The sequence below is a fragment of the Malaclemys terrapin genome, chromosome 11, assembly GCF_027887155.1.
Source record: "Malaclemys terrapin pileata isolate rMalTer1 chromosome 11, rMalTer1.hap1, whole genome shotgun sequence".
Classification (NCBI taxonomy): domain Eukaryota; kingdom Metazoa; phylum Chordata; order Testudines; family Emydidae; genus Malaclemys; species Malaclemys terrapin.
Genome location: NC_071515.1, coordinates 37,908,144 through 37,978,955, shown reverse-complemented (window position 1 = coordinate 37,978,955; position 70,812 = coordinate 37,908,144). Strand labels below are relative to the sequence as shown.

At 40.0% G+C, this 70,812-nt stretch overlaps 1 protein-coding gene across 2 annotated transcripts; it reads left to right on the top strand.

Moving 5' to 3' along the window:
- The first annotated feature begins 10,254 nt into the window (after positions 1–10,254).
- On the top strand, positions 10,255–57,932 carry MTX2 (metaxin 2). Of its 2 annotated transcripts, XM_054044405.1 has the most exons (11): positions 10,255–10,404; positions 28,934–28,981; positions 29,962–30,008; positions 48,139–48,211; positions 51,285–51,361; positions 52,233–52,325; positions 52,875–52,913; positions 53,355–53,480; positions 54,178–54,254; positions 57,113–57,169; positions 57,410–57,500. In XM_054044405.1, the coding sequence occupies exons 1-10, from the start codon at positions 10,365–10,367 to the stop codon at positions 57,141–57,143; spliced, it is 651 nt and encodes a 216-aa protein (XP_053900380.1). In that variant the 5' UTR covers positions 10,255–10,364; the 3' UTR covers positions 57,144–57,169; positions 57,410–57,500. The 2 variants fall into 2 exon arrangements, with proteins under 2 accessions (XP_053900380.1, XP_053900379.1); XM_054044404.1 differs by lacking the exon at positions 57,113–57,169 and having other exon boundaries at positions 10,257–10,404; positions 57,410–57,932.
- Positions 57,933–70,812: the final 12,880 nt, after the last annotated feature.

Sequence of the window (70,812 nt, the reverse complement as noted above, 5' to 3'; positions counted from 1 at the left end):
TACGAAAGTGAGATCTTGGAAGAGTGTTGCCATTTTCATAATGGAATAAAAATACTGTAATGATAAATGATAATTAATAATAAATAGTGTGTAATAAGCATGTCATAAAAACAAATGTTATATTTCCAAGATCACTGCTTTTATAATTTATACTCAAGTAAAGGAGAAAAACCCTGGAAATATTCATTTTTAAGAGGGGGTTTGCGAGACTTGACGTGTTGGTAAAAGGGGTTCACAGGCTGTTAAAGTTTGGGAACCACTGCCTCAAACTAAACTTAAGGGGTCTATGAAACAAGGATTGCTTCAGTCGAGGATCAGAAAGGACAAAGAGATCAAATCAACCTAAACAAACACTTCCTACAGCTACTGGCCCTCACTGTCAGCCAGCCCTCAATTAACCACAGCACATCTCTTCTAGTGTACTGCAGATAATTAATTCATCACAGCAGGGCCATCCCAGACACCCTACAATTCTTTGCACTCAGGATAGGCAATTGTGAATATTCCGACAGCAAGGAGAGGGTTAATCCTATGCCAGCCTCTTGGAATGGTTTTTTAGATCCCATCACAAGGTGCTTTTGTAACCCACACACCTTCTGAGTGTGGTGTTCTGTCTCATCTAGTGGCACCGAGACCACTCAGGGTAGGTCTACACTTACCCGTAGTTCGGTGGCGAGCGATCGAACTTCTGGGTTCGACTTATCGCGTCTTGTCTGGAACCCGGAAGTGCTCGCCGTCGACTGCGGTACTCCAGCTAGACGAGAGGAGTACTGCGGAGTCTACGGGGGGAGCCTGCCTGCCGCGTGTGGCTATTATATTTGTATAGAAGTGTGTTCTTAGAAATTATCTCTTTCCTGTGTTTACAAATCAATGGACAAATATCTGTAGGGGGCTGATTAAGGAAATGGTCGTAAGACAGTGATTATTAACAAAAATGCAGGAAATGTGCATCTCTTATTTTAATGTAAAAATCTACTGAAAAAATAAATTAAAGCTTGGGCCCATGTTCTACAGCCCTTACGCAGTATCAGATCCTGCCCTTGGGGGTGTTTGCCTGGCTCCCATGGAAGTTTACAGGAGCTGCACACACAAAAGAGGTAGAAGCTGACCCTTAATTTTCACTCTCGGCCTTTCCAACTTTTTCTAATGAGGCTGCACTTCTTCTCTGTTGAAATCAGTGGGACTGTATGTGTGATTAAGGGGTTTGGCTCTCAATCCCTTCTTAGGCAAAACTCCCATTGATTTTGACACTGCTTCTCATTTTAAAATGCCCAAGATGGGGTTTAGAACAGGTTGACAATTGTGTATTTATTTATATAAACATGTATCCAGTGTCCATTTAAATCTGTTAGAACATTTTGGCCCAGATTCTCCTTTGTACTGTGCTGCTTTACAAACTCTGCTGGCACAAAGCATCCCACTGCAGGGGATATTTCTGAGGCCAGAGTCACTGGAAGGCCAGCCCTCTTTCCTGTGTCTGGCATAGAGGGTATTGCTGGGGAAAAACAGCATAGCGAGGATTTCCCTGCACCTCAGTAATTCCCAGTTCTTGAGTCAATGACCTCTTAGGGTTTTGTCTATACAGCAAAGAAAACCCCATGACTGGATTCTGCCAGCCGACTTGGACTTGTGGGGCTTGGGCTACGGGGCTGTTTCATTGCTGTGGAGACTTCCAGGCTTGGGCTGGAGCTGGGGCTTCAAGACTCTGCGGCGTGGGAGTGTCCCAGAGCCCAGGCTCCAGCCCAAGTCCATAAGTCTATGCAGCAATGAAACAGTCCCACAAGCCTGAGTCAGCTGGCATAGTCCAGCTTTGTAGGCTCAGGGGCCATTGGCTGCCACCATAATTTAGAACAGGCTTTAGGATACTCTAAGGCTCAGATCCTTAAAGATATTTAGGCTCCTAACTTCAAAGGCACAGAACCTCAAAGGTATTTAGGTTCATAACTTCCATTGCAGGCTAAATACCTTTGAGGATCTGGGCCTAAGTTACTCTGAGGGACCAGAACAGGAGTGGGGGAGTGCAATGTTGGCTGGTTTTCATTCTCTCTGTGTCAGAGCTCTCCTTGGTTGCTATCAGGCCTGGTCTCCAACTCAGTCATATTACAAAAGTAGTGTGATTTCCCCTCTGTTTTCAAGCCTTTCCTCATTAAAATATTGGGCTAAAATATTCTTTCAGTGGAAAGTAACCAGTTAGTCATTTCTGGATTGGTCCGTAACTATCAATGCTTCTACAGCCCTCCATAAAGACGAGTTCAGTTGCCATCAGCATGCTGTCTGAAGACAGAATGGTGCAGCATAGTTACGATACACCACTGACTTGCTAGAAAACTGCTGCTGCAGATCCTGAAGAAAACCCCCAGTAGCCTAAAAAGCTGCGTTCAGCCAGAGCTAACTACAAGGGTGGGCAGAGAAGGGCTTCACCACCTCACCACAAAACTGCAAAAACTGGTAGCATCTGACACACAACAAATAAACTCTTTACAATCCATTAATTTTAACAGAGCTTTGAAGATGTGAAGTGCTATCTCAATGCCAGGTCTTATTAGGGTGTGGGAGTCGGTATACCAGGGGTAGGCAACCTATGGCACACGAGCTGATTTTCAGTGGCAATGACACTGCCGGGGGTCCTTGCCATTTAATTTTAAATGAAGCTTCTTAAACATTTTAAAAACCTTATTTACTTTACATACAACTATGTAAATGCCAGTCAATTTCTTTACATGTAACTATACATGTAACTATAGCCATGCCAGTCAATTTCCCTGTGTAGAAAAGCGCAAAGTTATATGTTTGTACTATACTAGCACAATGGGGCCCTGCTCTCTAGGCATTGCTGCAATACAAATAATAATAAGTAACCTGGCTCTCTTCAACCAGAAGAATGGTCATGACAATGTAGAATTTTGAGAGGGGAAAGCAAAACAAGGTTTGGAAGGTAGGGAAATTCTTTGGGATTCAAACAAGGAAAAAACCCCCAGCATATTCCCACAGATATACTTTGTGCAACTTTCCAGGTTTAAATCTTCATTTTGAGAGTGAACCCAAATTTCTTTTTCTTTATAGTGCATTCTCTTTCGGCATGGTCTAGACAGCAGTCTTGGTATACTGCAGAAGCGTACTCCAGATCCTGTAATTCCTTCTCATACACACACAAGTGGCTTGATTCGTAGAGAAGATGAGAACCCAATGTTTAGATAAATCAGTGGGAGCTGTGGGGCTCAGCACTTGTGCAAACTAAGCCCATAAATGACTAATTCCTCTTAAATTCTTGGCATTTTACTATGCAATAGATTTGTTGTTGCCACTTTCCAATCCAGAGGCACTTTCTCAGTTTTCCATACATTGTGTCAATTAAAGGCTTTTACTACTTCTTATCGTGTTATATTAAAGTGTTTCAGCAGAAGTTAATACACCCCAGAGATATTTTGTCTCTCAATTTATCTCATTTCATGTTCTACTTCCAGCATTATCATTCCTTTCTTCAGATGTTTCTGGACAGCTCCGAGAGTTCTCCCTCTATCTTTCCTTTCTTGTTATGACTCAGGTTACAGTGTGAATGATGTTAGCTGAAATATTTCTGCATATGATTATATAAGATTGGTGTTACCATAGGTATGGGTTACCTCCCTTCTTCCTCCAGACAAAGTAATGTGCTTAAGATAGTGCTAGAGCCTAGTTCTGCCCTTTGGATTTACATTAAAGTCAATGCTCAATATTCAAGTCAGTATTTAAATCAGTGGGTCTTGCACCCTAGCATAGGGTGTTATCCCTTTAAAACCAGGGAAGGCGAACAAACCTTTCCGGGGTATAACATAAGAATGACCAGAGATCAATTTATTTGCAGCAGGCTCTGGTGAAGGAAAGACTTGTAGGTACTGTAGTAAGAGAACATGTGCTTGATTTATATATCTTTCCTCCTCTTGTGGCTAAGAAACTAGGATTCCATCTGATAGCCTTTGGATTATTACAGCTCCTAAATTCTAGACCTTGGATTACACTGTATTATCCACCTGTGTATCTGGTGGTAGAACTGGGTGCTTTGTATCACTTGGTGAAATCTATATAGACAACGTTCTTTATAATTAGGTGTTAGTCATTTGATACGGGCTCTCTAGGTTAAGCGCCAACTTTTCTTTGCCTGGGCACCCTTTGCACAATGTTTTGCATTTTTAGTCTTCTGGACTATTTATGGTGGTGGGTAGACCTGAATAATTAATATACAGCAATTTAATTTAGATTATCACCATATTCTAATACATCTCAGCATCTCATGGCAGCTCCAAGTTGTTTTTAACTTTCAATTCCTTTCTTGTTCATAGACTTTGTGTGTGACCTTGGGCAAGTCATTTAGGCTCATTTAAACTTAGATCCTCTAAATAACTGTGAGGAATTGGGCCTTAGTCTTTAGTTACCCATCTGTAAAATGGGGTTTATAGCACTTCCTTACCTCACAAGGGTGTTATGAGGATAAATACATTAAAGATTGTGAGGTGCTCAGATACTATGGTGATGAGGAAAGATATAAGTACCATAAATAGCATACTGTACTACAGTGCTAGTACTAAAGAAACTTCCTGTAATAACAATGCTTAGTGCTTCAGTAGTAGTCATCATCTGAAGACCTTCAAGCACTTTGAAAATATGAGTAAAACTATGTATTTGTTCTCAGCTACCATGTGGTGGATACCAGCATAAAGGATTTAAGATCTTGCCCTATAAGACTTAAGTGATATCATTCCTTTTCCTGGCCCTGACAGTAGATGAGGTTAGCTTGACAAAAAATGTTTTTTTTCTTACTAAAGTATGGCTAAAAAAGAATGGGGATTAGATGGCATAGCAAAATAATGTAACAGACTTTCATATCTTCAGTTACTCTAATATGTCATCTAAATATCAGATATACAACTGAATATTATGGCACTTTTTCAAAATTTACATATGCTCCCTATTATAGATGTAAGAATAAAATAAATGAATGTTAGCTGAACAGGAAGACATATATCTTGACACAAGAGTCCTTTCTTATAGAGATCTTGGGTTGGGGAGAAGAAGGTTAGACCCTTCATCAGATTACTTAAGTTATAATATATCCTGTACAAGACACAAGTTGGAGAAATGTCCTTTCATCTTTGGGCAGGATATGGAAGGATAAGCACTTGTTAAAGTTAGTATAGTTCTTTAGATCCTCAGATGACAGTGTGACATTTTGGGGATCACCCAGGCCAACAAGGGATTCAGTCACAATCTGCCTTATAACTTTGTGTGTCTAGTGGCTGGCGGATTGTTGGAGTCATAGCTCTGGACCAAAGCTGCACAGCCACAAGACACCCATAACACTCTGACCCTGCCCCCTCTAGCCCCTGCAATGCCTACTTCCACCTTTTATGCCAGAGAGGGTAGTGCAGAGCAATCTACATCGGCTTTCCCTCAGCGGAAGATACCCGCATGACAGGGAATTCTCTGGGCTTTATTCAAGTCCCTTTGTATTGCTCAAGTGGCGCAGTGCATTCCAGCTCCTGAAATGCTTTTTCTTACCATATGCTTAAATCAGGACTATGTTATACCAGGACTATGTTATACCACGAAGGAAGACTTGCACTGCATATCCCAGATCCAGGGAGCCCACATACTTATTTCATTTTCATACCAGAAGCAGAGTTGAAGTGCCTGCAGTATTTCACAAGTCAACCATATTTACACTATTGAAGGATTTTGCATCAGTCATGAGTTATGTAGTGAGAGTCATCACCCCCTAAAGATACACTTTACTTCCACTTACAGGATAGTGATGTGGTTAATATTCCAACCAACCATCCATCATAATAAACAGAATTATGATAAATATTCTCATCCACTACATTATTGGCCAGTGTTTTTTGATACTACTTGACTGGTTCTAATTTTGACTTGGCTCCCTTTGTAATTATATGTCTACAATGAGAGAGTTATTATTCCAAGGATAAGGCTGCAGTCCTTTCTCAGGCAATATTTCCATTTAGTGGAAATCCATGAGAGTTATTCCTGAGTACAGGTTTGCTAAGGAGAGCGTGATGTGGCCCAAAGAATGGCAGCTATTTTTCTGTTAATGAAGATATCTTTAAAGATACTTTTTTCTTCCAATCAATATTTCTATTTTAATTTTTTCAAAACTGTAATGAGGGGTGAGTAAATGTTCTATTTCAAAATAAACAAACACACAAGAACAAACCAAATACATTCTATAAGAGCTATACTTTCATGAGGCTTGTTTTTGTAGATTCACTAGCGCTGTATTTACTGATACTTGTATCATTGGTGAAACATGGAATTTTACTGCAGAATGATGTCCTTCAATATGCTATCTATATTATTAGGATTTTTTAAAGTATGAGTTTTTCTGTGGACAGTGCACAGCTGTACACAAGCTGAAATGTGCACATTGTACAACTGAAGTAAAGCATTTTCATTTGTGATCTTTGATATGGAACTGTTATGAATGGATAGGGTCTCAGAGCCTGTTTTTTTCCCCTTAGGCCATCAATTCAGGGGCAGAGTTAAGGTTATTTGGTGCCCTTAACATAGCATTTCCATATTTTCAAATGTTGTTGAAATTCAGTTTTAAATGTGAAGTTCCTTGGTTTCCAATGTTTGCTTTTTTTACTACAATATTATGGTAAGGTTTCTCTTTTCTCAAAACCAATAGATATTCTCAGCATTAACACCAGCCAAATAAACTCTATTGTCTGTGAATTCCTTTACTGTTTGTTTTTGTCATTTGGTTTTGTTTTAAATTGGAATGCTTTACTTTGCCACATGCAGGTGAGAGCAGAAGACAGATTCTTCACTGCTTTTGGATCTCCTCCACTGGACTAGAGGAGCATCATGATGCAGCAAGTGGAGAAGGGAAGAGAGTTCTTCCTTTCTCCTCCTTACTATACTGAGGAGTCTTGTAAGGCTCTTCAAATTCAGTACCTGATGAATTTAATGAGGCTTGTCAGCCCTATGAAGGCTGTGTTTTCCTCTCCAGTCCTCACCTTCCCCTTCCTGCCACCTGTCCCTCTTTCTCTCCATTCTCCTCCTTCTCCCAGGGTTGCCTCTACAGTGTCTACGTCCAACCTTCTCCTCTCTTCAGCCCCCAGTGTCTCCAGACCTACACAATTACAACAGATAGCAATAAACAACTAAGGATCATGCACTATTCTCAATGCTCATATCTGCAGCCCTCCACTTCCACAACCAAGCAGCCCTGTGCTGGCAACTTACCCATCCTGCAGTAGGGACAAAGTGGGGCTTCCCTTACAGTGATTCCTCCCAGCCAGTGGGGACCACTGTGGTGTCAGAATTGAAGGCAGCTAGGTGGGCATTTTATAGCCCCTCTTCTTGCTTTCTGCTCCACGTTTGCTTTGGTGCCACCATGGGGGAGCCCACCATGAAGCAAAAAGGAATCAGAGATGGTCGGATGCCTCAGTACCTCGCTGGCTGGAGAGGTATGGGTCTAATGGAGCGGGTGGGCAGGATAAGGAACTAGTGGGCAGAATAAGGAAGGGACTAATGGGGTGGATGGGGCTAATGGAAGGGACAGGTGTTGACTAATAGGAGGGGATGGGCCATGGTTTGAATGGGCTGACAGAAGGGGATTGGCTGATTGGAGGGGGGCTACTAGGGAGCAGAGGTACAATGGAGTAGGCTCCCTCCTCTCCTGGGCTCCTTGGCCACCTTCTCCTCCAGGTGACTCCATTTTCATCTCCTATACAGCATCCAGTCCAGTATCTCTCCAATAACCCCCAAATGCCTCTCACCCAATAATCTGTCAATGATCCTTTGGCTGCCCCCAACTTCCCTCAAGCTGCCTGTGGTTCCTCAAAACTTTCTTTCACACTACTCCCGATGCTCAGGGAAATCAGTGATTGTTGTCATCAGGAAAATAAATGTTATATGGAGCTGCACAAACCTTGCAAGTGGGCCACAAATGCATGAAACACTGTGTGTGGGGTGGGGAGGACGGACCCACAAAACAATATTTGTTTAAATAGCAAATATCTTTAATGTAGCACTTCTCAGAAAAAAAATTCCTACTTTACCTGCTTTCCAATGAGCAAATAATCTGTTTAACTCCAGTCAAAAGTTAGAGGGTTAAAATAGGCTATAGACTCAGCATAAACTATGGTATCATTAATGATGTCTACATAATAGTCCTAGGTCCCAAATGTTGGAAACCCCAAATCATTGGGGTTGGTGAAGGGGTGTGATAAAGGCAGAGTTTAAAAGTCCATCTGTTCATGTGTAAAGGGGATTTTAATATCATTTAGACCTCACCTGCACTAGAAATATAATTCTGACAGTCATAGTTTAAGAAAGTTTACATTTGCATTGTGGACAACCCCTAACTATATTGTAACTGGGATGTGTCACTGAGCTAAAGCACGAGGGATTTTGCTTTGTGTGTTACACTTCACTTTCTCCCTCTGTGGGGGATTTGTGGATTTTACTATGTGTATCATTCTTTCTGGGGAGATTTTGCCACACGTATTACACTTTCTGCCCTTGTAGAGATGAGGAGTATTTTGCTGTATTATATGCTCACCATCTGGATGGATGGTAGGTTGCTGGGTGAGTCACTGTTCCCCTCCCTCTATAAACCCTCTATAAGCAGATGGCTGAACAATGAGGCATCAACCCAAAATAAGGCTGATTAGAGAGACAAGGTGGGTGAGTGAGGTAACACCTTTTACTGCATCAACTTCTGTGGGTGAGAGACAATCTTTGAAACTTAGGCCTTGTCTACAGTGCCACTTACAGTGCTGAAACTTTCTTCACTCAGGAGTGTGAAAAAACAATCCCCTGGGTGATGAAAGTTACAACACTGTAAAGTGGCAGTGTAGACAGTGCACCAGCACTGAGAGCCGCGCTCCCGGCACTGGTAGCTATTCCCCTCGCGGAGGTGGTTTTATTACATTGCTGAGAGAGCTCTCTCCCAGTGCTCTGCCACGACTTTTTCTTATATAGGCACCTATTACCCCCCACTCCCATCCCAATTTTTAATACTTGCTATCTGGTTACCCTACATAAAAAATAAGGCTACAATACAGTTGGTGACTGATCCCCAGGTATACAGAGACACGGCATAGGATGGGGCTTAATGCGGTATTTGATCCAGATACATCCAAGAACTACAAGACTGAGGGTGCACAGTGTGATTGAGGTTTGATTCCCAGTCCACAGGAGTCTCTGCCCAGCATGGGACTGTACAGTGTGTGTGTGGGGGGAGGTTGATCCCCCATCCATGGGAGCATCTGCCCAGCAAGAGGCTGTATGGTGTCAGGGGTTTGATCTCTGGCCCCTGGGAGCCTCTACCCAGCACAGGGCTGTACAGTGTGTGTGTGTGTAGGATTGATCCCCAGTCCATGGGAGCCTCTGCCCAGCATGGGGCTGTATCGTGTGTGTGTGTGTGTGTGTGTGTGTGTGTGTGGGGAAGGGGAGCTGGGGAGGGGTGTTGATCTCCAGTCCGTGGGAGCCTCTGCCCAGCACGGGGCTGTACCGGGGTGGGGGGGGGAGGGGAAAGTTGATCCCCTGGCCCTGGGAGCCTCTGCCCAGCACGGGGCTGTATCGTGTGTGGGGGGAAGGGGGGCTGGGGAGGGGTGTTGATCTCCAGTCCGTGGGAGTCTCTGCCCAGCACGGGGCTGTACCGGGGAGGGGAAAGTTGATCCCCAGGCCCTGGGAGTCTCTGCCCAGCACGGGGCTGTACCGGGGTGGGGGGGAGGGGAAAGTTGATCCCCAGGCCCTGGGAGCCTCTGCCCAGCACGGGGCTGTATCGTGTGTGTGTGGGGAAGGGGGGCTGGGGAGGGGTGTTGATCTCCAGTCCGTGGGAGTCTCTGCCCAGCACGGGGCTGTGCCGTGTGTGGGGGGAGGGGTGTTGATCCCCAGGCCGTGGGAGTCTCTGCTCAGCACGGGGCTGTATAGTGGGGAGGGGGGTTGATCCCCAGTCCGTGGGAGCCTCTGCCCAGCACGGGCCTGTGCAGTGGGTGGGGGTTTGATCCCCAGCGTAGGACAGGTGTTGGCTGCCGCCAGGGTCATGCTCATGGAGCTGCATCGGTGCCACCGAGGGAGGGGGGTCTCTCCCCCCGGGGACCCCGCATGAAGGCTGCAGGGCCTGCCCTGCTCGGAGCGGCGGGGGATGGGGTCCGGGCCCAGCGCGGCCTCCGCCGCTCCGCGGAGAGAGCTGCGGGAGGGGCGGGCCCGGGAGGCGGAGCGGGCCCCGGATGCACTTGCCCCGGCGCTGCCAGGCCGGCTCCCAGTTCCTGTGCGTGCCCTTAACCTTGCGGGGCTGCCATTGGTGCCTCCTGGCTCGGCCGGGACCTGCGGGGCGCGGGTGGCCCGGGGGGATCATGTCTCTGGTGGCGGAAGCGTTTGTGACTCAAATAGCAGGTAATGGGGCGGGCACGGGCAGGAGAGGGCGGCGTGGTGGATGGGGTGGGGGAGTAGGAGAGAGTTGGACTATCCGGGGTGGTAGAGGGGGATAGGTGCGTGGGGTGGGGGCTGGAGGTGGCAGGAAGCAGGCGGGGTTCAGAGGGGGGCATGGGACTAGCGGGGTGGGGGGGAAGCAGGGTGCAAAAGCCAGTGGGCCCTGCACAGGTCCCCATAGCCTAGAGAGGACCCAGCCATCCTGGTGTCAGGCTCTTGTAGAGAATTGGCACCTCTTGTAAGCAGTGTCAGTAAAAGTTAACTGCATGGTGACCATGTTATTGATGATGCTGTCTGGGGTAGTTTTGCTATGGTGTTTAAGGAGCTGGATTATTTATTGCAGTAACTATACCACGTGGCATTGTGTGGTGTCCCACTGTACATGTTATGCTTTGGAAATGTTGTCAGGCAAACCTCAGAGTGTTTAATAGCCTGATGTCAACAACATGTGTATCCTACAGTGGTGGATTACAATGATGAGCACATACCACATATTATTTGAATATCTTAGTGTGGCTTGGTTGCCCTGCCACCCCAAAAAGTGTTTTTATGTTTTTTTTTTTTTTTTAAACTTGCAAGGCCATTTTCCTCCATCAGAAGTTTATTTGTATTTTATAAGGGGCCTAATGTTATAATAGGTGCATTATCCTCTGGGAGTTGCCCATCTCTTTAGAGGCCAACTTTCTCCTCTTTCTTCTTTTTCCTCTTAATTTTCTAAAGATACATACAATTTGACACCTGTTACCAAAATATCAAGTTCACGTTCCATTTTCTGTACCCTAGAAAATAGTTTTATTTTGATTTCTAGAAATGCTAAAATGGTGCCTATCCATTCGTTGTAGTTGCCCTTGACATGAACTGCAGCAATTATACACAACTCACCACAAATTCCCCTCCCCCCCTCAATTATTCCTCATCCCTTCAGTTACAGTCTTTTTTTCTATTTTCAAATATAAGGAAGAAAGATGAGCCCTGCAATAAGCATCTGATTTGGAGGGTTTTTTGGACTGTGTTAAGGAGTGAACCAAATTTGTGTCTGATTTAAAAAAAAAGATTTGTCATGTACTTTCTCGTTTCCTTTCTCATTATTACTGAGTATTAAGCTATTTACGTGATTGTAATCATTTTGGTGGTCCAGTGTCTACAATTAAGATAGTTTTCAGTATTTAGCTAACTTCTAGCACCTCTTCCCCCCCCCCCAAAGTTTTAAGTGGGGAGACAACTTTTTGGGGGTGGGAGACCTGAAATCTTACAGATCCCATGGGACGTAAGTCTAAGGGGAAAAACAATTGAAGACAGTTGGCAGTTTTTCAAAGAGACATTACTAAGAACACAAGAGCAAACTATCCCACTGCGTAGGAAAGATAGGAAGTATGGCAAGAGACCACCCTGGCTTACCCCGGAAATCTTCAATGATCTAAAAATCAAAAAGGAGTCCTACAAAAAGTGGAAACTAGGTCAAATTACAAAGGATTAATATCATCAAATAACACAAGTATGTAGGGACAAAATTGGAAAGGCCAAGGCACAAAACAAGATCAAACTAGCTAGAGACATAAAGGGTAACAAGAAAACATTCTACAAATACATTAGAAGCAAGAGGAAGACCAAGGACAGGGTAGGCCTGTTACTCAATGAGGTGAGAAAAACAGTAACAGAAAATGTGGAACTGGCAGAGGTGCTTAATGACTTCTTTGTTTCAGTTTTCGCCAAGAAGGTTGGTGGTAATTCAATGTCTAACAGTGAATGCCAGTGAAAATGAGGTAGGATCAGAGGCTAAAATAGGGAAAGAACAAGTTAAAAATTGCTTAGACAAATTAGATGTCTTCAGGTAACCAGGGCCTGAAATACATCCTAGAATACTCAAGGAGCTGACTGAAGAGAGCTCTGAGCAATTAGCGATTATCTTTGAAAAGTCATGGAAGACGGGAGAGATTCTAGAAGACTGGAAAACTGCAAATATAGTGCCAATGTATAAAAAGGGAAATAAGAACAACCCAGGGAATTACAAACCAGTCAGCTTAACTTCAGTACCTGGAAAGATAATGGAGCAAATAATTAAGCAATCAATTTGTAAATATTTAGAAGATAATAAGGTGATAAGTAACAGTCAGCATGGATTTGTCAAGAACAAATCGGGTCAAACCAACCTGATAGCTTTCTTTGACAGGGTAACAAGCTTTGTGGATGGGGAGAAGCAGTAGACGTGGTATATTTTGACTTTAGTAAAGCTTTTGATACTGTCTGCATGACCTTCTCATAAACAAACTAGGGAAATGCAACCTAGATGGAGCTACTATAAGGTGGGTGCATAACTGGTTGAAAAACCGTTCCCAGAGAGTAGTTATCAGTGGTTCACAGTCATGCTGGAAGGGCATAACGAGTGGGATCCCGCAGGGATCCGTTCTGGATTGGTTCTGTTCAATATCTTCATCAGTGATTTAGATAATGGCATAGAGAGTATACTTTTAAAGTTTGCGGATGATACCAAGCTGGGAGGAGTTGGAAGTGCTTTGGAGGATAGAATTATAATTCAAAATGATCTGGACAAACTGGAGAAATGGTGTGAAGTAAAGAGGATGAAATTCAATAAGGACAAACGCAAAGTACTCCACTTGGGAAGAAACAATCAGTTGCACACATACAAAATGGAAAATGACTGCCTAGGAAGGAGTACTGTGGAAAGGGATCTGTAGGTCATAGTGGACCACAAGCTAAATATGAGTCAACAGTGTAACATTATTGCAAAAAAAGCCAATACCATTCTGGGATGTATTAGCTGGAGTGTTGTAAGCAAGATATAAGAACTAATTCTTCTGCTCTACTCTGTGCTGATTAGGCCTCAACTGGAGTAATGTGTCCAGTTGTGGGTGCCACATTTCAGGAAAGATGTGGACAGATTGGAGAAAGTCCAGAGAAGAGAAACAAAAATGATGGAAGGTCTAGAAAACATGACCTGTTTTCCCTGTAAGGGAAAATTGAAAAAATTGGATTTGCTTAGTCTGGTAAAGAGAAGACTGAGAGGGGACGTGATAAGTTTTCAGGTACCTAAAAGGTTGTTACAAGGAGGAGGCAGAACAGTTGTTCTTCTTAACCTCTGAGGCTAGAACAAGAAGCAATAAGCTTAAATTGCAGCAAGGGAGGTTTAGGTTGGACATTAGGAAAAACTTCCTAACTGTCAGGGTGGTTAAGCACTGGAATAAATTGCCTAGGGAGGTTGTGGAATTTCCATTATTGGAGATTTTTTAAGAGCAGGTTAGACAAACACCTGTGAGGGATAGTCTAGATAATACTTAGTCCTGCCATGAGTACAGGGGACTGGACTAGATGACCTCTCAAGGTCCCTTCCAGTCCAAGGATTCTATGATATTTAGTCTTTTTCCAGGTGAGAATGTCTTGGGCAAACTGGAAGTTGGTCAAATTGTTCTTCAGTTTTAGATAGGGATTTGTGGAAAATATGGTTATAAGACTGTGCAAATGGCTGAATAACTCTTCTCTTAGCTAAGGTCTTGCATAAAACTCAGCACCAAAAGAATTCCTCAGATGTCCACCTTCCTGCTATCTTCTGTAGCTTCACAGATTTTTAAGGCCAGAAAAGATTTATGATGATCTAATCTGATCTTCAGCATAACACAGGCCATAGAAACAAGGGGTGTTTTACCCAAGAAAGCTTATGCCCAAATAATCTGTTAGTCTTTAAGGTGCCACCAGACTCCTTGTTGTTTTTGTGGATACAGACTAACACGGCTACCCCCTGATACTACAGGCCATAGAATTTCACCAAGTGAAATTTTTCAAGCCCGTAACTTCTAGCTGATCTAGAGTGCATTTTTTAGAAACACATCAACTTTGATTAAAGACTTCAACTGGTGGAGAGTCCTCCACATATCTAGGTAAGTTGTTCCAATAGTTAATTATACCTACTGTTAAAAATGTGTACTTATTTCTAGGCTGAATTTGTCCAGCTTCACTATCCAGCTCATTAATCTATCTCACAAAGGCATAACAAGATCTAAAGAGCCCTCTACTCTACTTTTCCCCCTTTAGGAACTTCTTCTGAGCTTGTCTGCCTTCCATTGTAGGAGGTCTACAGAAAAGGGACTGTATAGCGGGGCTGAGAAAGAAGGGGATCCAGGGGTATGCAGCACAAGCAGAAGAGGCTTATGCACTATTTGGGTGGGAGCAGGGAAAGACAGGAGGAAGTGGCTGCCATGCATTACTTTCAACATCTCTCTGAACAGAGCTCCCTTCTTTTGGGCCTAGCAGCCCCAAAATAACAGTTGCCTCTTAAGATAGTGCTTCAAGCTTTTTTGTTCGGTTGTTTTTGTTTTTTGTCCCCCCCCCCCCCACCTCCCGTTTTGAAGCTGGGAGGCTTAGCAAACAATTTTGTAATCTATTAAAAGTGACAGGATTAATTGCAGCTCTGCTGCATAAATTGAAGACCTTGTCATAAAATTCAAGGGGTATAGGTCATCTGAGCTCCTAGAAGAAAAGGTTGCTTTTATTTTGTTTGCCTGGAGAAAAAGTGTATTCCATTCAAATAGTTTAGCCTAAGGAGTTCAAAACTTAAATATTCTCTCAACTGAAAACTAGCTTTCTTTTTTTCCAGTTCACAAATTTTTAGTGACTTGCTTTTTCATTTACGTTTACATTTGCAAAGGCATAGCATGTAATCTCTGAGAACCCCAGGGCAGGAGGATGAGGTGGTGTTTGTCTCCTGGGTAAGATCCTCCCTTCACCCAGTATGAGTTCTAATGCAGAAGTCGATGAGGTGGAGTTTCTAATTGCTTCAGGTTAAAGGCCTAGACCCAACCTCCCCCTGCCCCAATTCTGATTACCAAAAAAACAAAAAAGCTAACCAGGATATTTAGCTACACCACTCCTGTTGAAACAAGTTATATGGCTAAGTTGCTTAGTCACATTTGAAAACTTAAACCCAAGGATCTGTGGAGTTCAGAGACTCCAATAATATACATCAGTGCCAGTGATGTTTAAGGTCCATTGGACAAGTTGCCTCAGGATCAAGGAGGCTATGGTCTCTATCAGCACAGATTCAAATGTTGCAATGACAATTTATGGTCTCTGTCAGTGTACTTATTCAATTACTTACATTGTTTTTGTGTTTTAATGAATGAAATATTGGTGGTTGTATATTTTTATTATGGTAAAATATAGCTACTACACCTGTGATTATAGCAAAATAGTCTTTCATCAAGTTACTTTATTTTAAAGTACTTTATTTAAAAATAGAATATTCCCAAACACAAAACTTCATGAAGATGATATATAGACATTCCAACTACTTCTGCAGAAAATGTGGTTAAAATGTTGTAGTTTAAAAATATATATAAATAAGGTTTAATTCAGGGGAGGAACTGTACAAATGTTGGAAAATCTGGACATGGTAATAAAGAAGTCCACAAACATCCTTAATTCTTCCCTCTCCCAATATACCAAAGCATCCTAGAGAGATCCTTACACTTGTACGGAATATGTATATACTTCCAGTGAAATGTCTATACCCCCATGATAACAGCCAAAATGGATTCTCACTCTCAGAGCTGCCTGCCTACTTGTAGATCTGCCTCAAATCTATCCTTCCGGAATAAACCAGTCCCATAACACCCCTCCTTTTAACTATCGGCTATAGATCAAGTATGGCTCATGTTCTAACTGTAGTTGCGTACTGCTGCTACTTTTTGCTATCTACCATTGTGCTATCCTATCTATAGAGAATACAAATAATTCTCTTTGTTTTATTCTTCCTCTCTATGTATATTTGATATTTGACTACTCATTGTGACCCCAACTACTGTGCAAATAATAGTTGCAGTCTACAGTCTATTGAACCTTATTCTACAAAACAGACTTATAACCTGACCTCTGCTTTGTCGGAAAATGCTCAGTGTCAAAACACTTATCTGGTGTTAAAATAATAGACATTTCAACCATAAAAAGTTTTGGTTTTCATAGCTGATCTACATTACATACCATACAGTTATAGACTGAAAATAAATGAAAACAGAAAATCTTCCAATATGAACAAAATAAGTATTTTTGGAGATTAACTCATCCAGTATCTTGGCCAATATCCACTACATTTCTTTGCTTTCCCAAGAAGTTACCCAATAAACAGGGCCCCAGGGTATTACCTTAGTAATATAGTATTCTAGGAGAGGCGATTTTAAAAAAACAATATAAAAATAGTCATATATGCTCCAGCACATACTGTGTGCTGAGTAATCTGAAGAGATGAAGATTAGTTTCTCATTTTTATGCCAAAGACAAGCAGTTGTGCACACCACATGTAAGAATATGTTTCTGAGGGTGAAAAAAGTGCTATATTAGAAAGAAGACCATTTAAAAATTATGATTGCTTTAAAACGTTCTTATTTCATACGTCTCTGTTTACGAGTACTGGTTTCCTATTATGCATTCATGGAAATGTAATCATGACTGAGAATTCTTTACATCAGTAATAAAAATGAAATTTGATTGTTTTCATGAACAGGACCCTCTATTATTAGCCAATCATTTTGTCATGGCAATTCCAATTAACTCTAACTGCCCCAGCAATATAGCAGCCATAAAACATGGCTTTTTCACATGTGCACTTAAATAGAATCAGCCCAGCAAAGTTTATTTTCAAGAAATGTATTAGAAGCAGAGGATTTTTTTCTGTCAAGGAATGTGTCATAACTTTTCAGAGGATGTCAACTTTTTTTAATTACTGCCTATCCTCTGCTTTACCATACTTCATGCCTTCCCATCAAGACAGTGGGTACAGCATCTCATACTTAATCACTTGCCCACATGCTTGAATATCAGCAATATTTCAGCAGTCTGGTGAATGGTAATTTCTTAAGGGCTCTGTGTGAGTTGTGTCCATTTGAACATGCTGAGTATAGTCTGCTGCTCTAATGCACTAATGATTAAATATAAAATGATGATCAAATCACTTATGTGGAGTAAGAACCTTTTTATGGTAACATTGGCTGGGTAATGCTAAATCCATTCACTTACACTTTTCTCTTTTGAATACACAAGATGTTGCTGCTGTAAGGTAGAGGAAAAATAACATTTTTCTGTAGCTTTATGAACTGTAAGTATAAATGTTTCATGCATGGCAGATAGTGCATATGTAATCAAATTATAGTAATGCAAACCTATCTCTGAAATACATCCAACAATATATTCTCCCATAGATATGAAAGAAACCATATGCAGACTAATCCTGTATCAAACACAAAGTAACTACCAGGATAGTAAATGAGTTCTTACGGCATTGGAAAGTTTTAGGAGCCCAGCTCTGAAATGGTGTAAAATATTAATCTCTTAACTCCATCTGTTTTTGTGAGATATCAGATGCTGAAATCATCTAGAAAGACTATTGCAAAGATGGCCAAAGAGTAGGGGGAAAGAAAACCTTTCCCAAGCACTGGTTCTAGACCAGTGATTGCTAATTGATGGTGTGCTGTACCCAGAGTCTTAGTCTAATTGTAGTACTGGGGGAAATTAATACAGTTTGAAAAACATGCTCCCTCTGCCTGTATATATTTTACACTCCCCAAAAGTCTACCCCAGTGCAATAAAGATGTGTGTAAAAAGGAATTGTCTGTCTGCATCTTTTATGTATTAAGATGAACCATGATTTTGCTCATAACAAAAACACCTCTACCCCGATATAATGCAACCCAATATAACACGAATTCGGATATAACGCGGTAAAGCAGCGCTCCAGGGGGGTGAGGCTGCGTGCTCTGGCAGATCAAAGTTCGATATAATGCGGTTTCACCTATAACGCGGTAAGATTTTTTTTGGCTCCCGAGGACAGCGTTATATCAAGGTAGAGGTGTATATAGAGAACAAAACTTGCCACATAAATTGTTCTGACACATGAAAGTCCAAAGTCTAAATAATAGTACACCAACTAAGAAGGCATTTTGTATAACAGAAATATGGGTGTATATCATGTTAATAGTTCAAGCTTGTATATTGCAAAAGTAGTTGTACCTGCTACAAACTAGCTTTAAGCAGTCTGTGATGTAGTCAACATCAATGCAAGCTCTTTTAAAGGGGCGCTGTCAGGTTAAATGTTGTTTTTAATAAACAGATCTTTTATAATGCTAACACCACCTTAGGCTAGTGTAATTTCCGTATGTTTTATAGCTATGTTTGAGCCGATTGCCTGTCAAATCTCTTCCAGGTCAGAGCAGAAATAATTTATTTTCATTGTTTTGATACAGTATGCATTTCACTTGAGATACTTCTTAAACCAGGAAATAAGACTAATACAATTACAGCTCATAAACGTAAAATGCTTCCTGAGTTGTTTCTGGATCCATTAAGACTAAGCAATCTTTCTCTAATTGGTATTTACTGTCTCATGTTTTCTGTTAAAGTAACAGCTTCTCTTGTCTCTTGACAGACAAACTTGATTACTTTAAAAAATAAAATTATAAAATTAATAGATGAAGGGGAACACAGTAGATATATTTCTGGATGTTAGTAACATTTTATACTCTCTTATTTGATATGGTCTTACGAAAACTTACTTGCAAAATTAGATTTTAGTTTTAAAATGGCTTGAATATGAACAGTGGCCTGTGAATTGAAAACTGACTGAAAGACTGCAACAAAGGTCAGCAGTAGTGCAAAGTATTTTTAGAGTGAGTGCAATAATTGCTCTGGAAAGGCATCAAGTTTTTCCCATCTCTCTCTCCCAGTTTCCTCCTTCTGCCCCTTGGGATACATACATGCACCTCCCCATGAAATTTCCATTTTCTTTTTCCTTTCCTGTCCTGTCCTTTCCTTTTCTTTTTAAAAACTAAAACAAATAGGGCTGTATGTGGGAGAACTGGGACTCTATTGCTGCCATTCCAAGCTCCAGTGCTCTGGGCACTGAGCAGGTGCCACATGCCACTACACTGTTGGCACATTCCTTAGACTGGCTTTTTAAAATTATAATGAAAGATACAGTAGTGTACAAAGTTGCAGTGTGTGTGTTGGGGGTGAAGGAAGCAGAGGAATGCAGGGAAGAGAAGGTGTCCATTGGGGTTCTATGGGGTTTGATCTTTAAGTCCAGTCTTATTTAACATCTTTAATTATTAGGAATGAAAATGCAAAGAATGTAGAGGGAAAAATGTAAGCCTTATTTGGGGGGAAAATTGTCCATAACACAGGTATTGAATTGAAGGGTGAAACCTAATAGATAGAAATGCTGAAAGAGGTGATAGGCTAATATGTCAAACCTAGTAATACCTTTCTAGCTATTGTATGGCAAACTGCATCCCGTCTAGAGTCCATAGGTAGGGAGGTTGTCAAAAGTCTCTGATTTTACTGCACCTAGAATATTGCATTTGTTTCTGGTCACCTTATTGCTAGAAATATATTGACAAGTTGGAGGGTGTTCAGAAAAGAGCCCCCTGCTCCCCTTAAAAAATTATCAGGAGGCTGAAGACACTGATTTAAGAGGAAAGGTTTAAAGTACAGTGAATGTAAATAACTTGGCTAATAGATGACCAAGTTCCAATTCAGCTTGATATTTAAGCATTTGAGTAGTCCCAATGATTTCAGTGGGACAACTCACATAGTTAAAGTTACATACATGCTTAAGTACTTTGTTGAATCATAGTCAAAATGGGTCAGGTGACATAAGTCTAAGGCCAGGTCTACGCTAAAAAGTTAAGTTGAGCCAGTTACGTCACTAAGGGGCATGGAAAATCCACACCCCTGAGCAACATAATTAAGCCGACCTAACTACCTTTGTACACGATAGGTTGATAGAAGAATTCTTTTGTTGACCTAGCTACAGCCTCTTGGGAAGGTGGATTGCCTACAGAACCCCAGCCATTGCTGTAGTGAGTGTCTACACTCAAGTGCTATAGATGCAGCTCTGCTGCTGTGCCACTGTAGCGGTTCAAGTGTAGATGTACCTAAAAGTAGTTGAAGGCTGATCACATAAGGCAGGAAGATGCTGTATTTAGAGTGGTATAGGAAGGTATTGTGACTCGGGGTGCCTGGGGTAGCCCTCACTGGAAAGGCCAAGGTCAAGGCAGGCTGCAAAAGTGAGAGCCGATACTCCCAAGACTGGTGGGTAAAACTGAAGTTAAACTCCCCAGCCAGTCACAAACTGTGCTTCTGATCCCCCAAACTGGTTATCAAGAAGCTAAAACAGAAATCACACAGCCCCCTTTATTGCATTCCAGTTCTCTGGCTCCCAATTAGCACCTACGTGAAGTATAGTGAGAAGTTATTTTAAAAACTCTGCTCACATATGCAAAATGATCTTCTGATCCCAAAGGTGAGCCATGTTGCCAGGTCAATATTAGGTTGGTTCTTACCCAAAATACCCCGCTGCCAGCCAATCCTTTAGTGCCTAAAACTAAAGATTTATTATAAAGAAAAAAGAAAGAACAAGAAGAGAGTTGTTAAATGATAAAGCATTCAAATGTATACAGAGATTATCAAAGTCCATATATCAGGTTCTTAGCAATATTGGTGAGTTTGCTGGCTTGAAAGCCCTTCTGGAACACATCCACAGCCTGGATTGGTCATCCAGTCCTTTGTTCAGAGCTTCAGTCTGTAGAAAAGTTACTCCAGAGGTAAGAAGCAGGATTGAAGACAAAATGGAGAAGATGGAGCTGCCCTTTATAGTCTTTGCCATGCAGCTTGTATTTCCTTTGTTCCAAACACAAGCTGCCCAGCACATGGCCTGGAAGCCTTAGGGTAGGTCCAACCACAGCCCGGATTGAGGCTCTGAGATCGATCCACCGGCAGTTGATTTAGCTGGTCTAGTAAAGACCGGCCAAATCGACGGCAGACCGCTCTCCAGTCGACCCCTATACTTTACCCCCAATGAGAGAGATGAGGGTACTCTACTCAAAAGTTTTCAGCATTTTGTAGGATCAATGCCATACCCTTGCAGTAAATGCCAGCTAGAACACTCAGTTCAAAGAAGGTAACTAAAGGTCATACTTATTTAGTCAGTCTTTTTGTAGGATAAAATAGCAAATTCCATCACGTCAAATGGCTGCTAGAGATTCTGCATGTGACACTTTTCTACAAGTTGCTGGCAGCTGAATTCCAGAGTTGCTGCTGAAATTGGGTTTTTCCTTTGATCAGGTTGCTGATCAATATTCACTGAACATACATGATCTATCTGTATTGTACAGTAGAACCTCAGTGTTACGAACACCTCGGGAATGGAGGTAACTCTGAACAAAACCTTATGGTGGGTCTTTCAAAAGTTTACAACTGAACATTGACTTCATACAGCTTTGAAACTTTACTACGCGGGGGAAAATTCTGCTTTTAATCATCTTAATTTAAATGAAAGAAGTACAGACACAGTTTCTTTACTTTGTCAGATCTTTTTTTTTTTTAAACTTTCCATTTATTATTTAGTAGTTTACATTTAACACACTACTGTACTGTATTTGCCTTTTTTGTCTCTGCTGCTGCCTGATTGCATAATTCTGGTTCCAAATGACATGTTTGGTTGACTGGTCTGTTTGTAATTCTGGTGTTCATAACTCTGAGGTTCTACTGTAACTTATTTGGGGGGAAGGGTTATGGGGATGGATTTAACCAAATAATGTAATTATTTAATAATAATAATTAATGGAGATATCCCATCTCCTAGAAGTGGAAGGGACCTTGAAAGGTCATCAAGTCCAGCCCCCTGCCTTCACTAGCAGGACCAAGTACTGATTTTGCCCCAGATTCCTAAATGGCCCCCTCAAGGATTGAACTCACAACCCTGGGTTTAGCAGGCCAATGCTCAAACCACTGAGCTCTCTCTCCCCTCCCATATACTTGGTATATGATTTAATGCATGCACTTCAATTTGAGAACAAATGGGGGTATTCGCACAACTATGAATCTTAGGATAACAGATTTTTTCCTTAAAGTAATTAGTGTTCATTTTTGGCAGAGCCTTGGAGTTACTGACACTATGAACTGGTTTTCTTGACCCTTGTTAGCCTACAACATTAGGTCAATTTTATGAAATTGATTTGAGTATCTTTTTAAAATTGATCTGAGTCTTTACGTAGGTGGGTTGAATTGACTGTTGTTCAGGCAGCTAATTCATAACTTAGTTATACTTCCTTTATTGATCACTACTAATGGATGAGATGTCTTTGAACTGTTTTGGTTCCAATTTGACTGCAATATCATTGCATTAATCAAGGTTTGTTCCTACATTTTTATCTTAAGGCAGATTAAAAAATATAGCAATTACCAGCATTTCCATATTTATACTTAATAGACCCACTAGCACCCCCCAAAAGTTAAAATGTTTGCTATTCCATTATGAAAGAAGAATACACTGGTAATCTAGCTCCTTTTGTTGTATCTCAACTAGAAAAGAGACTGACAATGGGACTTTCTTTGGGATATCTAAAGGTAGAAGATACTGACTGCAAAGCAGCTTTTTCCTGTGGCACCAACCTCAGCCTGAAATTGAGTAGATCACAAATGGTCTGTTTTATTGTTGGGTGTCAGTGTCGTTGAATGTGGAGAGGTTTAATGGTCTGTTTTATTGTTGGGTGTCAGTGTCGTTGAATGTGGAGAGGTTTGTGAGCTAATACTTGGAGATTAAGATTGGGAGGTGTGGCTATTGCCCAAATTTACAATTTCATTGGTTTTTAGTGTTTGCATTGTTGTGATGAAATACTCTTGAGAAACCTTCGAGAATAGTATATAAGTTCACTTATCTCACCAGGTGCAGTATCTAAACATCAAGGTGAATTAAGGACAACATTTTTGGTCTTAATTCAGAATATTCTGCCTCTTGGTTAGTTTAAGACAAGGCTTTACCATTATGTGAACCTAACTTCTTATGCCTAATGTTAACATACAGATCTTTTTCTTTTTCCTACCTTTTTATGCAAAATAAATATTGTCGTATACCATGAGAATATGGTAAAAATAAAGAAATTAAACTAATTAATGCAACAACTTCACAGAGAAGGAACATTTCTTTTCTGTGCTCATCCTTCCTTCATTTGAGATCTATGAACATTACTTGGCATTTTAGAAAACTATACTGGGCGAATGGACCATCTAGATTCTGTCCTCAATTACATAATTGCATGCAGTGAATCACATGAAATAGTTTGGTAGCCCATTAAATAACTGTTCTTTACAGAAGCAGAAGAAAGAAAACCAAGTGTAAATTAGTGTCATAGTGGAATTATCAGAGTTAGTTTGTAGGCGTTGGGGGCAGGGGTTGTCTTTATTTGCATTTTGTTTGCCACAGAGTTTATATAGCATCATCACTTAACAAATAATAAATGTGCCAGAGGACGGTGCTCTGCTTAATTCTTTACCTTGATTGTAGAAGGGGCTGAACTAGTGTATAAGTAGGCATTATCATAAATATTGAATAAAAACATTGTTTTTAAATTATATTTTGTTGTTCTGAGGTGTTACTAGAAGTAGGGAACAAGTAATTTTCAAGTTGGATGTATTCGGTAACAAAATACCTTCTCTTCTTACTACTTCTATCTCCTCTGATGTGAAGGGCTTAAAGGATGGATCTGGAAGGGCTGGTCCACACTAACCCCCCACTTCGAACTAAGATACGCAACTTCAGCTACGTGAATAACGTAGCTGAAGTCGAAGTACCTTAGTTCGAACTTACCGCAGGTCCAGACGTGGCAGGCAGGCTCCCCTGTCGACTGCGCGTACTCCTTTCGCAGAGCAGGAGTACTGGCGTCAACGGCGAGCACTTCCGGGATCGATTTATCACGTCTAGACAAGACGCGATAAATCGATCCCAGAAGATCGATTGCTTACCGCTGGACCCGGAGCTAAGCATAGACCTACCCGAAGTCTCCCAGTGGGTTTAAGACATTTATTTATTTATCTATAATATAAAAAAATGCTACAGTTTGGAAGTAAATTTGCTGAATGGGTGGCTGAGCAACAGGCAAGCCATACCACCACATACTATGCTATCTGACATTAGTTATACATGATGGAATTTTACAAGAAAAATCGTAAAATAGTGGCCTAGCACATACTATACCTCACTAAAACTCTCAAAGGCCTATTTAATATCTTGTAGTTTCTTAAAGAGTCCGGTTTTTTTTAAGTAATAAAAGGAAATGAATAATTGTAAATAGTTTATGGAAGAGAATTGCTGCTAATGCTGCTTGGAACATGGCTGAATTTTTTCCGTTCCCTTCCCCATTCTGTGTCAATACCATTCTGCTGGAAATTTTCACATGAGATACTTCAAAAATTAAAACAATTGCATTGAAAGTGAATAGTCTAGAAAGGGGAATTTTTGAGGCTGAGGCACTGGACTGGGTCTTGGGGGGTTTGAAGTCAGTCTTCTACTCTTCCAGGCATTTTGTGTGAACTTGGTTGAGTCACCTCACCTGATCTCTTTAGCTGCAGTTCACTTTTGTGCAGAGGGCCCCCACAAGGCCTATATATCACTGAAGCCCCACTTCAACTCTTTTTGAAAGCTTATTTGGGATCTGAGCGGGTGCATGGGCTCTCTGCACAGAGGTGATTTCAATTTCTTGTGCCTGAATTCCCTATCTATACAATGGGGATAATACTTCCCTATCTGACAGGAGAGTCTTGTGCTTGTGAGATGCTCCTGATATGATGATGGGACAGGGCATATAAGTGCCTAGACAGATAAACTGTATTATTGAACTAAAAATCAGAAGTGACTAGAAATGATCATTTTAAATCTAAAGGCAAATTGGATAGCTGAACCAGTCCTTAATGGTTCAGGAGTAAAATATTCCATTACTAAATCTGAAAAGTGCACCTTATGCAATATTTTTCCAGCAACAAAGAATTTGACAAGACTTTTATGTCACGTTGATTTATATGGAACCTTGTTTCTATCAGGAAAAAATGATATCAAGGAATGGCTAGGACAATATATGACAGAAGAGGAGCTGGGAATCAACTTAATATATAGCCACTGTCCTCGATAGTTAAAGCTTCTTGGGTCATATGATGACACTTAATTTTCAGGATTTTTTTCTAGAGAATTTAATTTGGTACCATGAACCATGCCAATGTCTGTTAGTTCTATATGCTGCTGTTCTCCAAATCCACCAGTGTTGAGCAAACAACTGATGTGGTTAATCTAATTCACATGGCATTTAGTAAAGTTTTCAATAACTAAATTTTATATTTAAGTCTTTTTCAAAACTAAAATAGCTTTTACATGCCAGGTTTAACTACCGTTCAGCTTCTTTGATCACTGCAATGCTCCATCTGCTGAACCGTCAGTTTTAGCTCCTCTGTCATGTCCATATTCCTGAGGTTCAACAATAACTTGCAGTCCATAAGGCATATAACCAGTCAATTATTTCATACTGTAAGATAGCGATGAAGATGGTTGTCTGTTCTATTGGATCTGCTGCTGAGATACTGTGAAGTTGATCTCCTGCAGAAAACTTTCAAAATTGGGTATATGTCACATTTGCTTTTCCTCTGCCCCATCACTGCCACGGTGCCCTTAGTTAGCTGGAGAACTAACATCTGGAGACCAAAATAATCTAGTTGCTGAAGGATAAACTGGATTTGACTTCATTAGTGCACAAATGATAAGTTTGTGTAGAGTTATTATAGCATTAATCAACTTGATGGATTGGAAATATGATAGAACTGAAGCAGCGTGTAATATTAGTGCCTATTATTCTACAAATTATGTCTTCACCTACAGAAGCCAGGAGTCATGCTGTACATTAAAAATACTATACTCTCTCTCCTGTTATGGAGACACATGGCATCTCTTTAAAGATTTTTCCTTGCTGTCATAAAATAGGGGATCTATTCTCCCTGAGCAGTGGATTTTGGGATTATGACTAATTTTAAGTAGTCACTCTAATGATACCATTCTGAATTAAATTTCTATCTTTCATAGCTTGTCATTTGTCAGATTTATATTGTGGTATTAAACCTCTGTACAAAGCAACATATGAAATGACTGCATATAGGGTGCCCACAAGATACAGGGTGAGTAATGGAGTAGTGTATAGGTGTTTAATAACATAATTCTCAGTCAAGTCAATGAGAATTGTGCAGGCCTTTGAGAGGGTACCCTTTGTATTGTAGTTTGGCTACTCTTCAAGCACACTTGGCCCAGTGTGCAAGAATCTAAGGTAAATCTTATAAGATGGTTCTTTTGAGATATGAGTAACAGAATATTGTTCCAAGTTTGTTGTTTACTATCCTAGGCCAGATTTCAGTGACCAAAGGCTCTTACCATGTGATGAGTAGTCTGTGAGAACTAAACTGATAGTCTCACTCCAATTCTTGCAGACAAAGGTCCACATCACCCAAGCACCATCACACCTAGCAGAGAGGTAAACACTGTTGTTGGTGTTGCCCTGGACTGAACGCAGACAGTACTACACTCTTACTTCCTTGAAGTAGTTACTCTAGATCAAGATTTGCGATATATTGGCAATGCAGTGTGGGAAAGTTTGCAATACTATCTGGGCTGTATCTGTGCCCAGTCAGTTTAGGATTGCGTGAGCACATTTGTGGCTTAAAACAATTATTGCACCTTTCTCCCTGAAGTTATACTGTGCTCCTCCACACACCTGAGGTTGGGAGCTTAGGGCTATATGTAATGGTTAACAAAATTAATGTGAAGTCCACAGCTGAGTATATATACCAGGTTTTAAGATGACAATCCTTTTTAATATATGGGATATGATTGAAAATTTTGAACAGGACATCTAGGTTGTCACAGCAAAAAATAGGTACCTTCACTATTTGCCCTATATTGTGTGCATCTGTATCTTCAGTGAAGGAGCTTAGCACATGTCCTAATGGAAATATGGTGTCTACATCCAGATCTATATTGAGATTAGGCTTCATTTTGAGGTCAATTTGGTGTTGAAATCTCACTAGACTTCCACCCCAAATGGTGGAAACCACACAGATCATTTGATTTTGGCGGTACTCCCGCCTCTTAGCATGCAAATAGTAGTTGGTCCATTCACATATGGTGGTCATGTCACTAAATGTCAACATTTCTGTGAGCCTGGACTTCTACTGAATTCAAGAAATGTAATTTAAATACATTATTTTAGCAGTTGGTGCCAGGTACACTGTGTTGTCATCTTTTTTTTTTCTTTAAATAAATAAGAGTGTATTTAATCTCAAGAATTATTACTCCAGTAAACAAACTTTAATGGATGGGTTTAAAAGCAATAAATGCTATAAGAAAACATAAAACACTTTGTCATGACACTTGGATGTGATTAGTTACCTTCTCATGCCCATACTGGTAGGCTTTTTGTGCTTGATGTTAGGGTAGTGACCTTTGCGAGATTGTGTATACATTATTACAAGCTTTACAATCTTGTCTAACTGCCATAAAATATAAAGTTAACAGTGCAGAAGTAGTAAAAAAGAATATTTTAATTATGAAATCATGTGGTATTTTTCTTTAGAGTTCTGAAGGCTAGCTGATACAAAGAATGACCTTTTCTTAGCCAGTGGTAGGCTTCTGTTTTGCTGTACATATAGTCATTTGTAGACTTTTTAAAAATATTTTTTATGTGAGTAGAATGAATTTTAATCACAACTAGTCAATTTGATTGAAACAAAAAAACTTGAATTAACACCTTAAAATGGACATACAAGATGTATTTGACAAAGAAATGTAATAGTTCATTGTAATGTCATTTTGTCTGTTATCTAACCACTATTAGCAATAGTACATTGGTAGTGATGATTATTTATGCTATGCCAGAAATTCACTTGGTGCATGATTGATTCAACACACAGATTCTTAGTTGGAATATCTTGCCTTTTTGAAAAATTGATAGTCTTTCAAAAGAATACTGACAAATATCAACTTCGGTCACATATTGTGTGTGGCAAAATAAACCTTCAGTACTACCATCTACTTGGTGTGTTGCCTTATGAAGTGCCCAAACACTTAGCTTGGTGATTTTGTTATAGGGGGTGCTGAATCAAGAACGAACATTAAAACAGCAGAAAACTTTTTGTCCCAAAGCAAACCCTTAAACTTAGTTTTGTAGGTGCCAGTTGTGCCATCTCTCCTCTGCGTGTCTGTCCTGTTCTTATCAGAATTCTTTATCTTACAGCTTTTAAATTACTTGTCTTGTGAGTGGGCAGAATGGAGCATAGTGTGTTTTGATGCGAATGTGTACAGGAACTCTTACAGTTAGGAAGAAATTTGCTACTATGGTTTTAGAGCTGTAAGGTCACCCTTTGGCATAACTTGAATTTAAGGAATATTGCTGCCTTCGTTTTTGGGAGGAATCAGACTTCTCTTTTTCTCCCATCCCTTTCCATTCTCTGGAAAAAGGAGAGCAGTGTGAATAACAGTGGGCCGTTTTTAAGGTAGGTCAAATTTTTCATCAATGGCTCTAAAATTCTAATTTCAGCTCTAGGTAACATTCATGTTCAGTTCACGTCCGCTAGCATATTGTTGGTTGGCTTGCTTAATTATGAATTTCTTTTCTTTCCACAGCTGCAGAACCTTGGCCTGAAAATGCTGCATTGTATCAGCAACTGAAGGGTGAGTACATTATTTTCTGCAATTAATGATTTTATTTTTAAAAACGTTAAATATACAGTAATATAATTAACTTCAGGGAAAATAGAAACTGTTAAGAAGAGATTCCTTTGTGTTTGTCTGGTCAGAGGTTTTAGCTAAGCTTGCATCTGCCAATATAAACCAGCTATTCATGGCCTATAAGGTCCTTGGTTTATTATTGACTCATTATATTGGCTGCTGTAGGCAGTGTAAAATGATGTGGTTGCAGGCACCGTTGGCAGATTTACTGCACCAATAGCTGAGGCAGCAGATTTTTGAAGTCTTATGGTAAAGTGGGCTCTCAGTAAAAAGGAACTGTTAAAATGTATAGGCTAGGATGGTTCAGGCTCCCTTTAGCAGCTCTTCATATATCATCAGATCACATTATGGCCCCCATTTGGGGCTCAGCAGCCTGCTACAGTTGTCAGAAGACTGCAAAGTAATGAAGACTAATAGGTAGCAGCCTTAGTCTTCTAAGCATGGAATTTTTATTGCAGCGAACTTGTCATCTTTCTTTTGTGTGACAGACCTAGACACAGTGTGCAATATTAACTGCAAGCTGGTTTTTTGAGGATTCTGAATGCTTTTACTTTTTAGCTAGAGGAATTATGAAGATGGTATTTTATTGAACTTTGATTAGTAGAGGAATAATTGGCTTAAAATTGAGACCTTTTTTGTATTTTTAGTTGGGGTTTCTAATTGTACATCTCTGGTAAAATAAGATAAATGGGAGGGCATTTCTAGAAGAAATATTCCTGGTATATTTTTGTATTCATAGCTCATGTTTTGCTGTCCGATAGCATAACATATAATTAATGTAATGATGCATATATTTTCTGTTGAAGTATTTGCCTTTTTAATTTATATACAAGAGATTTAACACAGACTGTTATGCAGTTACACGTCAATAACTAAACAATAACTATTTCTTGTAATTATATTCTTTGATTTTCTTTCTACAGAGGAGCAAATTTTGCTTTCTGACAATGCATCTTCTCTTGCAGTCCAGGTAAAGCATCATCTTTTCTAAACTAGATGTTAAATTAAAATATTTCTTGGAAGGATTAAATCGTAAGTAAATTACATAAAAAGTATCCAAATGACATATTTAGAAATTTTCTAAGTACTTTGTAGTTTTAACATTGTATGTTCCTGGACGCAACATAATTTTCAAAATTGAAATTATTCCTTTTATTCTTTATCATTGAGGTGTTATTGATTTTGTTTTTAAGAATCCTAATATTAGTGCCTATGCATCTGTTAATATTTACATCTGTCTACCTATTTATAATCGGAATTGGACACACTACTGGCAGCTCCTATTTGACCTTTGTTGTCTTTCCAGCTGTCATCCCCCTTTTGGATTGCTTAGGGAAAGATGTCCTCCCAAAGACCACTCATTATATGCTTGTTGGTCACATTATCCTCAAAGCCAGTATCCCCAAAACGCAAGGAATCCAGTTCCACTATATGTAAGAGTTAGAATCCACTGTATATTTGTACACTCCAGTGTGTGTTAGAGGTAGTCCATATAATTGACAAATTTAAGGCTCTAATCTGCTTAAAAGTGCCTTTGTGGCTAGAAAGTCCATGTAAACTCCATTAACGTGTTAAGTTCAGTGACCCCAGAGGCTGCTCTTTATTCTGAGGGGACACTTTCCCCCAGTAGTAGAGAGGGACTGGCTGGCAAGAAAAGTTTCCCATCCTCCAAAGCAACTCTAGTATTGGCAGTGGAAGAGGGTTGATTCATTCTCTCACTTCTACTTGTTCCCCTGTGTGGTCTAGTCCATTGCACAGCTAGTTAATATAGCCTTTTGGGGGCTTATGTATCCCGGAAGGCTGCATCTCTTTTGGTCAGAGTGGGACCATTAGAGATATCATGTAAAAGGTTCACTAACCTGTATTTTGTAAAAATGCCAATCAAAACTTCAGGATTCTTTGGTCACTCTAGCAATCCTCTAAGGACCCTATTCTGTCCAAAATATATAATACATTTTTTGCTGAGAGTCTGGAAAATACCAGTGTTCCTTTGGTAATTTCCCCCCCCGCCCCTCCCCCCTCCCCCCCCCCGCCCAAAGTATCTTGTTTCGTTGATAGGTGGACAAATTTTCCATTTGTTTTGAAAAACAGATGCTAGTGTTTTACCCCCCTCTCTCTGTGGTGCAGTATGTTTTAAATAATTCCTTACAGTGGGAAGAAATAAGGAGTTTTGTTGAGCATTTGATCTCAATGTTAGCTTTAGCTCCAGAAACCCTTACTTTTGTAGTTCTCATGAATCTTTTCTCTCTATCCATCAGGGTTACGGGTGTGGTTTTGGTTTCTTTCCAAACAAAACAGAAGTTTCCTTTTCTAATGTAGCCTTTTGCTTGACCATTCCAATTCTATTGTTATCCTGCACATGTCACTTAGATGATATATTAACCATAATATATTAAAAATGCCTGTTTTTCTTCAATAATCTTTGGCTTGACAGCTGATAGTAGCCATGACTATAAATATGACTTTGGTAGATATCTGATTTAAACTTTATGGAACAATTTTATTCTGTATGGGGGAATGGTATCAGTTCAGAAGAATCTGTATTAGGAACACAGTTGTGATCTAAAAAAAATAGCTGTCCACAAAATGTAAATATTAGGATGCGTAATTAAAAAAAATTGCTTAATGATCAGGCAATTTTAAAATTAGCTCACCTGGCATACATTGCATTAGGCAACATCAAAAATGGGAACAGTTGTGCCTTTTTCTGATGAATTGTGTGCGTGTTTTTAAGGAGGGGTGTATAGGCATGTGTTGGGGTAGGAAGAGAGGAAGCCAATACCTGAGACTTCTTTCCTCAATATATTCTTAAACAAGCTGCCTTTCTTTTTCTCTCCAGTATCTCTCAGCCACTGACCTATGGTACATGGATTTCCCTTAGACATAGCACACAGGTTGATCATTGCTTGTTTGGGCTTACGCATGGCGAAGATGCCTCGGAGTTCTGTGTTCCTCTGATTAAATAGGTTTGGTGTGTGTGTGTGTGGGGGGGCTGCTAGGAGATCCTTCAGGAAAGATGGTTTAGATAAAACCCTAAACTTGCCATAATTTGGCTGTCACCTACACCAAATCCTTCTAGAAATCTCCTTTCCATCATAGCACCTCTTTATGATGTCTGCCTTGGCAGGCTCGCAAAGAATAGATGAATAAATATATATATCTATAAAAGGGCATGACTAATGAATTACTAAGCAATTAGTTAAAATAAAAGCTGACCACAGCCTTTACAAGTGGTAACACTACCATGCATCTAGCACAGGGGTGAGCAAACATTTTGGCCCGAGGGCCACATCTGGGTGGGAAAATTGCATGCAGGGCCATGAATGTAGGAATGGGACAGGGGGTTGGGGTGCGGTAGGGGGAGTGGGAGGAGGTGCAGTGTGCAGGAAGGGGCTCAAGGCAAGGGGTTGGGGTGCAGGAGGAGTGCGGGGTGTACAAGGGGGCTCAGGGCAAGGGGTTGGGGTGCAGGGAGGGGTGCAGCATGCGGGAGGAGGCTCAGGGCAGGGGGTTGAGGTGCAGGAGGGGTGTGGCGTTCAGGAGGGGGCTCAGGGCAAGGGATGGGGTGCAGGGGGCTCAGGGCAGGGGGTTGGGGTGTGAGGTGCGGCAGGGGGCTCAGGGCAGGGGGTTTGGGTGCAGGAGGGGTGAGGCGGGGGCTCAGGGCGCAGGAGGGATGCGGCAGGGAGCTCAAGACAGGGGGTTAGGGGGCTCAGGGCAGGGGATTGGAATGTGGGGTGCGGGCTCCAGCCAGCACTGCTTACCTTGAGCAGCTCCAAGGTGGCAGCAGCATGCAGCGGGGCTAAGGCAGGCTCCCTGCCTGTCCTGGCCCCGCGCCACTCCTAGAAGCTGCTGGCACCACATCACTGGGAGTCGGGGAGGCTCGGTGCGCTGCCCTTGGCTCCAGATACCTACCCTGAAGCTCGAATTGGCCGTGATTCCCCGTTCCCGGCCAATGGGAGCTGAGGGGGGCGGTGCATGCAGGTGAGGGCAGTATGCGGAGCCCTCTCTTCCCCCCCACCCTCCCAGAAGCCGCAGGGATGTGGTACGGGCTGCTTCCGGGAGCGTGATCTAGCATGTCAGTTTCTGCTTGGCTATGGAACAGATACTGTGGAAAGAAAAATAAGTTCTGTATGTGTGTGTGAGTGAGTGGTTATTGCAGACATTTTCTTATAAAAGCTAAAGATTCAGTATAAGGAATTGATTATGTACATATTGAATGGAGTTATATGGCCTATTTCTTGCACATTGCAGTGCAAACTTAAGACTGGGTGTATGTGACGGGGGGTAACCTTTTTAGAAAGTGGTATGATATAGTCATTATACTGAATATTAGTGCCTTCTTATGTTTAATTACAAATTCCCATTGTGGAACTCCTATGCTGATCCTACTTGGAGGTGTATATATTTGGGTAACCTGCAATTCCTGAAAGTAGATTTAATTGTGAATCCCTTGATCTTTCACGGTGTTTGGTGTACACCACTTGTCCACTAAACTAAAGTAGCGTATTATACAGTCCTATTGGAAATGAAGATAATTTGATCTTATGCTGCAAATCTTGATACGAAATGTCAATTTACTTTCACAGCAAAGAAATTCATATAAAAGGAAAATAGTGTAATTTCAGTGATGATTATCCTGCTACAGGGTAGAGAATGTCAGACGTAGAATAAAGTCTCTTTTCTTCCCATGATATGTGCAGCCTTGCTGCCATTAAAGTTAATGAAAAATTACATGCACAAATCAAGATAAGTGATATGACTCAGTGTTCCTATCATCTTCCTCCCCAAAAATCATTTCCCTCACCTTATTTACGATGGAATTTTCAAGTACTCAATATTCCTGTTTTTCCTTTCTTCTGACTATAAAAACAGTATCTCAATAGCTAAACCTCAGTATATCCAAAAAGGAGTGGATGTAGTTAACAATGAAAACCATTAACAGAATATTAATCAGTGACATCCTAAATACATACAGTATAGTTTGTGTGTGTGTGTGTGTGTATATGTGTATATACACACACACACACTACTGTATTATTGCAAAGAAGAACATTTTATACTCCCTAGATAACTCCCTCTGGCAAACTGCAAATTTGTTGATTTTTAAAGCAGTGGTTTTCTAATATATTTTTATTTTATTTTATAGACCAGTGTATACATGCAAAATACTCTCCTGGTCTCCCCTGCCCAGCCATTTATTTCATCCTATGGACAAATAGAAAGGACTCCACAGACACCTAGCAATAAAAATAAAGATATAATTTTTGTCCCCCAAATCCTTCCCCAGATATGAAAATCTCATTTAAATGCCTCAAATTTTACAATTTCTGCCTGCTGTATTCTGTTGTACCTTAAACACACACTCTAATTTTGGAAGAAGAACCTTAAGAATTTGACAAAAGGATTTTGTGTTGGTTCTCTGTGGTACCATTTTACTATTGTGAGGGAGAGCAGCAAAATGGAAATTACTAACACTCAATTTTAACAACTTACATAATACTAATTAAAAACTCTTATTTTTAACTGTAAACTCTTCAGGATGGTCTTCCTCCAAGTTCACATAGCACCTACCACATTTGGGCCCCAGCCCTTATTGACATTACTGCAATACTAAAAAGTAAAAGATGGTGTTTTCCAGTTCCTATATTTTATTTCCTTGTAACAGCCTGTATGTTCTCAAGTCAATAAGGCATTTTATTTGTGAATCACGTATGTAATCCATATAATGACTGAAACACATAAAAGAAGAGAAATTACAGAATTAAAACCTGACCGAATAAGGGTTATTTCAGTGATCTTAAGTAAGTCTGGAAGACAAATTTATTGAGACCTCTGTAATACAGACATTTAACAGTCAGGGAGAAACCAGAAGTGGGGCAATTGGATTTGTGTTTTTTATGAATCAATGGGCCTTAAACAAGGGGGCATGGAGGGTCTGCAGATAGTATTCCAGCTTGTGAGACGGAATAGCAGACAGGCTGTTTTGCCTGAATCTAGAAGTAGATTCTGTCCCCACAATCTCCATTGTGTTTCCCACACAAAATTCAATTACTCCGACATTATGCTGGAAGGAAAAGGAGTGTGTGAATTTTGCTCAAGATGCATGGGGAACTAAGACCTCTTTAGTATTCAGTTCTAAATTCCAGAAGTGAGTGTTCTGTTACATCCTTATATAAAATGTGAGGCTGATCTTGTATATATTGCTTTAAATACTATGTGTATTGTATAACAATGATCCTATATTTAGGTTTCCTAACACTTTACATTATAAACGATTTTTGTAACCTCTCTCTCTCTATAAAAATGTTATGTACACAAGCCTAAACATGTTGATACTTTAGAACCTTCAGGCAGGTACTACATAGTGTGTGGTACTATCTTGTGGTTTCAGAACATATAGTGAGTGATATTAAAATCCAGTATCAGTTGCAGAAACCATGCATTTGGTCTATGTATTGCTGCAAGAAGGGGGCTAGAATTGGCTAGTAGTATTGCATCAAAGAGGGACATTTATGCAACAGAAGTTTAAATTGCCCAGGTTAACTGCTTATTTACACAATTATTTGATAACTTGTTGAGGTAAATCACCCATGATTGATAGTTTTTTGCAGGCTTGTGATATTAGCATATGAATTGTGTAATTTTGTTTTTGAAGCTAAACAGTAAGCTGAATTTTAAGTTGTTGCCCTATACAAAACAAAGATTCAGTAGTGAAATGAAAATCCGACAATCCATTTTTAAACAGAATAAAAGCTAAAATTCTTCATGATGAGAAATACAGTATCAACATAATTGATCTAGCATCATTACTTTGTAGCTGAAAATACACTTAAATCCCTAGCCATGCAACTACAGCATGTGAGTGAAACATCTTTCATATAGTTCTAAGATGAAATTACCCCTGAATGAATAGCATCTTCATTTATCTTCAAAACCTTCTCTGTGCTACCAGTGAATCTACTCTTTCCACATTCTACAACAAGAATTACATTATACCATTATAGCAGTGTTCTGCTGCAGTGTAAAATAGATTGTTTTGGAAAATGAACCTGGCCTTGCTATAAATTACATTCACAGGTACAAAGGAATTTGTTATTTTGTTTAAAATAGTCGCAAATATAATTAAGCTCTTAATTTATGTTAAACTACAAATGTGGCCATTACCACAACTGGATTAGGAATTTAATCTGTCACTCAAAGAATGATACTGAACAGTTTTCATTTGTAGCCTTAGACACACTATTTCAATTACAAGGTCTGCAGCTGTTTGATATAAAAACTGAATTATTTTGTAGATTTGTTCATGGTTTTTCATTTTAAAAGACGTCCCTTCAATAAGGGGAAGAATAATTCTTCAGTTGTCATCACAGATTCTCCTTTGTGTCTTGATGAAACAGAATAAGAATGAAAACACAAATCTCTTTCTTCACAGTAGCATTTGTGAGTGCTTTTAAAATACTAGTCAATGAGATATTACTTACAATGGTTTGGACTTAATTATGAAACTGATAATGTGCGTCTCCTCTGAAAGATGCCTGGAGCTTGTCATCTGAAAGTAGGGTTTTGCATTCAGGGATATAGAATGTGAACTGTCCGAGCTCTGGAATGAGAGGGTGGGAGGTAGTGATTCTGACCTTAAATACTGAAATCTTGATATTCTTTACATCCAATTGGAATTTATGCTTAGAGTATTGTGTTTAGTGGGTGTGTGTTTTCTGCTTTGAGATGGAAAAACTTATTGGATGAGTCACTAAGAGATACATTGTCAACTTGAAAAATAACATTTATGTTTGAAAAATTTTTTTTGGTATCTGCTAGTGTTTCAAGTAACACCTAGGATGACTAACTGAAAGGCTAAAGAGAATAAACCTTCTATTTTGTTTGTTTTACTTTGTACATTTAATAGGAGTGAACATGAACTCTGTGTAAGCTTCAAAGCTTTTCTCTCTCACCAGCAGATGTTGGTCCAATAAAAGATATTACCTCACCAACCTTCTCTCCCTAATAGCACTGTATATAGGCATTTTCATTTCCCATCTTATGCCCTAGTATGATGACATCAGTCTATTGCATAGTTCTGAGGGGAGTTTTCAAAAGCAGCAGCAAAGGTGAAAATGGCAGGCATGTGTGAGCGTACAGAGAAAGGAGAGGGATTCTGAGTGAACTCTGCCGTGTCCTCCTGGGCCTCCCCAAATCCCTTCTGAACATTAGCAATGTGTGCAGGAAGAGTATTCTCTTTATTTTTAATGCTAACCAAAATTCAACACGTGCTATTTAAAAGGAGCTCTATCAGATAATTGGATTTTCTGAAATTGGGGAAATAAAACAAGTTGATGGTGTTATTTTAATCAATGTTGTTATTTGTTCTTTTAACAGAATCAAACTGTGTCCCATTCAAATTCTGTCAATTAATATAAACTCATATGTTTTCTTAGTTAACAGTTCTTTCACCTAAAATCAAACTAAATTTACAGGTGAAACCCATTTTCAAAAGCTCACACAGAGGCTGAAAACTTAAGAGACACCCATGTGCTCAGTAGCTTGACATTGTAAGTCACTATATAGGAGCATCTTAGAACTGACTGACACGGGTAACAATGCTGTTTTGACAGGATGTGCCATCTCCCTTGATTAAAATGAAAGACATGTGAAAGAGGTTTATTAGTTTCATAATCCATGTCATGTTAAAGCTTGACACAAGCCCTTTCTGCATATTTGCTGTTAGTTCGTTCTCTTGCAGTTAAAATGCACTTTTTTTGTTTCATACTGACATTCAAAATAAAGTAGATACACTACTACTGCTGCTACTACTAAGTGGAACCAAAAATGAATATGAAATCGGCAAACTAAGGTCCTGTACTGGAGTACATTGTGCTGTAGGAGATGGGTTGTTTGTCTGCCACAAGCTTAATAACCTTAACCACAGAGAGGACAATGTACCTTCAGTTTTAGGAATAATTTTTAATAGAACCTAACCTTCAGAAGCTATATTGATCATATAGGACTTGCCATACCGGATTGCACTGCAAGTCCAGGTTGTTTGGTGTTCTGCTTCTGGCAGTGGCCAATATCATTGCTTCGGAAGAAGGTAAACCCCTCCAATGAAACCCCGTGGGATGGGTGGATAGGGAAGGAATTCTTGATGTCAGTGGCAATAATCTTATACCCAGAAATGTGAGCTTCGATTACTGTTATAGCATGCTGAACTACAAATGCAGTCCATAAAATCGAGTCTTTTTAAAATCCAGACAGAATGTTTGGCTTGATATCTTCCTGTGACAAATGAATTCCACATTGACTCTTGTAGGAAGTTTCCTTTTCTTTTCTAAGTGTCCTGGACACTAGTATTATTGCTTATTGTTGTAATACAGGCTAGGGAAATAAGGAGAAGACTGATCAGTTTTCACTTTATTCTTCTTGATTTTAAATATTTGTTAATCTACACCAACTCTTATGTCCAGATGCTAATAAGTCAGAAAAAGACATTTGCCCTTTCTAAGCTACCAAATAGGAGTTCAGTTTGCATTTTGAAGCTGTGCTCCTTTTTCTATTGGTATTTGAGTATTTTTGGCTGAGGGGGCTAAGACTTCCCTAGAGGGGGACTTGGAAAGCTATGAACATTTTTCCTGACTAAAATAGCTGTGAAAACTTTTTCATCTGAAGTTATGAGTGGCAGATGTGTTGCAAGAGGTGACTCTGCACTGCGTTCACTCAGAGTAGAGTATCTCCCTTAAAGAGCTCATTGGCAAGATTGCTAAAATTTGGCTGCTGCTTGGGTAGTAGATCCATGCTGAGGTCAGTGGATGTGTGCAAATGCTACATTTTTCCTATATGAGGTTCTGAAGGTCTTGGGGGAACGTTAGGTTTTGGCCTGCAAACTGAACCCCTCTTGACTTGTAAAATCATTTATGGGGGGAGTTGAATGCACTCTTGATAGAGATTAATGTTTCCCATTAGAGGTGTTGACATCTTTTCAACAAGTGATTGTTGTGCCCACTCTCAATGAACTATCTTTTGATACTAGTCATCTTCCCAATTATTGCCCAGTTCCTAACCTTTTGGGGGCATTTTTTGTTTCTTTTTTTTTTCTTTTTTCTTTTTTAAAGAAGGATTTGGCAAAGCAACTTTTTGAGTTGTCTAGAATCATCAAATTTCCTTGGCCCTTTATATTCTGGATTTAGACCTGAATATGGGACAGAGCCTGCATAGGTTTGGTTGACTGATCTCTGTTAATGAATACTGAACCAATAGATATGTCTGCCTTTGCTACCATTGACTGTGAAGTAGAACTGATGTGTTTGTGGACCTTAACAGAATTGAGTTGGAGTGATTCCAATCTCTTCTCGTTGAAAAGTCCAAGAGCATGTTGGGTAATCCCCTACTGCCACAAGGGCTCTTTTGTAAAAGATGAAGTAGAACGCCACCTTGTCACCCCTCTTACTCTTCATATATGGAAGGAACCATGGCGAGAAAATGAGACGCTTGGGGCTGCAAAGTCATCAATAGTCTATTATTTTTTTATTCTCGCTGGTGTTGCAATGCATTCCAGTTTAGTATCCTCTATACACTTTCTGTGCTGCTCACTCTTTTTTAGTCACTAAAGAAGATGTTAAATAAGATCAAGCCTGACAAAGATCCTTGCATTGTCCACTAGATCCTTCCTCCCAAATATCCCCATCTCAATACATTGTCACTTTTTGTGCCTCTTTGTTTGTGTGGTCTTTGTCTGTTTTCTCTCCTCATGATTATTTAAATCCAGCCAATTTAAACTAATTTGGAGTAATTTCCCCAACACCTAATCAAATGCTTATTAGAATCTAAATATATTAGTCTACTGCTTTCTCTTCATATAATAATGTTTACTGTATCAAAAAAGCAGTCAAAATTTTCTGGCAATAGATACCTATAAGCATATGTTGCTTGTGATTCCTTTACCCTCGAATTATCTAGGGGATAACATAATTGTCATTTACATGAAAAGCATTAACTGTGCTTAACATGTTGTTAATTGTGGTTTTCAATTAAGTTTTTAATGCTCATTATTTCCCAAGTCTGTCAATCACATTAATACAGGAGAATGTGAAAGTTGTTATAGTGAAATAAATTGTCCAAGGCTATGGGTATACTTAAAACGCTACAGTCTGGCATAACTGCAGCGCTTCAGTGTATACACTCATGATGGCGACGGTGGGTTTCTCTTGTCTCTGCAGTTAATCAACCTCCCTGAGAGGCAGTAGCCAGGTCAACAGATGAATTCTTCCATTGACCTAGCGCTGTATACACTGGGGGTTAGGTCGGCATAGCTACATCTTTCAGGGGTGTGGATTTTTTCCGACGTAAGTTTTCAGTGTAGACCAGCCCTAATATTTATGAATGGGTGGTGGAATCTGGGAAATTGTATAATCGCACCCCTGACCTCGGCCCTCTCTGTGGCTAGGAGTAGTGTTATTTCCTTTAACAATTGTCACAATACGTACACCACACATTAAGTCACTAATGCTTAGTTTATTTAAATTCTCATGTTTTTGTCAGAACAAAGTCCTAGCAAATAAATAGTTAAGGAGGATCCAAGAGTACCCTTTTGAAAGTGATGATGTCAACAGTGAATACCAGTATGTCACTGATGTTGTGATGAACCTTTCTGGTATTCCCCTAAAAAAGAAACTTTTGTTGAGGTGCAGTTAAGAGTTGTAGCTCATATCCTTGTTTTGGGTGTAAATTACCTTTCAAGAATATTAGTAGGTTTTGATAAGTCCACAGATTATAGCACTGCTCGTCACATGTGGAGATGACTCTGTAATGGTAGAGTGTGAAGGTGGAATATTAAAAAACTGCAGCACTTTAAGTTATAATGTTAGCTGTGTGTCTAATGGCACATACAATAAGAGTTCTCAGCACCTTACAGGTTAATGTCTCTATGAGGAAGAATGTTTATAAATTCTTGATTAGGAAGATATTACACAGATTGTGAAAAATGTGTCAGTCATCTCACTGCCCCACTATGAATGGTGAATGACCATATTAAGGGCACAAGAGAAAACTATCCCACTGCATAGGAAAGATGGTTCCCAGAGAGTAGTTATCAGTGGTTCACAGTCATGCTGGAAGGACATAATGAGTGGGGTTCCTTAGAGATCCGTTCTTGGTCTGGTTCTGTTAAATATCTTCACCAATGATTTAGATAATGGCCTAGAGAGTACACTTATAAAGTTTGCGGACGATACCAAGTTTGGAGGCATTGCAAGTGCTTTGGAGGATAGGATTAAAATTCAAAATGATCTGGACAGACTGGAGAAATGGTGTGAAGTAAAGAGGATGACATTCAATAAGGACAAATGCAAAGTACTCATAGACTTTAAGGCCAGAAGGGACCATCATGATCATCTAGTCTGACCTCCTGCACATCACAGGCCACAAAACCGCATTCACCCACTCCTGATCAGTTGCACACATACAAATTGGGAAATGACTGCCTAGGAAGGATTACTACAGAAAGGGATCTGGGGGTCATAGTGGACCATAAGCTAAATATGAGTCAACAGTGTAACACTATTGCAAAAAAAGTGAACATCATTCTGGGATGTATTAGCTGGAGTGTTGTAAGCAAGACATGAGAAGTAATACTTCCGCTGTACTCTGCGCTGATTAGGCCTCAACTGGAGTATTGTGTCCGTTTCTAGGCGCCACTTTTCAGGAAAGATGTGGACAAACTGGAGAGATGAAAGGTCTAGAAAACATGACCTATGAGGGAAGATTGAAAAAATTGGATTTGTTTAGTCTGGAGAAGACTAAGAAGGGACATACCTTTTCAAGTACATAAAAAGTTGTTAGAAGGAGGAGGGAGAAAAATTGTTTTTCTCAACCTCTGAGGATAGAACAAGAAGCAATTGGCTTAAATTGCAGCAAAGGAGGTTTAGGTTGGACATTAGGAAAAACTGGAATAAATTGCATAGGGAGGTTGTGGAATCTCCATCATTGGAGGTTTTTAAGAGCAGGTTAGACAAACACCTGTGAGGGATGGTCCAGATAATACTTAGTCTTGCCATGAGTGCAGGGATTGGACTAGATGACGTCTCAAGGTCCCTTCCAGTTCTATGATTCTATAAAGAAAGCCAGAGTTGTCTCCTTCTGGCTCTGGTGCCACTAAACATGGGGCCTCAGGATCTCTCCCCTCTCTCGGGACTCTCCTTTGCCATCCTCTTCATGGCCCTGGCACAGCCATACAGAGATTTGGAGCCTCCTCTAGCCCTCACCACCCACTGCCTATAATTGAAGGCAAGACCAAGGCTTGTTGAGATCTGATGACCCTGCTCGCACTTGTAGAGGATGGGAGTCTGACAGGTTCGGTACAGAGACCCCCTTGGGACTTCCACCTGATGTGCTGAGACTACCTCTGAGCCCGTTTTCCCTGCCAGCTTGGGTCTTCAGAACCCTACCTTGTTGAGCCAGACACGCCAGTCTGCTCGAACACAGACCCAGGTCAGAACCACGTGCCCCAAAGCTGCAGACTTAACTGAAAATGGCTTAGCAAGTGCTCCTGCCTCTAGCACCCAGACACCCAGCTCCCAGTGGGATCCAAACCCCAAATAAATCCATTTTACTCTGGTTGCTGCCCCAGGTATTACTTACCCTGGGTTAATTAATAAGCAAAAAGTGAGTTTTATTAAGTATAAAAGATAGGATTTAAGTGGTTCCAAGTAGTAACAGAATAAAGTTACCAAGCAAAATAAAACACGCAAGTCTAAGCCTAATACATTAAGAAACTGATTACAAATGAAATCTCACCCCCAGAGATGTTCCAGTAAGCTTCTTTCACAGACTGGACTCCTTCCTAGTCTGGGTCCAGCAATCATTCACACCCCCGTAGTTACTGTCCTTTGTTCCAGCTTCTTTCAGGCATCTCTTGGGGGTGGAGAGGCCATCTCTTGAGCCAGCTGAAGACAAAATGGAGAGGCTTCCAGGGCCTTTTATATTCTCTCTTGTGGGCGGAAACCCTTTTGTTCTTCTGTGCAAAGTCACAGCAACAAGATGGAGTTTGTAGTCACCTGGGCAAGTCACATGTCCATGAATGATTCAGCTTTTTGCAGGCCAACGGCATTGTTTACATGTTAGTTTAACCGTTCCCAGGAAAGCTCAGATGTGAATTGGCATCTCCCAAAGTCTATTGTCAGTTACGTGTTTCTTGATAGGACTATTCTCAGTAAGTGCCCATTCTCAAGAAGCTGACCAAGTGCTTCACTGAGGCTACTTAGAATCAAACACATAGCCAATATTCATAACTTCAAATACAAAAATGATACACCCATACAGACAGCATAATCATGACCAACAAACTACAACCTTTCCATAGACACCCCACTTGACCTCCTCTGTACAAGACCTGGTGCAACCATAGGACCCTAGTTGCAACAGTGATCTATATGGTCACAGTTCATGTCAATAACATCACAGGGGGAGCCTACTAAAGCTATGGAAAGAGGAAACCATAAGGATCCTAAGGCTTGTAGGATGGGGCACTGCAGGGGGGAGGATGGATGGATGGATGAATGAATCCAGTTAATTTTATCTGAAGCTAAGATCTGGCAAAATAAGAATTAGAAGAGCTATCTAATTCTGATGGTCATTGCTGCTTGTGTGATCAGCTTTAATTTTGTAGAATTTCCCCCCCCCCCCCATTGAAAAGCCTCCCTAATTATTGGCTTACATTTGTGAGGTCTATCTCTGTAAGGAAAAGACTATGGCTTGATCTACACTACCAATTTGTCTGTATAGCTACATTGTTCAGACTTGAAAAGGTCAGTGATAGTTCTTTGGCGTACAATCCTATCCTTACATGTACCACTACATTTAAAAGCTTTCAGATGACTTGCTTTGCTGCACTAACTCCAGGATAATTCAGGCACACTTTCTTTAGAACCAGCATTGAGAACAGCACATGGCAGCTATAAAAATTCACCTCCGGCTAGATGTAGAATCCTGAAGTTAATTTAGTGCCCTATTGCAAAGGGAATTACTGTGGCAAGCCTGGACAAAATTAAACTTCAGCTACTTTTCAAGAAGGAAATAAACAGCTAGGGAGTAAGAGCATGGATTTGAGGTGTGATAAATTAATTTAAGAATGTTTTGCTCCTGAAATACAACCTTTCTCAAAGCTGTCATTTGAGATGTACACTGTTAGCACTATAATGTTCTATTGCTGATTGAATGCTATTTACATTCCTGCATGCCCAGATACAGCTTTGAAAGCCATGCAAAATTAGTAACGTATGTATATTTCACCTGCATATTGTGTCTAAAATTCTGTACGTACTCCTACTCTACCAGTACATAGAATCTAAAACCAAATTCCTGTTTTTTAATTAGTTCATAAGGTAGCTAGTACATATGGGGCCAATACTGTCCCCAGGTTCAGGAATGTTTGTTTGTATTTGGGATTACATTTAGGCCCTTCTCTAGTGGACCTTGCATATCGGGTTTTTTAAAGTATGTTATACACCAGTCTTTTTAGATGACCTTATGGAGAGAGAATGGGCCCATTTGTATGCAAAGGTACTTAAAAAAATACATATAGTCCCAGAATAATTAAGAACGGAAATTCAAAGTTAAGACCAATGCCCTATACATTAAAGGCTTTTATGACTTCTAATAGCTTATTTGGTATTGGGAGGCTTATGCTGAATGTTTCAATCCGTTTTTTAATAAGTTCTGGGTTTTTTAATCTTATTTCCCAGCCATTGCTTCTGCTTCCTGGTTGAACACAGGAATTAGGGCAAGATAGAGCAGAACCAGGGTGTTTAGGCAGAAGGGGATGAGGATGAGACAACAGTCCTGGTGCTGTTTTGTGGGGAATGGAGCTGAGCAGAGGAAAACCGGAAAGGAGGACTGCCTTTGGCTGTTTTTTGTTTTTTTGCAATGATGAGAGCAAATGGGTGAAGATATTTTTATCCCTGAGGTAGGACTGTTACTATATAAGAGCTGGGCTCTCTAGGAGCAGCATCTCCTTGTATCTCTTCACAGCAGAAGGGAACCAGATGAGTTTAAGGATGCTGATTCAATATCTTGGTGCAGTGGTCAAGGAAGAAGCTGGTTCCTGGTAACTGTCCCAGCTCCTGGATGTCCTCTGGCTGGGGATAAAAGGCTCTTCTTCCTGCTGCCTACTCACTGTGTGGCTGGAGAAACAGTCATCCATCAGTCTGTGAGGGGACCTCCTTTCTGTGTGTCTCATTCAGTTTCTGTGCTTTTCCTAACTTTCCAGTGGGTTGCTGGTTATCTTCCTTAACTTCACTCTTCCCCAGCCCTACCAAGATCAGTTGTCTAACTTTATTCTTCATTCCCAAACTAAACCCTTGGAGGAGGCTGAATGAAGTGGAGGGAAGGAAATGCTATTAGTTTAGATGGTGTTTTAATACAGTCTCTACTGATTTGAGACATACTCTTCTAAGCTCTCTGGCATGATTCTAGCCACAAAACGTGAGAGCAAAATTTCCCCAGCCTCTGACTTAAATCAGGAGAAGGAAACCAGGGCTTGGAAGTGTGTTCTTAAATTTATCCTAATTTCAATATTTTTACTAAAGTGAAATTATAATAAAGAAAGAAGAGTTGTTTGGCCAAAAATATAAATCTGTGTATTAAACTTTACCCCTAGTGCCTGACTATTGCAGAATATTTGGTACATTAAATCACACACTGATGGTGCACTTGTGCATAGCGGGCAACAGAGCAAGTGCCAGTTTAAGATCTGAATTTTTCTTGATTTATATGACAATCTTACCTTTAGTTAGAGTTTATTTTCATACATGTTAATTTGTCTCTTAATACAAGAAACATTTCATTCAGTAGAGTTGAGACAACTGCAAAAAATATACATGCCTCTCAGCCTGGGATTGTTTCCAAAATAAAGGTAGAAAAGGACTGTTTTTCTTTCCTTGGGAGTTGTGTACTTTGAACCAGAAATAGCCTTTTTCACCTTGATCAATAAGTCAAACTGTTCTGCAGTGGTTCAAGTACCGGGCAGATTTGTAAGAACCAGGGCACAAACCCCAAATTGGTTGTGAGTTCTATACTTAGAGCTCCTATAACAGCCTTAACGTGAAGTCACAGACAGTCCCCTAGGTTACTCCGATCTGTCTTGCCACGCTGGTAAGCCCACCTTTGTGATAGATGGTCCCTTACACCAGGATCACAGCAATAGGCAGATTACTCCCAGTCCCAAGGGACCAGATGCTTACCCTAGGTCAATTGCACCGTAGGTCTCTCACCTAAGACAATGCTTGTAGCCAATCCTGTAATAAATTATTGATAGATTTATTAATACGAAAAGAAAATGAGTTATTTACAAGATTAAAGCAGGTAAACATTATACACAAATGAGTTACAATCTTAAGTTTCAAAAGGTAATAGAAGCTTCAGTAATAAGCAAGCTCTATATGTCCTTTGGGGCTAACCCAAACGAAGCAGCTTGGGATTCCCTGCTTGTGCTTAGAAAACCTTGCCCCCTAGAGTCCAAGCAGCATTGAGATACAATTCCTTCTTGTTGTTTTTGTTTTTTTTTTATTCTCTTCCCCCCTGTGCTCTGAGCTGCAAACTCAGCTGATGACAGGAATTTACTTGCATGACTCATCTTCATGGGGTAGGAAGGTTGCAGAGCATAACAATCTTTTGTTCTCTTTAATGTTCCACAATAGTCTGTCTGGTGTTGATGGGACTTCCTTGTTGGCCAGGATGTAACACCTTCTGTTGGAGAACAGTACTTTACACTAGTTAATGTCTCTCTCCTGTCTGGTGATTTACCCAGTCACAGAAGTTTACAATACAAATTCTTAAATATTACCTTACAATGTAGGATACAGATGCTATAAGTGAGATTAATTCATGCAGCAACTCACAAGCATTCAATAAAGTGTAAACAATAAACACATTCTTATATAATCCTAATGCTAATACACAGGTGAGCCACACTGATTCCAGTTGTTTATTTGCCAGTGTTCAGTTGAGACATGGAGACCCTGGCATGAGCTGAAACCTGGTCTGCCAGTGTCACACAATATAACAGATAGAACGGAGTGGTCTGCTATGTTAACGAAGCTGTCGTGCATGCATGTTAAGTCCATATACCGTCCTTAAAATCATAATGAAACTTCTTTTTATGTGTAATAGAATCTCTTTTAAAATTAATTTAGTTGTACCTGCCTTTGTTCAGAAAGTAGTGAAAGGCTCAAGTCTGGATTAATAGCTTTCAGATTTTAAATTTGAGATTTTGGCCTTTTCGCTGGCAAAGGCGAATACCAAATACCCAATAGGATTTAACATTGTGTTCCTCACCACTGAGCTTGAGAGGTTATTTATACTTGCCATGCTCTCACTATCGAAAGTGTGAGTTACCTTGTGAAAGTTATTTTGTTCTTACACAGAAACACTCTAAGTATTTTATGATGATGACTGCTGCTGATAAAAATTAGTATCCTGTGGAAATGGCTTTGTCCAGGGTTATAGATAGATATAAAAAAAATTACGTTGGTCAACTATACCCTTAATTCAAGTAAACTCTACTGGTAATAAACACTGCCTTTTAATCTAGCAGAATTGCAAAGCAAAAATCGTGAAAATGTTGGCTAGTGAAAATATGGCAGTGGAAGGATTTTTTTTTTTTTTTTTAAATGTGTGTTTTTTGTTTTAAATATGCTAGAGATGTAGCAGCACATGCTGGTGCTTGTTCTCTAAACATATTAGTCAGTAATAACCACGAAAGATATGTGCCCCAATGTTCAGGTTGACAAAATGTCACTTAGACTGATTATTAGTGACTTATAAACAACAGTAACTTTGGCAGTCAAATGCCACCATCAAATGGGAAAAACAGATGTAACTTTGTTAAACAGAAGAATTCTTACTAATGATTTTGGACAATATCCTTATACACTATTGTCCAATGAAGTTTTATATTTTTTCTTTCTTCCCTTTTCTATTTTCCCTAAAACAGAATACAGATACCTGTACTTTATAAACATTGTGCTAAGTACTAGTTTAATATATTTAAAACAAATCCATGTTTTGCCATCAGCTAATACGAGTTTTCCTTTTTCTGGGCTCCTCTTTGTTTTCAGGCCTTTTTGCAAATGTGCAATCTGCCAGTCCAGGTGGTTTGTAGAGCAAATGCAGAATATATGTCCCCATCTGGTAAGTGTGGTGTTCATTTAAATTACTGTGTTAATACCTATGTTTTGATGCCATGACAACAGCACCTCATCTTGCAGATAACAGCCAGTCAGTGCTAGTGGGTTGCCTCTTTATTTTTTTCCTTAGTGTACTGTGATTTTTCTCTATAGAGAATGAGATAAATCAAATACAAATTTTTAAAATGTACTGTATTGCACATTTTAAATGCAGTGGACATACAGTGGATTCACGTCCTCAGTTACTTAGAAGTCTGGTGGTAACACTCTCAAAAAATGCCTAGGGACTCTTGGCCTTCTCAAGCCCAGAGGTTTCTGTATGCAGAAGTAGCTCTACTGATCTCCAGGGACATACCCCGGGAATACCCAGTTGGTCAATGAATGGTGTTCCATTTTCCACTGTTTTAAGGGTGGGAAGAAATGTCTTTTGTTATCTTAGCTGGAAGGTGATTGTCAGCATGTTAATAATTGCGGACAGATCATGGATAAACTGTCAGTATCAAGAACAGTGTTGTACTTAAGTCCTCTTCTGATTCAAAAGACTGTTTGCAAAAAATGCAAATTCAGTATTTGATGTTTTTTTTAAAAAATCCCAAACTCTGTTGGAAATTTCTATATACTCTCATCTAAAAGGTTACTAGAAAAGAACTGCTGAATGCACATTATTTTGATATCCTAAAATTCTTCATTACATTAGGATCCATTTGTGTGAGTTAAATTAAGCTACTTTTATAATTTTTGATTCAAGCATAGAGCAGTAAAAATGCCTGCCTACGTGGGTGTTTGTATTTGCATACTGCATGGTTAGCTCTGCTCCTCCTTCTTGGTATTAGGGGAAAATCAGCTGGAATCCTGTCTTTAATTAATGCTTTAAAAAATCTCAATGATTGGTAGCGCTGAAAACTGTACAGTTCTTGTAGCAAAACCAGGAATTTTTTTTTTAATCAGCCTTTCAAAATAAACCCATTGGGCTGACTCCTTGTAGAAACAAGTCAGTCTCTTATGTGCATGGGAATAGGAGTGGTGATACTTGTATTCTCCACCTCCCGCACTCCCTTCCTCCCAGCCACATTGGCTATTATCTGATATACCATTACTTGTGTCTGAAGCTTTTTTTCTTTACCACTGGCTAAATAATGCAGAAAGGAGCATGATTGACATGGGCTGATGAGAGTCGTGCTGTACTGATCACATCTAGCATATTCTATTTGTCATACTGGTTCCATTTTAAATACAGCTAGGAGTATAAATGTGGTGATTTATTCATCGTCCTAAGAGCCTCTACAATTTTTGCGCAGTGTTCTGCTTGTTTTTCTGATTACTTCAGTATCGTTTTAATAACATTAAAATTAATTCCAACCAAAACAGGCTATTCATAAAAGGTTTTCATTCCTGAAAAATATCTCACACTGATTGTAGTGGTTCTCAGACATGCGTTTCCAGATTTGTGTAGGACACTTTGTAATGATACTTTCCCCAACTAGAAAATCCTTTTGAGGGAGTCAAATGCTGACTGTGGATATAGGAATACCGAAAGATCATCTTTATATGCTAGCAGTGTAAACCATAGAGTTTTTGCAATTCAGAAAACCTTGTATTTCTATTGTAATACTTCATCATACGGATGCAGATGAGGTTTTTGTTGGTGCAGTGTACCTCATCTGTTACCCTGAGGCTGACTGTGAATCAGAGAGGAGTGAATCTCATGATAAAGACCATGACTGAACCTGCTGTTGTTATGAACTCTGTTTGAACTAGGTCTAGCAGTAGGTTCTGTGCATTTGCGATCTGGTTGGATTTCTTAATATTTTCATGAATATCTTTCAAATTATATTACTTTTAAAAACCCTGTAAATAATATTTGACTTTGATTTGTTCTTTTAAAATATTCTGTGAAGACACACTTTGTTAGCCTCATTTTCCTTGTCTCTCCTTGCAAGCCTATTGTGTATTGTGACCTGTTTCATTTATGGGCAAACTCCATTATTGTCTTGCATCATATTCAGTGAACTATGTTTACTAATGTAAAACAAAAAATGTCCAACGTCTCTTCCTCCATGTTGAGGTGATTAAATAACAATATGTAAAATACATATTATATATCATCTAAATTTTCTTAAATTTACATAGCACTGTGTATGTACTGGTGTTTAAAGATGGTATCTGTCAAGTAGGTATTTCATAGAGCACTTGGCTGCCTTTATCTACTTCCCTGGGATTTCCACAGTTGTGCTTTGTGGAAACATTGAACTAATAATCTTCCCAGCAAAGCAAGATTTAATTAATTATTGGATTGAGACCTATCAATTTGTACAATAACTTGCAAATATTCGTTAGAGCAGTGGTCACCAAACTGTGGGGCGTGTCCACCTAGGGGTGTATGGAGGAACCTTTGGGGGGGCATGGTGCAGCCCAGGCCAGCCCCAGCAGAGGCCAGCCCCAGCAGAGGGAGCACCATGCAGCCCTGCTCCATCCCAGCTCTGCTCCAGCACTGCCTCCAGCCACAGCCCCGGCTTCTGGCTCCCCCCCCATGGCCTGGCACAGCTCTGCACCCAGCCTCAGCCCTGTCTACCGGCCTCCACCATGGCTCCGCACCCAGCCTTAGCCCCAACTCGAGCCTCCGCCCCCATGGCTGCAGCTAGGCTCCCAGCCCCAGCCTACACCCCTGGCCGTGGCTCCGTTAATACCCCCAGCTGCAGTCTCAGCCTTGGCCCTTACTCCTGTCCACCGCCCTATCCCCTGAGCCACGTCCCTGCTCCTAGCCAAGCTCCTGGGGCTTGGTGGGTGGGAGGGGGACTGAGGTAAGGGGAGTAGGGTGGTGAAAAGGTTGGGGACCACTACGTTAGCGTGAAAGCCAATCAATAGGGCAAGTCCTAGCATAAAAGTGTGAACTAAAGAGCTAGGCGTGGGGAGGCTCTATTTGTGAGTGTCTCTCAAATGAAACTTTGCATGTTAACTGTCATGTACAATCTGATAGACTTTTGTGCTGAAACACTTAAAAGCCATGATTTCAAAAATAATTCTCTGTATGTATAGAAAGCTTTAATTTACTAAAAATATACCGTATCTCACTGCAGGCAAAGTACCCTTTATTCGTGTAGGAAATCAAGTAGTATCTGAACTTGGCCCCATAGTCCAGTTTGTAAAAGCCAAGGTAAGGATATTAAATATACTTGATCAGTAACTGATAAATACGGTAGTCACTCTTTTTAGCATTTGCACTCATTTAGCTTACTGTTATGAAATGTGACATAATTAGTTTTTAAGAGAGTAAAGTAGAAAAACCTCATACGAATGTAAAGGTATCTGCATTTTTACAATATGGCAACTATTTTAACCCAATACAGGGAGTAACCTTTTGCTTAAGGAAAATATGGTGTAATGGGGGGGAGGCAGGGCAGCCCAGAGGATTCAGGGGGTCTGGGACAAAGCGGGGGAGCGGACATACTCACCTGGTGAGCCGCATGCCGAACGTTGCCGACCCCTGACCTAGACCTTGCAATAGCACTCGTTTTTTGGCTCCCAAGTATAGTATTCTTAGAAAAGACCTACAGTGTTTGCTTAAATCTTGAAATTTCAGCTAATATATGTTTATATTTGCTTTTACTTTTTTCTGTCCTTGTAAAGCAATGTCTGCTTATTAAGCAGTTTATTTTGATAAACTGTTTATATCATCAACCTACTTCTTCACACAGAAGAAATCATAGTAATAGTGAAGCCATGAAATCAAGTTGTACACAGCTAAAAAAGAAATGAACAGTAGTTCTGTAGCTGAAAATAAATCTACATTTGTCTTTTGTGTTTGATTATATTGGAGTATAACATTTTCTGTTTAATATTGAAGGTAATTTTAGTATGGAAGGTACTTCCTAATATTTACCCATCTATTTTATGATTTAGAGACCTATATAGAGAGATCAAGACCTGATCTAAAGCACATTGACTTCTGTTGGCTTTGGCTCAAGCCCTAGCTGAATATTGTAATATCCTTTCTTACAAGGTTGTATATTCTTTTACCCCCTTAGGGCCATTCACTCAGTGATGGGTTGGATGAAGTCCAAAAAGCTGAGATGAAAGCCTACATGGAATTAGTCAATAATATGCTATTGACAGCAGAGGTACAGCAAACCATAATAATTTGTTTATTTTCTGAGTAGGTGATAAGTGGGCAAAAATGTAGCGTTTTATTTCCATGTGGAAAATGTATTTTATTTTCAAATTCTTAAGTTGGGAAATAGTTCATCAACTCATAGGCTAGTGTCCTTACAAAAACAGAACTCCACATTCTCTGTGGTCTCTTTACATAGTCGTATGAAAATTTCATGAATTGAGGTTGATTTTTGTTGTACAAAACAATGATGAGTTTATAAAAACTAACATGTAGCTGTAAAGAAAGTTGACTCATAACGTATGTAGCATGTTCTGAACTCCATCTTAATTTCAAATCTGATCTGGTGGCTGTTCTGAAAGAGAACTAGCAACCATCTTTTGTCTTGCAAGCATTATCATTAACTTCTCTTTTGTGTTCATGGAAGGCACCGTTAGACTTAAAATATTTTTGGGATATGCTGTTAATTTAACTTAAAAGAAAGCATCAATAGTTAGACTGCATAGAGTTTATTTCTAACTGACATTTCAGAATAAAAAGTGTTCTTTTTTTTTCCTAGTTGTATCTTCAGTGGTGTGATGATACAACAGTAGAGGAGGTGAGTGGTTCTGCAGCATTTATCTTAATTAAAATTTAATGAGAAAACACTTTTGCTCACAAATGCAAGTCCCTACTCATAAATGAAACATAGAGGTTTATACCATTAATGATATAGTTTTTCACTTTAATTTTGCTTGCATATACGTTTTAGGAAAGCTATGTGTCATTACTTAAGGTAGCTGGCTGCAAAGTAGATATGGTTTTATATATTTTTAAGGTAATAGAGTAAATGGTTTCTTTTTCTTTAGGCTGCAAACTATGAATTTCTGTGCAGAATAACTTCTTAATATTTTACAAAAGCCAGTGTAAATGCTTTCTGATCCATGAAAACCATAGCTATTTTGTAAATAACAGTACACAGTCTTGCCTGCCTTTTTTTAAAAGTGATTGTGTTTTTGTGTGTTTTTTTTTTTTTTTTTTTTTTTTTTTTTAAACAAAGATTACTCATCCAAGGTATGGATCCCCTTATCCTTGGCCTCTCAATCGCATTTTGGCCTATCAGAAACAATGGGAGGTCAGACGTAAGATGAAAGCTATTGGATGGGCTGGCAAGTCACTTGAACAGGTCAGTCAGATAATAGCCAGAGTTGAATTCTTCATTCTGTTTGGTTTTTTTTTTAAATAACCTCTCAGCAATGAAATACATATAAATAAAATATCAAAAGTGTCAAATTCCAGAGAAGCAATATTTTATTTCCTATGTTTCATAAAATATATGTATTGTGCAACTCCATACATTTAAAACAATTGTCTGTGGAATCCATGTCTCTGGCTTCGACAGCAATAAACTTTTAAATCACACACACAATCTGAGAAAAATGAAAGATGTTTTCTCATGAATATGTATCTCTGTGCTCATGTGAGTTTAGACCATGATCCTGGAAAGGGATTAGCAGCCAAGGACTCTGATTCCCATGTGAAGATAATGGGGTCCCTTTGCAGGATTGTGGCAATTTGTTCTTGGAGCGCCAAGAAAAATACAAAGAAGTTTAGAGGTAAAAATTTAATGTATTAATTTTAACCCAATTATTGACAATAGGGAAATTAACAAGTTTCCTTATGTCAACAATATACTTGTCATTTAAGGTCTGGAAATAAGATTTGTAATCTGAATCTGTGTAATATCTATGGTCTATATTGTTAATTTAGTAAATTATTACAAATGCCTACTGCTGTTATGTATGCAATAAGGGAGCTATTTTGTAGAGAATTGTGTTCTCATCTGACTATTTAGATACTGTGCTAATCTTTTGTTTGGTTAGGTGTTGGAAGATGTAGATCAGTGTTGTCAAGCTCTCTCTCAAAGACTGGGAACACAATCATATTTCTTCAATAAGCAGTAAGTTACTTTATATGGAAATGTAATGTACTGTAGGTATATTACTCTCCAGAACATAGCTGAATGGGGACTATTTTTGCTTATTTTAATACCTTATGAGCAGTTAAGGAACATGTGGGAATGAATCCATAAATGGCATATATAAGAATTTCTGAAATTACTAAGTAATTGTAAATATTACAAAAGAGACTAAGTTTCCATAAAATTTTTCATATATTTTCTCTAGTGTTTATAGACTTAATCCTATTTTCCACTGATTTGATACAGAATACACAATAATTTGTCAGTTGAAAACATATAATGTAAAAACAGAAACCTGTTGTTTTAATTGGTAACTAAGCAATAATCCACTTAATTACATTAGCATATTTTGGCATTTCATAGATGATACCTATCAGTGTAAGTGCGCTAATACATCATAAGCAGAATGAATGTGACGTATTTTGATCAAAACGTGCTTCCTGCACAGGTTAATTCAAGTGACACAGCAGTGGGGAGGGCTTTGTCTACACTGCAGCCCAAGGTGTGATTGCAGCCCGGATAGACATACCACACTAGCTTTAAGGGCGCTAGCACAGCTAAAAATAGCGCACAGCCTGAACAAGCACACTGGGGACCGTGGGTAAATACTCATGTTGGAAGCCTGTGCCTCCACATCAACGCTACTGTTTTTTAGCTGTGCTACTGCAGGTAAAGGTGGCCCAGCTAAGTCTACCTGTGCTTCATTCATACCTTGGATTGCAGCGTAGACATACTTTAAAGAGTTGGGTTAGCATGAAGATGCCTGTGAAGTCATCTGACTGGGGAAACGCTAGTCTTCTCCCCACAAACGATTTATTACAAAGTAGCAGCTATGATTTGTGTAAGAGAATACTGTTCTGGGCTTTTGCAGAAAAGCCACCGCGGACCCAAATCTGACATACACCAGATGTCCTTTGCCATTGTCAGTCACACCCAGTTGCAAATATGTACTTTCCCAAAAATATTCTTGTAATTAATGTTGAATATATTCATGTACTCCACCCATCACCATGGCATATGAACCATGAAGTTACATAAAGAATGTACATTCCAAGTGCAATGTATGTGATTTTTTTTTTTTTTTTAAAAGCTGCCTTCGCGTTCCTCTGATCATGGCAGTATCTGGGGGCCAGTTTTAGATATTTTTGGTGGGGTGACAATGGGGAAATTACAAAGACACTTAAATAAAATCAGCTTGTGACATTACACACTAATAGAGACGGGGAAGGAGTTAACTAAAGGCTTATTAAAGCAAGGATATATGAAGGAGCCAGTGGGATTCAGAGAGGAGGCATCTGGGGGTGGGGTGGGGGGAGGAAGCAATTGTCTTGTCCAGCTATGCCACAGAATCAGAAAGCAAGGAGGAATTGGGAAACTGAGTCATTGTAAATTGGATTGGTTGTTTCCATAGGTTAGGTTTACTTCAGCTGACTGTTACTTGTTAGTTTGGACCAGGCCGAAGAAAGCCCAGTTTCTGATCCCCAGTACATTAGATGGGGATGGAGAAATGTCTCAATTAGCAGGATGTAATATTTTGTTTCTCGCCTCTTTCCCCCCGAACATTTTGCAAAGTTAGGGTTAGGTGGGCAGTCTAATTGGATGAGAGTGAGTGCTGTAGGATTACATAGCAGTAGAGAATAAATTGAAGCTGTATTGCAACTATTCATTTTGAGGCATTCTGAACTGTCTTTTATAAAGGTGATTTTTTGGAGGGGGGGTAAAGGAAGTGCTATTGTTTGGGGGTGCTAGCTGGACTCCATAACACACACTTTCAACCTTTACATGTTTTAAATGTTTTTTGTCTTAAATAGTAATAGAGTTTCTCTATAATTAGTCTAATAAAATATTCTTCTAGCTCATTAATATTAGTATGTAGTTCTTGGACATTAGTGAAGAAAAGCTCTAAATTGTTAAATATACTTAGGGGAAATGTTTTGTTTGGGCTTTTTTTGTTTTGTTTGCATATAGACCAGTGCTGCAAAAAGTTCACTAAGGTCAAGCTATGGAAGGCTTGTACACAAAGCCATGAGTATGACTGCAGACTTTTTCAAGACACCACTTTTCTCCTTTGGATTCTGGTGGCTTTGGTTACAGTGTTTATTTCCATTTGTTTAGTCTCTTTAACACAAAAGAGATGGCTCTAAATGCTATTACCATGTAGTAACTTTTTCTCACTAGTCAAGGAATTTTTGGTGGCTGAAAAGCCCAGAAGAGGTGTGGGTTTTTTGCTGTTTTGAAGGGCACCATTCTGTTTGAAGGGGTAGTTTTGTTATGCACAGTATCTGCAGAGGAGACTGGGAATATAGACTCCCTTCCCACAAGATCAAAAAGTGAGGAACAGTTGGTGCTGCACAGATGAGTCAGTGGGTAGGCTCAGCATGCATTTTATGAAAAGGTATTTTGTAACTTCTTCACTGTTTGGGGGAAAAAAACAACCACCCAAAAATCCCTAATTTGTTAATGGGAGCACTGAGCAGCACATTGAGAATTCAGGCCAAAATTTGTTAGTGTACATATAAAACACAGTAGAACCTCACAGTTACAAACACCTCAGGAATGGAGGTTGTTCATAACTCTGAAATGTTCATAACTCTGAACAAAACATAATGGTTGTTCTTTCAAAAGTTTACAACTGAGCATTGATTTAATACAGCTTTGAAACTTTACTATGCAGAAGAAAAATGCTGCTTTTAACTATTTTAATTTAATGAAACAAGCACAGAAACAGTTTCCTTACCTTGTCAAATCTTTTTTTTTTTTTAACTTTCCCTTTATTTTTTTAGTAGTTTACATTTAACACAGTGTTGAACTGAGTCTGCTTTTTTTTTTTTTTTTAGTCTCTGCTGCTGCCTGATGGCGTACTTCTAGTTCCAAACAGGGTGTACGGCTGACTGGTCAGTTTGTAACTCTGGTGTTCATAACTCTGAGGTTCTACTGTATTTAAGGTTTCATGCATTTGCTAAATCTCGAGCTTTGTTTGGTTAAATATGACCAGTTTGATTACTTTGTGAAAATACTTGGAGTTTTTTGAGATAATATTTAAAAAAAATCAGAGTACAGTAGGATTTTCTTTATAAGGTTTTCAGTGTTTTCTGACTCCCAGGGGCCCACATTTTTCCCTGTCTCTTTTATAGGCCAACTGAGTTAGATGCTTTGGTATTTGGACATCTGTTCACAATTCTTACTACTCAGCTGACCAGTGATGAACTCTCTGAAAAAGTGAAAAACTACAGCAACCTCGTGGCCTTTTGCAGGAGAATAGAGCAACACTATTTTGAGGATCATGATAAAGACAGCTCTGCAAGTGCTGCATCCAGGTCCTCAAAGGGTTATCTACCGAGTTAAATGCTTCATTTTGTGGTGAGGAGGCCCAGTTTCTGAAACAAATTTTGATTTCATTGTTTAACATATGATGATGATGGCTTTGAAAATGAAAAAGTGTGTAATAAAACCTCTTGGAAGCTGCTAAAACATTCTGGAGCAAGGGAAGTTCAAACTGCATTTTGTGTGTTCTAGAATTCACTGTATACATTTAACATGAAATGATTTTTGAGGTATTGCCATTTAAATGCCATAAAGGCTATTAAATATTAAACTGAAGTGACCTTGGAATAATATTGTATCTGTATTAAAAATAAAAATAAATGAAAAACTGTTTTTAAAAGTGTCTCTTCGATCTTTCAAAAAATCTTTTAATAAGCTTTATTCGTATGTTAGAAACAGTGTTTTCAGATCTTCCTCGCAGAAGGACAAAAGGAAAGTAATTTGCATTACATCCTGTAGAATTAACTTGTTGACTATATGGTAATGCAAGTAATAGGAAAATTACTCTTTTCAGGCTTCAACAAGGTTGCACTTTGAAAGTCAGTGTGTGTTTACAAGGTGATTAGGTCCTTTTAAGAGATTAGCATTCAAAACGAGATGGATAAATGAAGAGTATCATAGAATCCTAGAATATCAGGGTTGGAAGGGACCTCAGGAGGTTATCTAGTCCAACCCCCTGCTCAAAGCAGGACCAATTCCCAACTAAATCATCCCAGGCAGGGCTTTGTCAAGTCTGACCTTAAAAACCTCTAAGGAAGGAGATTCCACCACCTCCCTAGGTAACCCATTCCAGTGCTTCACCACCCTCCCAGTGAAAAAGTTTTTCCTAATATCCAACCTAAACCTCCCCAACTGCAACTTGAGACCATTACTCTTTGTTCTGTCAGGTACCACTGAGAACAGTCTAGATCCATCCTCTTTGGAACCCCCTTTCAGGTAGTTGAAAGCAGCTATCAAATCCCCCCTCATTCTTCTCTTCTGCAGACTAAACAATCCCAGTTCCCTCAGCCTCTCCTCATAAGTCATGTGCTCCAGCCCCCTAATCATTTTTGTTGCCCTCCGCTGGACTCTTTCCAATTTTTCCACATCCTTCTTGTAGTATGGGGACCAAAACTGGACACAGTACTCCAGATGAGACCTCACCAATGTCGAATAGACGGGAATGATCACGTCCCTCGATCTGCTGGCAATGCCCCTACTTATACAGCCCAAAATGCCGTTAGCCTTCTTGGCAACAAGGGCACACTGTTGACTCATATCCAGCTTCTTGTCCACTGTAACCCCTAGGTCCTTTTCTGCAGAACTGCTTCCTAGCCATTCTGTCCCTAGTCTGTAACAGTGCATGGGATTCTTCCGTCCTAAGTGCAACTTTATCAAATGTAGGGTACCACTAACTTTAAATGAAATGGTAACAGTGCAATAAAATTAAAGCAACTTTTAAGATTTGTTTGTATTGTCTTGAGAAATTAGTCACCTCAATTTTTTTTTTTTTTTAATGTTTGTGAAAGGTGGAAAGTGAACAGCCTAGGAGTGTGGAGGCCTCCTATCAATGCACAGAACAGGCACAGCATGTGCATCAGCCATGCAAGTTTCCACGCGCTGTCCCAAAAAGGTGTCTCAGAATGACAACTTCTAGGAAAGAAAGGACATCAGTCCTTGACCTCTACTCAGATAGCTAAAAAAGGTGTCAGAAATTATTTTTTGTGATGTGGATATGGAAATGGCATTGAGATTATTAGCTCATTTTTGACAGGCCATTTTGTGGTGTTGACTCTCACTCCAATCTGTTCTAGTTTTGAATTACTGAGCTAAAGGTGAAAGTACTATTTACAGAATCTTAATTATTTCACCTCAACGAAAGCTTCTATATCTGGGACCAGGTGGCAAAACAGACTTCTAGTTTTCTGGCAACCAGCTGATTAAAAACTAGTCGTCAAATCAGATTTTACAGGCATCAGTAATTTTTACTGCATCAATCTTTAATTTTGTCACTTCTCATTTTTTGTCTTTCAGTACTTCTTATTGGCTTTGCTTTTTCTTGATCTCTTCACCTTCGTTTCTGAATTTTTTACATTTATGTTTCTTCAGTCTTTCCTATTTTTCAGCTTGTCTTGTTCCTCCTCCAGCACGCTAGCTGTTGCCACTTAAACGTCTGTGTCCAGCTGTTTCCGCTTCCAGCTTGACAGAATTGCTCCCAAACTCTGAAGCCCACAGTACGGGTTTTTCCTTCTTCCTCGCTCAAGTAGAAGGACTTGGCTGTCTTTTCTCTGGGCATATTTTTTCTTTCTCCCCACCCCCGTTGGTCTCCCTCGGCTCCTTGAGGTTTTTCTGATATGGCATGTTTAGGTGCATTAGTATGATAGTAAAGCACTTCAAGTTACATATCCCATTATGGTATGCCAGAAGCCTTGCTCTTTGGTTTTTAATACAAAACCAAATTAGACTTAAAAATCAGTTTTGTTTCTATTTGTTAGTGGTTAATATATTAGAAAGCAGGTTACTCTTTTTGGACTTCAAAATTCTCAAAAAGCAATCTGGTGACAAATTGTCTCCCACACTATTTGCATAAACCCAGGTTTTGCCACCCTTATGTCATATAGCATCTTACTTCACGTGTAGTCCTGTTAATTTCAGTGAGGCTACTTATGAAGTTACTTAGCATGCGATTTAGGGCTCCTGCTTGCCTTGCGGGTGCTTAGTATCTCCGGACACATCTAATAGCAGCATTCTGTGCTACTTTATAAATTAAATGGTGCATGGTATTTTTCCAAAATTAAGTTGAGATGTTGCTCAGAAATACTGTCCAAAAACAAGAAACATCAACTTTCTGCCAAAAATCTCTAGGGTCAATAAACATAGGCACAGTGAGGCACTAGCTCAATAGCCTGATTGTTGTTTCGGTGCTGTAGAGTGTGAGGTCCACTGCATTCGGAAATACACTCCTCTGGCTACATTGGTTTGCCATAGTCAATATCAAAATAATTATGGTTTTGATTATTTACACATTGATCATGAGGTTTTGACTTATGTTCCCTTGTGTCTCATAAAGCTAGCAAAGACCAGTTGCTGGAAAGCCTGTCACATTTCACAGCTTCATCAGCAGGATAACTATTAACCTAATTCTTAACGGAGATCTTACTATTATTAGTGTTACAAGTTGCCACTATTACTTGCATAGTTGAAATGTGGTTTCTGAATTCCTCAATCCTGTACTGAAGCACCGGGTTTCTTCCAGAGGAGTACACCAACATGAGTGTTACGCAGGTCTAGCATTTGTTTGTAACATAACAGTTCAGGCTTATTAACATTGGAAGATGTAGCTCCATTCCTGCTTTTGGTCTTTGACGAATTTCCCAAGTCTGCATGTTGGTCCAGTACCATTTTAAAAAAACAAAAAACCAAACCTTTTAATTACTATGTGATGAGATGTTCTGTTATCAAAATATTAATTAAAACTGTTACACTGAAGATTCAGATACCCATTTTGAGTACCTGCTTTTCATAAGTCACATGAATGCAAAAACCAAAAATCATGGATGTGAGGTTTATTTTAAGTCAGAGGAGAATGAAGTATTGATTAATACCCAACTGCAACACTTTTTCCCTTTTCTTGAGATAAAAACGAATAGTCTCTGATATAAGAAATTTCAGATTTGACTAGATCCTGTGTAAAACCTTGAGTATCGTATTCAAGCAGGGATCACCGTATCTGGGGTCAGGACGGAATTTTTCCCCGGGTTAGATTGGCAGAGACCCCAGGGGTTTTTTGCCTTCCTCTGCAGCATGGGTCACTGGTCACTTTCAGCTTGAAACTAGTGTAAATGGTGGATTCTCTGGTAACTTGAAGTCTTTAAATCATGATTTGAGGACTCCAGTAACTCAGTCAGAGGTTATGAGTCTATTACAGGACTGGGTGAGCGAGTTCTGTGGCCTGCAATGTGCAGGTCAGACTAATCAGTGGTTCTCAACCAGGGGTACGTGTACTCCTGGGGGTACACAAGTTTTCTAGGGGTATTCAACTCATCTAAATCAGTGTTTCTGAACCTGGGGGTTGCGACTCCCAAAGGGATGGCGGGATGGGTTTAGGGGGTCGCAAGTGCAGGGCTGGTGTTAAGGGATGGCAAGCAGGGCAGTTGCTTGGGGCCTCATGCCACAGGGGCCCTGCAAAGCTAAGTTACATGCGTCAGCCCCGGGCAGCGGGGCTCAGGCTCCAGCCTTGCTATCCAGGACTCCAGCTTCAGACAAGGCTCAACAAGTGAAAAACAAGCTCCAATCAATTTATTTTATAATTACATGGTAAAGATGAGAAAGTAAGCCATTTTTCAGTAAGAGTGAGCTGTGACACTTTTTTGTATTTTTATGTCTGATCTTGTAAGCAAGTAGTTTTTAAGTGAGGTGAAACTTGGGGAGTCGAAGACCAATCAGACTCCTGAAAGGGGTACTGTAGTCTGGAAAGGTTGAGAGCCATTGGACTAGATGATCATGATAGTCCCTTCTGGCCTTAAAGTCCATGAGTCCAACCTGCCTTCTTCCACCTGCTGAAGACAAATCAGCATTTGAAAGGAGAGATTTTAACCTAGCTTAGGTTATTTTGGCCATTCTTCTGTTACCACTAGACTTATCTAGAGGTATATTTTACTCAATGGATTTCAAGTGTCCTTTGTGCCTGAACAGTAGCTTGTATGGAACCCAGCTGCAAGAATACTCACAGGTACAAAAACCTGAGCACATAGACCACTCACTCTTAAGACTCTGCAGTGGCTGCTAGTGTAATACCAGATTTGTAGCAAAAGTTTAGAGTGCTTTGAAAACACAGCGGTGATCTGAGTAACCTTTTATATCTTAGCAATAACATGTTTCAGGAGAGAGGAAGAGCATTAGTAATGCACCACTTTGGATGTGGAACTCTTTCTTCTGAAGGGAATTAATCCTAACGATGTGATTTAGCCTTTTCTAATATGTGAATGGATGGCTTTTTAGAATAGCTCTTTCTGGACTGATGCCAGCCAGCCCTGAATTTCTTTTTTGTACAGCACTCTGACAACTTTTTGTATGAAGGGTACTATACAAACTTGGTTTTGTACTTTTTGTTCAATCCTCTCGTTACTAATTTGAAACAGAAATGACTGCAAATCTTGTTCAGTAACATCAAATCAACCTTTTTTCCCCCCTTAAAGTCTGAGATAGCCATATGCATTAACTCTCTCTGAATGTCTGTTCCAGAATATAAATTCAAGCTCTATGAAAATGGTTGGCAAAAGATAAGGATCTATTATAAACAAATAAAGCTTTTGTAAATCTATCTGCGCCACTCAGACTGCACTTAAGGATGCAGAGAATAGTGAATTAGATTGAAAATTCAGTATTAAAGTAAGATGAGATGCACGACTATAAGACTTTGCAACTAAATTAAATAGTTTCTGTAACCTTAATCATCCTCTCCTTCTATTGTTTGAGTAATTGAGTTATCAAAATTCCCAATGTAGTTTCAATTGGAAAAAAAGTATTCTCTGCTTCCGAGCCTGAACTGTTGTGTGGTGTTTTTGAGCACTGGTACAGTTACTGTGTTTACCTCAGAGGTAGCTGCATTTCAGTGGTAGATGGAGTGATTACTATATGGTGTATATCTATAATTTAAAGTATTTTAAGTGTTCTGGGGTCCATTATGTTGATATATTACAAGTATTAAACTTAACCAAACTGCAGTGTAAAATATTATTTAGATTTTAATGTCATTTTTTTACATTAACCCTATGAAATTCTGTGTGCTCACTAATATAACAGATTTGTCACTCTTTAATGAGATTATCAACAAAATTTGTATTTCACTAAAGATATCAATAAAGCTTAATAGTATTGATGTAAGGCATTTAATTTGGTGTAGCACAACCGTTTGATTTAATACAAAATCAAGATGGCATACATTAAATGGGTTAAAAACCGGCTAATGCTGGGACTCAACTGTAATTCTAAATGAGGAATCGTCACTGAGCTGATGTGTTTTTGTGGGGTCCTGCAGAGGGTCTTTTTGGTCCCTTTGCTTATTATATTATCAATGACTTAAAAAAAATATGGTTTTCTTCCATCACTGATACACTGATATGACACACTGATTAGGGGAGTGATAAATAGTGAAGAGGACAGGTCGCTGAGGCAGAGAGAGCTGTATTGTTTGGTAAACTGGGTTCAAACAAGCATTATGCATTTCAGTACGGCCAAATGTAAAGCCATACACCTAGGAACAAAGAATATAGGTCATAATTACAGGATGGAGGCTCTATCCTGGGAAGCAGTGACTCTGAAAAAGATCTTGGGGGTCCTGATGAATAATCAGCAATCTATGAGTGTCGAGTGCGATGCTCTGTCCCAAAGGGCTAATGTGATCCTTAGATGTGTAAACGTGAATATGTTGTATGTAGTGCTATTGGAGCCATTTCAGTCCCAGGATATTAGACAAGGTGGGTCTGTGTCCCCAGACCTGAGGAAGCTCAAAAGCTGTGTAGTTTGAAAGCTTGTCTCTCTCACCAACAGAAGTTAGTCCAATGAAATATATTACTTCACCCACCTTGTCTCTCTAAATGGGGGAAATATCGAGTAGCAGTAGGAAAGTTATTGCCTCTATTTGGTGTTGGTGTGACTACTGCTGGTGTGACTACTGTGTCCAACTCTATGGTATATCTACACTTGGAGCTGGGGAGGTGACTCCCAGATCAAGGAGATGTATTCACACTAGCTCTGATGGAGCTAGCGCACTAAAAATAATGAGCTAATATATGTATACATCTCCTCGAGCTAGAAACCACATCTCCAGCGCCAAATATAGACCTACCCCTAGTGTCGATACTTCAAGAAATGTGTTAACAATTGGAGAGGGTTTAGAGAAGAGCCACAAGAATGATTAAAGGATTAGAAAATATGCCTTAATAGTGAGAGACTCAGAATATGTCTACACTACAAAATTAGGTTGATTTTATTTAAGTCGACATTGAGCCTCTGATTTAAGCAAGTCGATTTTGCATGTCCCCACTATGCTCATTGTGTCGGTGGAGTGCATCCTCACTAGCAGGGCTTGCATTGACTCACGGACTGCTGCACTGTGGGTAGCTCTCCCAGAGTGCATGGAGCCGAGTGGAATGTTGGGTTGGGCTTGCAATGCCTCATGGGACCAAAACATTTGTGCGGGTGGTTATAGTAACATGGCATTAGCCTCCTATGATGCACTTACATCCCTCCCTGAAATCAATGGTAAACAAAACAAGGCTTTTTCGTGCCTTTTTTCTTAAGTCTGGGTTACTCGCACAGACACCATAGCATAGCAAGCATGGACCCTGCTCAGCTGTACACTGTTGTTGTGAGCATTACAAACACCTCACACCTTATCCTGCGGTATTTGCATAAATATATAGTGTGTCTGTGTGTAAAAGTATAAAGCAGGAGTCACCACGTGGAACAATGTGATGCCACGCAAGCAGCTCTGCTGGAAGCCATGGAGCAGAGCAATTCACAGGTGCTGGTGACAGTCGTGCATCACTTTGACTCGGTGGAGCACTGCTTCTGGGCCCAGGAAATAAGCACTGACTGGTGGGACCGCATAGTTATGCAGCTATGGGATGATGAGCAGTGGCTGCAGAACTTTCGAATGCACAAGCCGCTTTCATGGAACTGTGCGAAGAGCCCTGAAGCGCAGCAATACTAAAATGAGAGCTGCTGCGACAGTGGAGAAGCAAGTGGCAATAGCTCTGTGGAAGGAATCAGTAGGGAATCAATTCAGAGTGGGTAAATCAGTAGGGAATCAATTCAGAGTGGGTAAATCTACTGAGATCTGAAACCTGAGATCTATTGTGATCCAAGTTGCCAGGGCAATCAATAGACTTCTGCTAAGAAGGGGCAACATGCAGGACATAGTGGATGGTTTTGCTGCGATGTAGGGTTCCCTAACTGCGGTGGGCCGATAGATGTCATGCATATCCCTATCTTGGCACCAGACCACCGTGCCAAAGAGTACATAAACCGAAAGGGATACTTCTCAATGGTGTTGTGAGCACTGGTGGATCACAGGGGCCGTTTCACCAACATCAACGTGGCATGGTCGGGAAAGAGGCATGATGCACCCATCTTTAGGAACTCCGGTCTGTTCATAAAGCTGCAAGCAGGGACTTTCTTTCCAGGCTGCAAAATAACCGTTGGTGATGTTGAAATGCCAATTGTGATCCTGGGAGACCCAGTCTACCTCCTGCTCCCACGGCTCATGAAGCTGTACATAGGCAGCCTGGACAGCAGTAAGGAGTGGATCAACCATAGGCTAAGCAAGTGCAGAATGGTGGTGGAATGTGCCTTTGTACATTTAAAAGCCTGCTTGCGTATTTTGCTTACTAGGTTAGACCTCAGTGAAAGCAATATCCCATTGTTATTGCTGTGTGCTCCATAATATCTGTGAAACAAGGGAGAAAAGTGTCCAGCGGGGTGAGGGGTTGAGGCAGGTCACCTCGCAGCCAATTTTGAGCAGCCAAACACGAGGGCAATAAGAAGAGCACATCGAGGCGCACTGCATCTCCATGAGGCTTTGAAAACTAGTTTAATCAATGACCCACAGTAATGTGACACTTGTGTGTAGTTCCTTACCAAGTTGTCCACTTCATTGCATGTACTCCCCTGTAAACTACATCCCCGCAAATCAGTGTACTGAATGAATAAAGAGCCTTTTCTCCTCAATCCATTTTTTTTATTATGCTCACAAACACTGAGAGACAGCAAAGAAAAGTGAGATAACCTAGGACTAAGGGGCTGACAACACTGGCGGAGGGAGGGGACAAACAAGGACAGCTTGCTTACAATTGCACTGCAATAACAATCAAAGTGTGGGCATGGGCGCCTTCTGATCCTTGTATCCTCCACTGGAGTTGAGTGCAAGAGATACCGGAACCGCGCGCCCCCCCTCCCCCCCGCCACATCCTAGGACGTCTGGGAGAGGAGGATGTGGAACTTGGCAGCAGGTTCACCATAGGCTGGAGCGGGACTCTAGCATCCAGCTGCCTTTCTTGAACCTCAACCAGACGCTTCAACATGTCTGATTGCTCCCTCATAATCTGTACCATCTCTTCCTACGTGTTGCCTGGAATCCCACACAGCTCCTCATAGAAGCGGCATGTCTGTGGCTCAGAACCAGAGCAACTGTTCACCTCCCTTGTCTTCTGGTACGCTTGCCGAAGCTCCTTTATTTTCATGCGGCACTGCTGTGTGTAGCCCTGGTGTAGCCCTTCTCCCCCATGCCCTGTGCGATTTTGGCATAGATGTCAGCATTTCTTCTGCTGGGTCGGAGCTCTGCCTGCACAGACTCTTCTCCCCACACAGCTCTAATATCCACCACCTCCTGTCTCTCCATGCTGGAGTGTGTTTGCGGCCTTGAGCATCCATGGTCCGCTGTGCTGATGAGCTCTCCATGCCAATCAAACAGGAAATGACAAATTCTAAAGTTCCCAGGGCTTTAACTGGTGAGCAGCTGTTTCCTGTATACCTGGCTGAGGTGCAATGGATTTGAAAGTGCTCTCCAGAGCACTGTGGGACACCTCCTGGAGGCCAATTCATTTAAATTACATAGTGCAGTGTCTACACTATCTCCATGTCGACGCATGGATGTCCACTGAAGTGCTACGCCTCTTGTGGAGGTGGAATACAGAAGTTGATTTTATAAGCCCTTTAGGATGGCAGCAGGGACTTGGTAGTGTAGACACATACATTATTAACTCAACCTAAGGCGGCATATGTCGACCTAACTTTGTAGTGTACATCAGGCCCCAAGGAGCTCAATCTGTTTAGTTTAACAGAGAGATGATAGGAGTGATTTGATTAGTTTAGAAATACCAGAAATTTGAAAATAGAAGGTATTTCACTCTATCAGATAAAGATATAACAAGATCCAATGCCTGGAAGTTGAAATTAAACACATTCAGACTAGAAATAAGGTGCAAATTTTTAATAGGGTAATTGAACCATTGGAACAGTTTACTAAGACTTATGGCAGATTCTCCATCTCTAGGCACTTTTTAAATAAAGATTGGCTGCCTTTCTAAAAAAAAAAAATGCTGTAGTTTTGCTATTGGATTTGAAGTGGGAATTAATTCTGGGAAGTTTTATGGCCTGTTTTACGCAGGAAATCCAATTAGATGATCACAATGGTCCCTTCTGGCCTTAATATCTATGAAATAAAACAAACTCCCAAAGGTTACCTTGTATACACAAAACACAAAGGCTTGGAACTATCACAAATATACTTAATTTAGAGAAATGTGAAATTGAATAAGACTTCTAACACAGTAATGCCAGTAGCTTTCATGGCATGACTTGGTATCTTTGAACATTTTAAAGATCAATTCCACTGGAACCTGAGATTAAAATAAGACTCAAATGTGTAAAAACATATGTATGTCTTACAACTGAGTATACCTTCTTGATTTTAAATTGTGTATAGAATATTTGCTCAGTGTTGCATTGTTTTACTCTTCGTGCCTTTTTCTCCGGAGAATTAACAGTTTGATTCTTAGATGGTAAGTCTGTATTAAATGACGTTTTGAAAGTAGTGAATTATTTTCCCACCTTAATGTGACTAAAATGAATCAAAAAGCTTTAGTGAAAATAGAGGTCCTCCTTCCCAATAAGTGCTGATAGGATTACGGTAGGACTGGTCTCACTAGCTCTCTGGAGCCATGATATATGAAGGGTATGTCTACACTGCAAAAGCTGTGCACAGGCTACCCAAGTTAGCCTGAATCCAGCCAGCGTGGGTAGCAATAGCAATAAGAGACAATGCAGCGCAGATTTTAGTATGAACCCAGTGTACATACTTGGCTCTGAGGCTGTGCTGTGCTGTTTTCACTGTTGTTACCTGTGCTAGCTGGATTCAAGCTAGCTCAGGTAAACTAGCCTTTGCACAGCTTTTTGCTGTGTAGACATACCCTTAGAGCAAGTTGAGCTATTTTTGGTGCACCCCATGGTTGGTCCTAGTGGCTTACCAACACAAAATTGTCTGTGACTGGTTCCAGACACTATTAAGGCCTCTTTCAGAGCAGCCAGCACTACATCATGCACTTTAATCACAATAGGGAACAAGCCAGAATTGGGGCCCCAAAACAAGGGGAAGTTCCTTCAAACATGACACAAAGTTACACTGATTTGGAGTACCCTTCAGTGTCCCGGAGTTTATGGTGGGTCAAAGACAAACACTGGTATTTGGGCAAAGCTTCATTTTTCCTATAAACTAACATTTGATCTGGAAGCCAGAGAGAAAAAAATGGAACCCACACAATACAATTTTTGTTGTGACTCTGGTTTACAGCCACACTCCATGTATAAAATGGTAATGCTACTGGGCACCACTAATCAGACATCCAGAGTATTCTGTAGGCAAAGGTTTTATTAAATAATTCTCTACAATGAAGGACTGTTTCACTCCTGCAGCTAATAATTACATTATTGCATAGAATCAATAAAGATGGGATTATCACCCTGAAAGCTGTAAGAACCCAAGTCCATTCTTAGCAATAAATCAAAATGGTTTGGGAGTTGTTTGTATAAGGGGAAGAGAAGCCTTTTTTTATCTTTATTTTTTTTTGACTAAGCCTCAATTTCTTATGTTACCCTAAGCATGTTACTTCAGCTGTAGAGTTGTTTTATGGACCATTAAATGAAAATGGATCCCACTACAGTCTTAACAAGCAAGAAAAAAAGTAACGAGAAGGTGAATTTTAAGGACATAGACTAATCAGACTGAATGCAACACTGTCCCTGGCAGCAAAGGTTATTGCATTCTGTGCCAAACTAAATAGCCAAGAGGATACAGGATGATGTCCTGGCTCCATTGGAGTCAATAGCAAAACTAGGGTGACCAGACAGCAAATGTGAAAAATCGGGACAGGGGATGGGGGGTAATAGAAGCCTATATAAGACAAAGACCCAAAAATCAGGACTGTCCCTATAAAATTGGGACATCTGGTCACCCTAGGCAAAACTCCCTTTCAGTTCAATGGAGGCAGGATTTCACCCACAGCTCTTTTAGCAATGCAGCTTTGTTTCAGTTGGTCACCAATACCAGGCCAGTGGGTTGTATTTCACCCTCTGAAAATAGTTCTACTTTGTCTGGCTTTCAGGGAGGCTGTGTTCTATAAGTGATGTTGTGGCCAGCTTTGTCAGAAACATTGAATTATTTTAAAAACTCCTCCTGAGAGTGGAGTTGTCAGCTATCCTGTTGCGAAGATATTGTACATCTATCAGCCAGTACATATTACAATATTGGACTGGGTTAATGAGATATTTATCTGCGATTTTCTCTGGCTTTTTCAGAAAAAAATACCGTGGCAGTCTTCTGTTTCTCAAAGATAATTAAAGCTTAGTGTTGTGTGTGTGTGGGGGGGAAGTATCACAAATCTAAACATGGAGAATGCTGCTGAGCTGCACTTAATGAAGCCTCTTAGGATCAGCTGGGCTGCTAGCAAACACTTCATTTCCTGTGGCTTGCTTTCTTTAGGAGCAGAGCATAGCGCCAATGGCTCTCGCAACAATTATCACCCACTTGTTCTGCAGGTTTCAAGTTTTTTGCATTAGTCAGGTTGAGAAATTCATGGTATTAATCATGACTGAAGTTGTTATTTATCACCTGCTGGGTGAGAAATAATAATTTTGGCACTAGTGGGGCAGTGGGCCAGAAGTACCAAATTAAGTAAAACATCTAAACACTAGCAAGGATCATTTCTCTGATTAATGAATTGTTACAATAGAAAAAGTGCTGCTCATTATCTGGTCTTACAATAAATGCAGGAGTTGGAAGTGAAGAGTACTAGCTAGCTTAGTTGTACTTTGCTATGTAGATCATGCTTTGCTACTCACTCTTCTGTCTCTTCCCTTTTTGTTAACATGTAATCTTTGAGTCTCATAGTAAGTACATAATATTGGACTTGCACCCAAACAACACCTTTAGCTTTTAAAAATCAAAAGTTTTTGTGGGGGATGATGCAATAATTGGCATACCTCAAAAGGAATGTTGACTTAACTATTTGGATTTGTCTGTAGTAGAAAGTTTGCTACTTTAAGTATACATGTATGGTTAAAGCAGCAAACCCCCCTAGTGTTTTTGTTTTATTGACTGTCAACTTGTATTTTGAGTATGGTCATGGATACAAGTATCAGAGGGGTAGCCTTGTTAGTCTAGATTTGTAAAAAA

Bases quoted from the DNA above. Each gene is read 5' to 3' on its own strand.
- MTX2 (XM_054044404.1), top strand. From the start codon at position 10,365: ATGTCTCTGGTGGCGGAAGCGTTTGTGACTCAAATAGCAG. The intron at 30,009-48,138 runs GTAAAGCATCAT...CTTTGTTTTCAG, and splicing joins CATCTTCTCTTGCAGTCCAG to GCCTTTTTGCAAATGTGCAA. The intron at 52,326-52,874 runs GTACAGCAAACC...TTTTTTTCCTAG, and splicing joins ATATGCTATTGACAGCAGAG to TTGTATCTTCAGTGGTGTGA.